Raw genomic sequence first — 72,089 nt, forward strand, 5'->3', positions numbered from 1 at the left:
CCATCTGTTAAAGGTCAGGTCATTGCCGATTTTATTACTGAGTTCACAATACCAACGGCATCTGATGCCAAGCTGAGTACGCCGAGCCAACTAATCACTCACTTTCAAGAGTGGCGAATATACTTGGAAGACATTTGGAAATTGTATTGCGATGGCTCGTTAAACTAGCAGGGTAGTGGAGTAGGAGTAGTTATTACAACCCTAGAGAGAGCAGTGATTGAGCAATTAATTAAGCTTGGCTTTGATATCTCAAATAATGAAGTTGAGTACGAAACTCTCCTAGTCAACCTAAGGAATTCACTCTAGATGGGGGTTAAGCATCTGAAAGTGTACTGCGACTCTAAGTTGGTCATTAATTAGCTAAAAGGTGAATATACTGCAAGAAATGATCGAATATTGGCGTACATGTGAATGGCCAATGCCTTGTTAGGAAAACTTGATAGCCACGAGTTAAATCAGATAACTCGAGAGCAGAATACCCATGATGATACTTTGGCATGTCTAGCCTTAGTTGTTAACTCAAAAGTAAAGCGTACCATCGAAATGAGTTTTGTTCTAGGGCCCAACTTTGATTTGCCATTAGAGCCAGTTATTCTTGTAATCTAGTGGCTTTGAGTTAGATGGATCCTGTCGCTACATTTCTCTCTTTCGAGCAACTGTCGGAAGACAAAAAAGAGGCCCACAAACTATGCAACAAGGCCCTAATATATTATCTTGACCCTGAGGCAAAATTGTACAAAAAGTCTCTGTAAGGGCCCTATTTTGAGTGTGTCCATCCGGTTAAGGTGGAAGATTTTTTTGGCTGAAATTCATGAGGAAAGCTTTGGTGATCATTTGAGAGGTCGATCATTAGCTCATTGGGCAGTGATTCAAGGGTATTGGTGGCTGACCATGCGAACTGACACCGATGAGTATGTCAAAAAGTGCGAGTAATGCCAAGGATTTTGTTCTCTCAAGCATTTACCCATTGAAGAACTCATTTCTTTTACTAGTCCCTGGTCGTTCACTCAATGGGGATTAGATATCGTCGGACCACTGCCTAGAGTACCAAGGAATAAACAGTTTTTGATCGTTGCGACTGATTATTTTACCAAGTGGGTGGAGGTAAAGTTGTTGGCTAATAAAAGGGATACAGATGTTAGGCGTTTTGTATAGAAGAGTATCATAATGCGGTTTGGGATCCCTAGGGAACTTATATCTGATAACAAGACTCAATTTGCTTGCGGGGTCTATCGTGAGTTGTGTAATATGCATGGGATTCAAGTATACTTTTCCTCACCAACCTATCTGCAAAGCAATGGCCAAGCTGAGGCCTCTAACAAAGTTGTTCTAGACGGCATTAAAAAATGCTTGGAAAAAGCAAAGGGGAACTGGAAGAATTTCCAAGTGTGCTTTGGACCCATCGGACAACGCTGTGAAGATCCACTAGTGAAACTCTGTTTGCCATGTCCTTTGGCAATGAGGCTATTATCCGTTTGGAGATTGGTCTACCCACCCTTCGAACTTATGCCTTCAATACTAAGCAAAATGATATGTTGTGTGATGTCCCAAATTCTTTTTAAAATGAATTAAGTGTTTCAATCTAGAATTTCTATTTCTTTTGGTCACCCTTGCCACTTTGGAACCTTAAGAGTCTCATGTTGTTGTTTGCTTTTTCTTTGTAGTTATTTGATTGATCCTAGAGCATTCTGGGGTGTTATTTTTCATTTGTGGGTGTTGGGGTGAGTCTGGGATTGATGGGAGTCCATTACGATAGCTTATGCCTCTGTTCTAAGTTAGGACTGCTCGAGCTATACTTTAGTCGCTTGAGTGGTAAGGTTGACCTTCCAATATCTCATTTTGCAGTCTGAACTTTTGGGAGTATATATTATTCGCTCGAGCGAAGGTTTCATCGTTCGAGCGGTCTTTTATAGGGAGGAAAGAGATTCTAGGAGTTAACATTTTTCGCTCGAGCTCAGAATCGTTTACTCGAGTGATCTTAGAATTTGAATTGTTCGCTCGAGCTTAGGATTGTTTGCTCGAGTGGTTCGTTCGCAGGCTGCTCCAAAAAATGTGTCCAATCACTTAAAGGTTGAGCGTTGCACACTTTTCTTTCACTTTTCATTTCACTCTCTCTCTCTCTCTACATTTACACTCACTCTCTTTTCTCTCATCTCTTTCTAGAAAACCTCCACCCACCTCATTTACTTCCTTGATCTCTCCATATTCTTTGAGATTTTGATCCTTATGCCTTCTTTAATTTTGGAAAGCTCATCAAGGGCTACATTTGTGCGGTGGTGGAGATCGAATTTCTACGTTGTTGATTTCGAAGCTTTTCACCTTTTCTTCTCAAATCTTGAGGTATGAGTTTCTTTGAGTTATATATATAATTTTAGCATGTCTTCTCCATTTTACTATAATTTCAAGTTTGGGTTTTTAGTTTTTTGAAATGTTGGATTTAAGAAATGCTAGAGAAATGATTTTCTTCTTATGATTTTGGTCCAAGATAAATTATTTTGTGAACTATGAACCATTTGGTGGTACATGCAAGAAGATATTTTGAAAATGAAGAAAAACTCCTCTTTGGATCGAACCATAGGTTTTGGAGCAAATTGGGGAAAACTCAAATTTGTGAAATATCTATGAAATTGTTGTTAAATCCCTTGAGAACTTGAAGAAATCTTCCTCATGTTGTTATGTTGTTGAGAAATTATAATAACATGTTGTGCATATATTTAGAATATGAAAATGAAAATGAATGTTGATTGGGAATATGAGAGAATGTCATATGTCACATGGGTATAGAATTGATATGAATTTTTGGAGTATGAACTTATATAGATATTGAATATCTTATTTTTGTTCCTTGAGCAAATGTTGGGAATTGTGGAGAAATCGTACATATCGAAACTAAATCATTGCATTTTAATTCATTCATTTATAGGGTTTCAAAATGGGATTCAACTATGGCTATGCCTTGCAAATGGTTATGTTGTTTAAGAAAAACAATTCTTGCTATTGTAATGTTTTAAGGTAAATATGGTAGGAAATTCCATTAGGGGGTGTAGTTTGAGAATTAAGTTAGCCTGACCGTCCTTGGTATAAGACCAGAAACACGCACATGTGGGAGTCTAAACCCTCTTATTAGAAGCCGATAAGATAGGATTTGGTAGTGCTTGATAAGACTACTTGCAGACACTAGCCCTAGGAATTTGCTTGAGTCGTATTTACCACCTCGTCTTAAATCTTGGAATTTATTGAGATAACTTAGTATTTCTTTAAAAGATTATTTTATTTTATTTTTAAAGAAACAAAGTTTATGATTTTGAAGCATGGCATAACATCACATCTATATATATCGGACTGCTTAAACATATATACTTTGTGAAGATACCTCTACTGGGTTTTGTGCTCACCCCTAGTAGATTTGTGCAGGTAAGGATGTGGTAATCCCGCCAAGCTGAAGGCATTGAAAAATCTTTTGGAGCAAAAGACTCTTTTCTTTTGTGATCATTTTGACAAGCCAAGGGCTTAAATTGTATGGGTTAGTTAACCACTATTGTGTAACCAGGCTTGAGTCTCAGAATTTGTAGCCCTTGAGGCATTTTCTTGTTATATGGTCGCACATGCTATCGATTCAACTTAGGAGAGTTTGAATGTGTAATGCAAGTGGATCTTTTTTTGTAAATCTCTTATATGAATGAAATATGAATTTAGAGATTTGATTAACCAAATTGGAATTGTTTTAATGGATAGGATCATCGGTTAGTTAATGTCATATATTTGAGGGTGTTACATGTTGCTAGCACAAGATTTGAATTTAATCGAAGAGTGCCGCAATAGAGCACTAGTCAAAATGGTCCGATATCACTAGAAGCTGACTAAGTCGTATAAACAAAGGGTTCAAATCCACTGTTATGTACTAGGGAAGCTGGTTTTAAATAAAGTTTTGCCTACTGGCAAGAACCCTGCCGATGGCAACCTCGGTCCCAATTAGGATGGTCTTATCAAATTGAATCCATTGCCGGGTCAAGGGCATACTGCCTCTTGGATATGAGTGGAAATAAATTACTCTGGCCATGGAACTGTACGCATTTGCATAAATTTGACCACTAATGTAAGTTCTCTCTTTTTTCATTTATTTTCTAATTAACAACTTTGCATCACTTTGTATAGGCAATCAATGACATGGAATGTATTACTCACAATCCTTGCAATGTTCGAAATTGATCGCCGTATAAAGTCAATAAAAGTCTCCAAATTCGGAGCAATCTCCGTGCTTGGCACGGAGCGCCATTAATAAAATTCTCTGCATTTGGAGCACTTTCCATTCTAGACACGAAATGCTATCAATAAAAGTCTTCAAATTCAGAGCAATCTCCGTACTCGACACCGAGTGCCATCAATAAAAGGCTCTGAATTCATAGCAGTTTTCATGCTCGGCACAGAGTGCCATTAGAGTCTGAATTTGGAGCAATCTTCGTGCTCAGCATGAAGCGCTATCAATAAAAGTCTCCGAATTTGGAGCAATCTCCGTGCTCGGCATAGAGCAGCATCAGTAAATTTCCATATTTAGAGAAATTTAAACTATAAATATTATTTGCAAAATAAGAAAATCTTGAATTCATTTCATTAAGACAACAATTACAAACTAATTGACATACAAAACGAATACATGAGTTTATGTCTATAAAAGCAAGTGACCAGTCTTGTCCATTTGAACCCAAGAATCAAACTGGGTCTTCCTCTTTGTTATCTATCTTTTGGGCATCATATGCCTCGAACGACAGTGAAAAGTCCTTGTATAGTGGAGACTCAGCCGCTACCCTTGGCAATTGGAGGGCCTTTGTCCATCTATGCTTGAATCTATGATTTTTGCATTGGCAGAAGTCATTAGCTAGCTTCTCGATGGTTGTTTTCGCACTACGCACTTTTTTCTCTAAAAACCAACGATTATAAGCTTAGCTTTGGTAATTGTCCATTAGGAATAATTGCGCCGTTTCGAGATCGGCCATGGCACAATCTACTTGGCATTGGACTCCTTTGTTTTGGGCCATTGCAAAATCAACTGCCCCTACTACTTTCTCTTCTACCACCCTTACTTTCTGAGCTTCCACCTCGGCCCTTTTCTCGGCTTCGGCTAATCGATGCTCCAAGTTATGAATTAGGCCATCTTTTTGTAACATTTTGGCTTAAGCGACATGAAGGCGCATGGAAATCTCATATGAACTATAGAGCCCTCTTACGACTCCATGAATCCCTTGCCGAAAACTTCGTAATCATTAAGGTTGGTTAATGACCTTTGACTTCTTCGATGAAGATTTATCGTGTAAAGTCAATGGCAACGTTCGGATGATTGACCAATGAGTCCACCTCTGTCATTGGCATGTTCCTAATAAATATTGCAAAGCTCAAGAGGCGATGTGGTCTAATCAGCTTGCCCAACGTCGGAGCACCGGTAGTCCTACTAACCCATTTGTCACGTCTACTACCCTTAAGCGATCAACTCTATGATTCTTTTCGTCTAGAGCTCCGGTGAGAGGTGTCTTCTCTCTTCCTCTAGTTCCTTGTGCATGCAGGTCCATTTATTCAACTATTAGTGTTTCGCCTCTATTATTGACAAATACTCTTCCAGTCATTTTCGACGGACCTCCGCTGTTCTTTGCAAATCTCCTCCGGTCGTAGCACGTGAGTATCTAAGTTCACAAGGCAAGTGCACTCTTGAACTTTGCAAAAAGCTACATTGAGCAAAGTTTAGGCACGCGTCCCTTTATATACTCCTTTATTAGCACTTTTTTTGAAGCACTTAGTAGGTTGCAACTTCACAACTATGACGTATTGTACCTTTCTACACATCGCCGATATTATTGGCCTGACCCCATTTAAGTCAGCTTCCATTTGATTTGAGTTTTGCTTCCCCAATCGGAGCAAGGGCATATCAACAAGTGGTTCAATCGGCAAAGATCCCTTGGGTGCGTGAATGTTGCAGGAGTGTGGCACTATATCATTTGAATATTTTCTCAACGATGATGAACTTATTTTTTCCTCGATTGTGAAATCATGTTCTATGCCGATCACAAGGATAACACAGGCACGACAACTGCTGCCAATTACTATTCTTTATAGGCATGTTGACACTGATTGATTTAATAATGAGGTGGTTTTGAACTTGTCTTAACAAACACACTTTCACTTACTAAATTTTGTTGCCAAAATTTTTCACTTGGTTTTATTCACATCCATACGTACAATATATTCAGCATTTAGTGCATTTACTAAGGATAATTTAGCGTAAAATAATTGTTTTCGTTAATAAACTGAACCTTTTTTCAAAGTCACTTTACAAATGAAAACAGCCGTACTTGTCGAACAACAAACAAAACAAAAACAAGTACTTTAAGGAAATACAGATGTAATTGGCACTAATTCTATTCATGGTTGGAGTCAAGCGCTTCCACGTCTTCGTTCTCAAATGAAATTGGTATTTCCAAAGTAACCTTAGCCGCTACAAAGGCCTTGGTCCATTTGTGTTTGAAACCTTGATTTTCAAACTTCAAAGCTTCCTCAACAGAGATGTTGGTGGCCGACTACTCCCTCATTTTGTAAACATCAAACGCTGATTGTTCAGCTTTTCGGAGGTCGGCCCTCAACTTCACTATCTCAGCATCTGTTGCTTTGTACGCCGCTTCAAAAGCAGCTGATTCCTCCTAGGCAACATGGCGTAGTTTTTCCATCTCATCAGCATGTGCACATTTGGCATCAACTTTAGCCCCTTCGGCAGACACCTTCTTCTTTTCCATCACTAGCTCAACTTTCGTTGCTTTGGCTTTTCTTTCCTCAGCCACCACTTGGTTTTTTAGCTCGTCGATCAAGTTTGCTAAGTTGTGATGCCAACGCCTTATGTCGACGGTTCTTTTAGCAGTCTGAGAATAAGTTAAAACAACGTTGGCAATTTAAATTACTACATTAAGGAAAAATCTATTAACAAGAACACTTACTAGGATTGCTGACTAGGTTGTAAGGGCAATTGCCAGCGCGCCATCTTCGCCATGAAAAGTCTCCTGGTCTAGCAAAAGTATGATTGCCTTAGCCATGCTAAGGGCAACCCTAGGTTCTTTCAAGGCCGAAGCACTAATCGGCAAGTTCGCGTCCTTCACTTTTGGCTGGATGATAAAGAGGGTCGAAATATCCAATGTCGCGGAAGTACAAGCCCTTTTTTTAGCAAGTTCTGCTACTTTGGCAGGCCACTTAGAGCCCCTCTAATCCACCTTCTCCGTAGTCAGAATGGCGAGAGCTGCCTCAATGGCTGATTCCTACAGAGTATCGATAACTTTGTCAAGCAAGGTTATTGCTAGCAAAGGCTTAGATGCCCCACTCTTTCCAATAGTCGTTGCCTTAGTTTTTGAAAGCAACATCTTCTCGGTGCCTATCTCCTCAGTTGAACCTAGTAGGTCTTCCAAATCTTGGAAAATAAAATCAGTATCCTCTTGAATGGGTGCTTCAGGATTTGCTTAGTCAGAACCCTCTTCTCGACTCCTACTACCTTAACGCTTCATCACTATTAGAGTCGTCTCCTAAATCCGTAAAGAAAATAGCGTTGTTGAATGTAATGGCAACAAGATGTCTCTCTTCTTCGGGGACTGGCACATTGTCAGCAATGGCAAAAGTGGTGTAAGTAGGGTCATAATTTAACAGTACCTTGGCCAGTGTAGTCTAAAGCTTTCTTTACTTGAGAAAGCACCTCAGCGTCTATTGTCTAGATAAATTTTTTGAGATCGGCACCTACGAAAAGAGAATCCAATTAGAAATAATTTAAGAAGCAATTTTTAAAGTCTAAAAGTACAATCTACCACCTGGTTCACCCTTAAGCCTAGTAATGGGGTTTGAACGGTCTTCCTCAGCACCGAACTCCCAGTTACCACGGACCAGGACCATTACGTCGTCAATGCTTTTGCCCGAACTGGCCAAATTGTTACCATTTGGTGGTCCGTGTCTTTGGCTTTCAAGAAGAATCTTCCAAGCCAACTAGAAGATTTGCCTAAAGAGTAACAATGTTGAATGGCAGCGATGTGAAGGTCGATGTCGAGGATGTTGTTTAGTTCAGCAATTTTCGTTATCACTCTGTAGAAATTGACGTTTAGTTGGGAAGGTATTACGCCCCAGAAATAGAGGGCGGTTCACAGTAAAGGATGAAGAGGAAAACAAACTCCCTCCTGAGTAATAGCTAATAATGACAGAGCGATGGCGCTCGTGTCCATCATTTCTAGGTTTAGCATGCCATCCCCGATGAGTTCTAGTTAAATGTCATCTGGGATCTCGAAATGGGGACGGAAGGCAATAACTTTTGACTTAGAGAGAAGGGCTTTCAAGTAGTTTGCCATAATCACTCACAGTTAAAAGGGAATGGCAAACAAATTCAAAAATGTGAAATGAAAAAATAAACGACACAAAAGACTTACAAGAAAATTTGAGGAATGCCCAGAGAAGAAGGTTGTGAGGTAACTTCAAGTGAGAAGAATGGAAATGGAGAGTTGTAGAACATAGGGAGTCCTTTCAGAGATGAAAGGGCACTGCGTTTTGTTTTTAAAAGGGCAATAAATGTGGCATGTAAGGGAAACTTGAAGAAGCGGGAATTTTAAGGCAGCGTACCTATCATGCGCCCAAATTTCAAGGCGGAAGAGCCAGTACGGGCCAAGCACACAGCCCACTCGGTGTAAGAAATAGTCAGGAGCTCACAAGGCAATTGTATGAGCCGAGTAAAAACTTAAGCATTCGGCAAGCAAAGTGTATCTGGGCCCATTCATCATGGGCCCAAATCGGACTAGGCTCATTAGATTTCCAATGAGTGAAGCATCGAGTAGCATGTTCACCGATCAAATGATGTGCTAAGTAAATGATACTGGCAGAATCAGCAAGTAGCTATGCCGAGTACTTGAGTGGGCCCAAGCTGTCCCTTTCCAGAGGTGTAGACATTCAAGTGATAATGACAAATAGGTCAAATTATGTAAGAAATATCTACACCAAATGGCTATATAAACAAGGTGAGAAGAAAAAGGAAGGTATGCAATATCAACCAACTAAACTATCTCTCTAGCATATTATACTTAGTTCCTATCATACACAATCTAATTTAACTATTGGAGTGTTAATTCCAGTACCCCCAATAAGAGTGTTTCCTGTTTCAAGCATCAGAACAAGGATCAAATAAATGATTGTTTGGGATGAAGGAATATTGAAGAATGACTCCTCATAGCACCTATGGGAGTTAGCCTCCCCACCCTCCACCCTTTGCGAAGCACCAAGTACTTGCCTCTTTAATTTAACTCTCCCTAAAGAGAGTTAAACCCATGACCTCCCCCTAAGAACTAAGCCCTTAAGAAAGTCATGGTGGCCAACTAGGTTAGGCCGTCAACATTATTTGATGTCTTTCTATTGTTTCATGTGTTTTTAGGAAACCCGAGTCCTTGCACTGAAACGGTATAATTAAGAAGCTTTTAGAAGTTAATTAGATGTTTGGAGAACTTTGATTCAAGTTAGGGAGCTATGCTTTAAACGATTGAAGCAACTAGAAGAAGAAAGGGTTCTAGCCTTATGTTGCCCAAAGAAGAAAAAGATTGGATTTAATGCAATTCTGTAATAGCAGTTCCTCTTTTTTTTTTTTTTTTGATCAGCAAAAAAACTTTATTGATGAAGCACGTACAAAGTACAATGGAAAACATCAATAAAGAGGAGCTAAGAGTTAGATGAAACTCAAACCTCCTAGTTGGTGAGAGACAAACAAAAAAAGAAAACAAAAAACAAGAACAAAGCTAAGAGCAAACTGAAGCAAAAACAGAGCGAAGCAGATTAACACTGCACTGAACTGAACTGAACAAAACCAAGAGTTGCTACCAAAACACTGCAGAGCATTGCATAAGACTTCAACCGAGGCAGAACCACCACCCATGGCAGATGACAACATCAGATTAACACTGCAGAGCATTAATACTGCACTGAACAAAACCAAGAATTGCTACCAAAACACTGCGGAACATTGCCCAAGCATCAGACAGACAGACGAGGCAGATTAACAGAGCTAATGCAGATTACCACTGAACAAGCATTCTTCAACCTACTGCAGCCCATATAGCTGCAAAACAGATCTGAACTTCAGAACAGATCAGTAATGCAGATTACTTTAGCTCTGATACTTCAGTCTACTCCATCCATGATCTGTCTCCAGTTGAAGACAAGATCATCAACTGAGTATGGGAAGACCTTAATAGAAGCTTTGAGCCAAACCGCAGATCTGAATTTGATGAGTTCTAGAAGACCTGAAGAGTTGGGTTGTGCATTAGAAAACACACATTCATTTCTGAGTTTCCACATAGACCAGAGTACAATTAAGGGGATTGCTCTCCAAATTAATCTATCAAAATTATGAAATTTCCCACTCATCCACCAAGATAGAAGACCATCAACTGAATTAGGAATACACCAATGGAGGCCCCATTCCTCAACAACTGCAGACCAGATTGACCAAGAGAAGGGGCAATACAGTAGGACATGAGAAGCAGTTTCTAACTCGGAGTTACAAAAATGACAAAGATATGAAGTATTGCTGCCTAGGATACCAACCTTGAGCAGAAAATCTGAACATTTGATTCTAGATCTCCAAGCCAGCCAAGAGAAAAATAAAACTCTGGGGGGCAGTAACGAATTCCAAACAAATTTGCTTACCTTAAGATGAGGGCCAAGAAGAGATGAGTTGTGAGAATATAGAGCAGAAACAGAAAAACTAGACACTGAATCAGTGCACCAGACTTGACAGTCTTCACGATCCAAACACAGAGTTGGAGCAGAGGATAAAAGTGCATTCAATCTCACTTCTTCAGCCAATTCCCATGAATAGAGCTCTCTTCTATGGGAAAGGTTCCAAGCAGATGGACTTGATTTCCTTGCAAAATAATGATTGAGAGAACCTTCCTTATCATATGACAAATTAAAAATAAGAGGGAAAGAAGATTTCAAACAAAGGCCACCACACCATCTGTCAAGCCAGAATCTGATTCTAATACCATTCCCAACCTTGATAACACAGTTGTCCATAAAGAAGTTAAAAATAGGACTATTGAGAGCCCCAATTGATAGAATGTCACTCCACAATTTAGAATGCTTATAAGAGGGGCTCAAAGGAGGAAACCAATAGGAGTTTTTGATTTTATATTTGCTGCACACAATTGACCTCCAGAGAGCATTGGTTTGGTTTCCAAATTTTCACCACCATTTGAGAAGGAGACAGACATTAACATCTCTGACCCTTTTAATGCCTAAACCCCTTGATCAATTGTCTTTGTAACCTCCTCCCATTTCACTAAATGAACTTTCCTTTTAAGATCACTACTACCCCATAAGAATGCCGCCTCTAACCTTTCTATTTCTTTAGCCACTCCTTCAAGCATTTTAAACAGAGAAAGGAAGTAAACGGGTAAGCTAGATAGAGTAGACTTGATTAAAGTTAATCTACCAGAAAAGGATAGCAGTTTTCTCTTCCTACCTGACAATCTAGTCTTGATTTTATCAATAACAGGCTTCTAAGTGGATTTTCTGCCAGGATTTGCTCCTAAAGACAGGCCCAGAAATTTTAATGGGAGACTCTGTGCCTTGCAATTGAGGAGAGAAGCAATAGTGATTAGACAATCTTCAGCCACACCAACACCACACACAACACTCTTATGGTAGTTAATTTTGAAACCGGATAATACTTCAAAGCATCTGAGAACTCTTTTAATGGATAACAATTGATCACAATCAATTTCACAAAAGAGAATTGAGTCATTAGCAAATTGCAAATGTGAGATAAGAACATTGTTAGACCCAACAACCACCCCTTTGAGGATGCCAAGATTAAGGGCTCTGACTAGAAGAATGTTAAGGCCTTCCGCCACTATGTTGAAGAGGAAAGGTGAAAGCGGGTCGCCCTGCCTAAGGCCCCTATGAGGTGAAAATTCTTCGGTTGGTGATCCATTCACTAGAATAGAAATTCTTGCTGTAGAGACACAAGTCTTCATCCAAGAGATCATTTATCCCCTAAGCCAAAACTCATCATCAAAGAAAATAAGAATTCCCATATGACAAAATCAAAAGCTTTGTCGAAATCCAGTTTGAGGATCAACCCTTGGTTTTTGGTCTTCTTCCAACCATCCACTACTTCATTAGCAATAAATACTCCATCAAGAATATTTTTCCCTCCCAAAAATGCTGTCTGTGTTTCACCAATGATTGAGGGAAGCACTGATTTTAATCTGAATGATAAGACTTTGGTCAAGATTTTGTAAATAGAACCCACGAGACTAATAGGTCTGTAATCAGGTAGACCAATAGGATTATCCACCTTGGGAATAAGGGTGATGAATGAGCTATTAATGCCATATGCAAGCCTGCTGTTAGAGTGAAACTCCTTGAAAAATTGCATTATATCCAGCTTCATAACCTTCCAGAATTTCTGATAACACAGTAGGTTGAACCTGTCAGGGCCTGGAGCTTTGTTATTGTTACAATCTTTGATTGCCGCTAGTACCTCAGCTGCACTGAACTCAGCTACCAGATGTTGAGAGACATAATCCGGGTCAATGGTGTTGAACACCCCTGCCAAAGAAGGCCTCTTAACCCATGATTCAGAGAATTGAGCCTTAAAGTGAAGTAGAATTTGGTGCCTGACTCCAATAGGATCCTCAATGGACACTCTATTCACTGAAATAGAATTAATCAGATTTCTACTATGCCGAGAACTTGCAATAACATGAAAAAATCTACTATTTTTATCCCCATTGAGAGACCAATTCAATCCGGATTTTTGGTGCCAAATCCATTCTACCATTCTGTAGAGTTTCCACAGCTCACCTTTAACCTCCCTTCTCCTTGCCTTTTCTGAAGCAGTCAGTGCTTTTTCCTCTGCAGTGATATCCAGAGCATGTATCTCTTCTTCTGAAGACTTAATTTTAGAAGCCATATTGCCAAACACCTCAATGTTCCAAGATTTTAAAACTAACTTCAGGTGCTTTAAGTTTTGAGAGAGTATATAACCAGACCAGCCAGCAAAAGAGGCACTTGACCATGTTAAGGCAAAAAGCTGGGCAAAGCTGGGGTGAAGAGTCCACGCATTTAGGAACTTGAAAGGCTTTGGCCCCCAATCTCTGGCATCTTCCATCATTAATAAAGGGCAGTGGTTTGAAATTAACCAAGGTAATCCCCACAATTTCATTGAGAAATTGATCATCCATTCAGGACTTAGAAGGACTCTGTCAATTCTGCTCCATTTCTCTAATTCCTAGGCATTACACCAAGTGTATTTCCTTCCATGAAGTGGTAGATCATGAAGCTCATTATTGCCAATAAAATCATTAAGATGTTTCATTCCCCTATCTCTCCTAGAGCAACCAACTCTTTCACTAATGAGACTAATTTCATTGAAATCTCCACCCATGCACCAAGGATAAGGGAAAGAGGATTTAAGCTTTAAAATGTTAACCCAAAAAGAAGATCTGGCACCAACATCATTAGGTGCATGAATATTAAGCAGAACACAATTAAAGGAGTTGAATAGGGAACCTGAGAGTAAAATATACCTCCTATGACAACAACAGCCAGAAAGTGTGAAGACAGCAGGGTCCCAGATACATAGAAGGCCTCCGGCTGTTCCTTTAGGGTCAACAGACATAAATTCCATATTTTTACTTCCCCATAACCTTCTAGCATCAAAATCAGATATAACTGCTCTTTTTGTTTCTTGAAAAAAAGCAATATCTATATTTCTATCCTTTAGAAGCCTCTTGATTCTGCCCTGCTTCTCCACCTTGCCCATACCCCTGATATTCCAAGATAGTAATTCAATAATAAACCGATTGATGCACTTAAAAGACCCTTCTTCAGCCCTTTATTGCTGGGCCTTCCCCTCCTTGTCAATTCTCTCATTGTCTTTAAATTCTAAGTCAACAATTTTGTTGAGCACAATGTCTTCTTTCCCATGATAATCAATCCCAAGTGATTTCCCCAATTGAATAGTGGCTGCAGCTTCGGTAAGGATCTGATTCCTCAGAGATGAAGCACCTACAGATGAATTTGACTGAACAAAAGCTTTAGCAGCAGGCCAGAAGATAACAGATTTAGCATGGTGTTTCTTGACTGCAATGTTTGTGTACGCATGAATCCTAGCAAAGCTAGTGAACCCCTCGATCTGAGTCTTCATCTTCCCTTTTTTTCCTCTGATTGCGCTGTTGGTCTGTAATGGAGGCAGAGATTGAATCTTGGACTGTTTGTGAATGAGATAAATTGTTCCTCATGTACGGGCCAATGTTGGACAAAGGTTCAGAATAGTGCAGCCCAGTATGTGATATAGGTACGATGGCTGGGCTTACTGCATTAGGCTGAATGGGCCTGCTAGTAGATCCAGTAATTACATGCCGCTTTTGAAAGTGGGCCAAATCCACTTCCAAGTTGATGCCAGGTCCACCTCCAGCACTAGTTTCATTAAAGCAACGGATGTAACCAGGTGTGAAGACTTGTTCAGCACACTTTTGCCTCCCATCATTACTATTTGAAAAATGGTTAGACTTGTCCATCAAATCCATCATAAGCTTCTCAACACACGCTCCTCCTCCTCTAGTAGCGCCTCCATCACAGGGTGTCTCCTCAACCACTGTGTCCATAGGATGTCTTCCCTGAGTTTCCTCATGTGGACAAGTAATCTTTGCACCAAACATGGCATTAGCCCCTGCCATCTCATCATCTTCTCCCATTTCCTTACCTTCAACCACTGGAAAATTTGCTTCCTCTACACTACAATAGGTTTTAAGAAGACTGAACTCATTCATGCCATTATGGTTCATACTACTGAGATCTGGTTGGAGATTTTCTCACACAAAAATCGTATGAGCTTTGCCTTTACATTCCTAAGTTAATGGTTTAGTAATAAGCTCCATAGTTGAAGTGGCCACTCTGATTCTGGCATGGGAGAAAGATTTTGGTTGGCACAAATCCCGTTCAATACTGAGAATAGAGCCCCATAGGCTACCAATCTTGGTGAGAGTGTTTCTGTTCCAAACATACAGGGGTATCCCACAGCACTTCAGCCACACACATCTTTCTTGGACAAAATGATTCCCAGACTTCCACTCTACCACAAATTGACTCAGATCTTTAAATCAATCCTTAAGATTGCCAATGTTTGATTTCAACTCATCCTGAGAATTAAACGTTAAGATTACGTCCCTTCCATCCCCTTTTCTGACCAAAATATGCTCCAGTCCTTTCTCCTTTAGGGCTTCACTAACACTGAGAATGGAGTATTCTATATTGAAACGTATTATGGCACTTCCATAAAGCCAATAGTTGCCCTCCTCAGTAACTTTTATGGAGGTGTTTGTGTTCACCCCTTGCAAGACGTCAACAAAGGATCTTTGGCCAAAAAATGAATCATGACCTCCGGGTTTGTTAGCTTCGAAAGATCTCCTGACGAACTTAGGTTTCATGACCTCTGGATGTTGCCTGTTGTGCTCCTCTCTGTTTCGTCTATCAAGAGTCGCAGTTTTGACTTCTAGAACTTTATCATCCACCAGAAGGTCGTTGGCTTTTTGAATGGCTATATCAGCTGCTACATGACAGTCAAACCTCACGAACCCGAATCTAGAATGTGACACTAATCTTCTTTTGGAAGGGATGAAGACGTCCTTAACAATGCCAAACTTTGAGAAGAACTTAAACAAAGATTTAGCATCCATTTTTTATGGTATATGATCCACAAAAACAGAGAAGAGTCCATGCGATGCTTCCATGCCTTTCCCTCTACCACCTTTCCACTGACTTACTATTGGAATCCATCCTCATTTTCTTTGTTCATCCATCCTCAAAGACATCACAATGTTAAATTGATTTTATAAATTGAAATATGCAGGTTTGGTAATAGCAGTTCCACTATGATGTCATTAGTATTTTAAACGTATTTCTCTTATTCAATATCAATCAAGGTGATTTAAACGATATTGGAAATATAATTTAGGGGTACTTATGTGTAGGTTCTAATAACCAGATTTATTGTCTAATAGGTCTTATGGAAAAAATTTGTCATAAAAAACGTCACTAATTATAAGTATTAGCGACAATTTATAAAAAATTATCATAAAAAAAGTCACTAGTTGTCAAGTTTTAGCGACATATATAAAAAAATTGTCACAAAAAAATTATTTTTAGTAACAATTTTACCAAGATTTATTTTCAATATGACTTGATGAGAATTAAGTCAAACTATTAGGACCTATTGGTAGTTTACCCTATAATTTAAAGGATTACAATGTTATGTGAAATAGATCTTTGTTTTTTTCTATTTTGGATGTTTACTAGGTCCAACGTTTCCCTTTAAATTTATCTTTTTCCGTATTTAGCAAAAGTTCAACATGATTGGTTGTTTCCTTTTTAAATTAATTAGAAGTTAAGACAATGATCAATAGTATTATCAAGACTTTCTCTCGTAAGAATTTGCCCTCTAATATTTGAATGCTGATGTTGGTTATGTCTAATTTCTATGTTTCAACACGTCACCTTTTCATCCATTTAATCTGTGGCCTTGCATATCAACAACATAACAAATACGAGATTTTATTATATGATATTGTAGTAATTTGCAACATATATATTGCTTCACTGCGTGATAATTTGCGATGCTTACATGTTGTTTAAGTAATAAATGACAAAGGATATGTAGTTGATCCAAGTGACCCAACATCCAAATATATAAGAAACATTGTACTGATCAGCTCATTTGTGACCCATTTCATGCTCCTTCTGTCTCATTCACTTCATGTTCTTTTTCTACAATTCTCTTCCAAAACCAGTGTTCCTTCCACACTCTATCAACTTGTTCAATTGGTACATTCTTAGTCTCCGGCAAAAATAGGTAGACAAATCCGGTCATCAACACCACCCAACCTCCAAAAAAGAAAATCCCAGATTTGAAATGGCAAAGCATGGCCAAAAAAGTCTGAGCAATGATGATAGTGAAAAGAAAGCTCACTGCCACATTAATACCTTGTCCAGCTGATCGTATCTCTAGTGGAAAAATTTCACTCGGAACTAACCATCCCAAAGGACCCCATGACCAACCATACCCAGCAACATATACACAAATCAAAGCCAATAGTGGAAAAGCATACGCTTTGCTCACCCCACCATAATCCCCTAGTTGAGTTTTCATGATACTTCCAATTATTATTTGCGAAGTTCACATTTGTATTCCCCCAACTGTAAACAAAACTCTTCGGCCAAATTTATCGACTATCAACATTGATATGAAGGTTGAGGTAGCATTCACAACCCTGATTACGACTGCAGACAAGAGTGAAACGCTTTCACCTAGACCTGTGGCTCGAAAAAGTATAGGTGCATAGAATTCAATGGCATTAATCCCTGTTGCTTGTTGAAAGAATGGTATGGCTATTGCCATGACAAGTTGAGGCCTATATTTTCTTTTTGTGATTTTCTTGAACGGGTGGGTGATGGTTTTGGCTATGGCGCTTGCATTTATGAGATCATCAAGTTCAGCTTCGACATCTTCAGTGCCTCGAATTTTTTGCAAGATCAATTTGGCCTTTTGATGATTGTCGGTGCACTGAATTACGCTGTTGGGTGTTTCTTGTAGGAAGAAAAGTACTCCCAAAGTTAGAACAATAGTTGGCATTGTTCCCATGGCAAGGGAGATTCTCCATCCCCAGTCACCATTGAGCTTTTCAGTGCCAAAGTTAATAAGATTTGCTAATAGAGCCCCCATGTTAAGGCTGAACTGGAAGCCATTGCTGATTGCTCCTCTATATTTGGGTGGAGCCATTTCTGAGAGATATAGTGGGGCGGACTAAAGAAAAGGCAAAGCATAAGTAAATATCAATAAATAAAGTTGTGTAGACTTAAAAAATATGATATCTAAGCAAGGTGAACGAATATGAGTACTTGCAATTGAGAGCATATATATTGTTGTTACTAGCAAGTTGAGAAATTGCCTGGTATTATTGGGTAATGTTTATACAAATAAAATTTATACATAAAACATTTTTACATGATAATGCATGTCATTTATATTTATTGAAAATGAAAAAGAAAAAGAAAAAGAAAAAGAAAAATTCACCACTATGACTCATAATTATAAGAATGCCCATAGTTATGGGTAATTTTTTTTAAAAAAATTACTCAACTCACAAACTTGAGTAAGTTTATAATTTTACTCATAAAAATATGACACACGACATTTTTGTGTGCATATTTTTCATAAAAAAATTGCTAAGAATTGTAATTAATCGGACTAAATTAAAACAAAGTCATAAATTCAGACTCAAAATTGAGTTAAATAAAATTATTTGGACTAAAATGACATAATGACCAAAGTACAAGAACTACTGTCATAATTTATCCTAAAATTATATATCTTCAAGTATAGGATAAGGTTATATAGATATTGCTCTCTTCAAACCGTATTTTAGTGGGAGTACCATACGTTGAGTAGTCATTTATTTACCTTCATTAGCATCCTAGGTTTTTCCTCTAGTATAATAATTTAAAAACTAAATTTTCATACGAAATATTTATCTAAAATAAAGTTGTAATCGCATTTTTCACTTTTTGTCTGAAAATTTTGTACAAATATTTTATTTATATATCATTACTCTTCCTCATTTGACAATTATATGTTTTCAGGATATTTATATTATACTGATGTATGTTTTATCTGCAAGCAACATTGCATTCATTAGGCCAAAATTTGAGCTCCAACTACAATAAATGGAGTGTTTTTTTTTTTTATCAGCAAAGAAAAGAAACTTTATTGATGAAACAGAAACCTATTACATCAATACAAGAAAAGAAGGATGAGTGCGAAACGCATTATAGCGGATCTAATCGAGTTGGTGAGGAGCCAACCACAACATCAAAAACAATACAAAATTCTGAACATTTTTCATGTTTTTATTTTTTTATTTTTTACGAATGATCTGTAAAACTTTGTTTGGTTTGAAATTTTCAAAAACAATTTTATGAATTTTCAATTCGTATTTTTGTATTTTTACTTATTTTTAAAAATATTTTAATCATTTTTTAATTTATTTTTAGAATCACTTAATTTTGATATACTTAAAAAATATAAATTTTTTATAATTTTCTTTTAAAAATTCATTGAATACAACAAAATACAAAAATGTAATGAATTTCGTATTTTTATATTTTTGTATTTGGTATTTTTTAAAAAAAAAAATTCACAAATATTATACTTTTTAAATGTATCTAGATTAGGTGTATTTACAAAATAAAAAACTAGCTTACAATATTAAAAAAACTTGCTAAAAATACAAAAATACAAAATTTAATTTTTTAAAAAAATGAATTAAACCAAAAGTGATTTCACTTTTTTTTTTTTTTTTATCAGCAAAGAAAACGAACTTTATTAATGAAGCAAAACGCTATTACATCAATAAATGAAAAAAGAGGATGAGTGCAAAATGACATCATAGCGAGCCAAATCAATCCGAACTAGGTTGGCACTAATAAAGCTGCCCAATCATATATAAGCACACCATCAAAAGTTGGTGAGGACCCAACCACTCACACCCAAAACAACCTCACCCAAGTAAGTGGCAACAAGACCTAACAAACCAAAATAGGACAGCAACAAAATTAACTCCCAATACAATAAAACAGGAGACCACAACAGCACATATCAGCAAACCACATCAGAGCATAACAACAAAATCAGCTCTAGACCATATCAGCTACCCACCAGAGAATGAACATCAGCAAAGCTCAAACCATATCAGCAGAGGATGAACATCAGTAGCAAACCCAGCATCAAACCAAAGGTGATTCCTTATTGTCTCCTTTTGATTTCATATGGTGAGTTACATTTTTGTAGTAGGAATTGCTAACAAAAGGGTGATGGTGGCATTTCATATTATTATCCCCTTTTGGTTTTACAGAAAGATCAGATGCCAATTCTTATATTTATAGTTTTTTAATTTATATTTATAAAATAAAAAATAGAAATAAAAACTCATCTGATGTCTATTTTTATTTTCAAAAAATCTGTAATTAATTTAAAAAATTTACCAAATTTTAGTAACGACCAAAAAAAATATATATTTTTACTTGTTCTAAAAATAAGTCTTTGTTGGACATTTGTTTAGGTGTATTTTTCGGTACCAACTTAGTTGAAATCGTCTTATCTTGTTATAATACATTTTGCATTCACCTTGTCTTTCTCTTTATCGATGTAATATTTTTTTATTTTATCTATTTTCATCAATACAGTTTTTCTTTGTCGACCACAAAACAAAACAAAAAAAAAAAAAAAACATTACCAATCATCTCTCGCAATCACCTTTGACGACCACACCGACAAAACACTATTTTCAGCTGTCATAGCCACCTTCAACCATCACTTTCAGTTGTTAACTACCTCTGATAAAACAAAAAAATTTAAATACACGTATAGCAAGTATATTTTTTCAGTTTCTTTTTTTATATTAAAAATAAACATAATTATATTTAAAATAAACAAAATAATATTAATAAACTATAAACATTATCAAACAGTAACTTTTCAGTTTTGACTTACTATTATTAAAGCTATGTATGCTAAGCATGGTCTAAAACTAACTGCATGGTAGAAGTGAAAATTAGAAGCCCATACACAAGATAGCAAGGGAAGTAATATATTTTGATCAGCAAAAGAAACTTTATTGATGAAAAAAGCAAGATTCATGCGAAAACTTACATAAACAAAGAAGGGAAGTGCAAAGAGTATCATAACTAACTTTATCAATCCCAACTAGGTTGGCACCGATAAGGAAGCGCAATCCTTTGCTAGCACTTAACCCAAGATTGGTGAGGAACCAATTAAAAGAACCAAAAAGAGAGGAAGGGAAAAAGCAACACAAGTAGGAAAACAACACAAACATGACTATGGGCCCTGATTTGATCAAGGCACATCCCAAATCAATTCAGATTCAGCTACTACCCCTCATAGCTACTGATTTGTGGCTTTGCACATCATCATATCAATGCACTCCAACAATTCAGACCAGCTTCCAAACTGCACACAACAGAGACAGCAACATCTGATTTGTCAAAGCAAATATCAGCCAACCACATCAGAGCAGAGAATGAAACCATATTAGCAGAGGATGAACTTCAGTAACAAACCCAGCAGCAAACAGCCAATCACAGCAGTGCAATAGCTCCAACTGCACTCCAACCATACAGCATTCAGAGCATAATAGACTGTTCTTCCTCCCACACAGATCAACCTACATCAACATTACCAATCCAGAAGCAGCATAACATCAAATCACCATAATCAAACTGAGGTCCAAACTCCATCTAACCAGAGCAGCAGCAGTACTAATACATCCAGAGCAGCAACAATACATCTAGAGCAGCAGCAGCAAAACTTCACCTATATTCACTCCATTCCTCACATTGCAAAATAGAACACAACAGCTCATCCTCAGTTAGCAGAAGCAAACTTGCTTTCTGAAGCCTTTTATGACACACATATCAGTCCAGCAGCGTTAGCAGAAGCAGACTTGCTTTCTGAAGCCTTTTATGACACACATATCAGACCAGCTTCCAGCATCATTAGCAATCCACTCCCCTCTTAAAATCTGCACAGCAGACCAGCAACCAACCAGCAAACACCAATCTCAAACCTGCACTCCTAGACATCAGCCTCAATCCTTCAGTCCTAGACAGCAAACACATAATTAGCATACAGAAGCAGGCACACCAGTAGCCCCACTGATTCAACTCCACAGCAGTCACAGATCAGCATATAGCATCAGACATTAGCACAACTCTGCATTTGGATGAGAATCTCCTTTGATTACTGGATTCAATCTTGCTTATCAGGCCAACCATAAGAACAACAAACACCAGCATCACTACCAGATACACCTCACATAAATTCCTTTTCACCTTGTGCTTAGAGATAATTTCTCACCTGCTACAATTTATAAATAACATCTGTAATAGAAAATGAACATTTTGGGTCACAAGAATTCCACCAAGAAGCTACCCTAACTTTGATAAGTTCACATAGTTTCACCAGGTTAGGCTGTATACCAGAAAACAGGTAGTCATTCATACATTTCCAAATTGACCATATCACAGCTGCTGGGATTGTTCTCCAAACTTGACTTTCCTTTTTTCTAAACTTCCAGCTCATCCACCATTGTAGCAACCCTTTGACAAACCCTGGAACTACCCATGATAGCCCCCACCACTGCATTATATTCGACCAGATTTTCCAAATAACAGGACAGAAAAGAATAATATGGTTCATAGATTCCACTTCTTCTTTACAAAAGATACAAGATGAGTCAACATTATCCCTCAACACTCCAATTCTATTCAGGAACTCAGCTGTCTTTAACCTGCCTTTCCATGCTAACCACATGATAAACTTGGATTTAGGTGGAGCGAAAGTATTCCAAATTAGCCCTGTGGAGGTGGATTTTATACCATTTGCCAATTAACACCATTTATAGACAGTATTCACCTTGAAAATCCCATCTGGGCCTGCCTTCCATCTCATGGAATCACTTTGTTCCATATGCAAACAAGGACCATCACCCAACAGAGCAATAAGTCTAGAATTTCCTTCCTCTTCCCAAGCATGTAAAGATCTTCTAAACCTAAAACTTCATTCATTAGACAGATCTTTCCTTGATAACAGATTGCTCAATGAGATCTCTTTCTCTTCACTCAATTGGTACAATCTAGGGAATTGAGATCTGAGACTAACTTCCCCCATCCATATATCATCCCAGAATCTTATTCTCCGACCATTACCAATTAAAATAACCGTATTCTCCCTAAAGAAATTATACAGATCAGAATTGCTGACTGATACACTCACTATGCCCTTCCGGATTTTAGATATATGGCCTGAATCTGTAACCAAAGGCAACCACTACCCACCAACAGATCCATATATGCTGCAAACAACTTCTTTCCACAATGCACCCTCCTCCAAAGCATACATCCACCACCATTTTAATAGCAAACACTGATTTGCCAAACTTAAATCTGTGATTCCCAAACCCCCTTGGTTCTTGTTCTTCAAAACTTATTTCCATCTTACCAAGTGCACTTTTCTCCTGAGTTCTGTATCCCCCCACAGGAATGCTGCTTGCAATCTATTGATATCCTTAGCTACACTTTCTGGTATCTTAAATAAGGACATGTAATAAGTGGGCAATTTGGACAGCACTGATTTTATGAGAACCAATCTTCCTGCAAATGACAACAGTCTTCTTTTCCATCCTGCCAATTTCAGCTTGACCTTGTCAATAATTGGTTGCCAAGTTTGTCTTCGACTAGGATTGGCTCCCAGTGGCAGCCCTAAGTACTTCAAAGGAAGTTTTTTATCCAAACAATTAAGCTTAGCTACAAACTCCTTTACCAACTCATCATCCACACCCACTCCACAAACTACACTTTTATGGAAGTTTATTCTCAACCCAGATACTATTTCAAAACATCTTAATACTCTTTTCATGGCCTCAATTTCTGCCCAATCAGCTTCACATAAAAATAAAGTATCATCCGCAAACTGAAGATGGGAAACATTAACTCTCCTAGAACCCACCTAGTATCATCCGCAAGGGAAATAATATATATCAGAAATGCTCTGCACCATACCCTGAAATACATATACCTGGTTTGAAAAACCAATGCCAACTCCGAGCATGACGCGACCCAATATTAGAATAAACACATTAGAAGCTGAACTGGCAAGGGCTGCACCAGCAAGATATGCAGCTCCTCCGACAAGCATTGATAGCCTGCGTCCAAAGGTTCTGGTGACCGGAGAGGCGACGAAGGATGCAATGAGACTGGCCACATATAGGGAGGATATGAATAAGGTCAACAATTGGTTGTTAAATTTGCAGTAGTTGCTAACCGTGGTATCCTCTTTCATCTTAGTATACACATCCGGGAAGAATTTCTTCAAAAGTGCATCCATGGAGGACACACCACCTTTCCATTCACTGGCATATGTTAATAAAAGTGATTCAATCTTTTTCTCATTTAAAAAAAAAAAATAAAATAAAAGTATTTTTTTAAGGTGAAAATCGTATCATGTTGGTTGTGCTCTTGTTAGAATTCACTAAACACTAATCCTGCTAGTTTAATTTTTTATTTTATTTTATTGGGTAGTATCATTTTGTGTTTTTGTCATGTCAAAAATTGTCACCCCTATTTAAGAATTTTAAAGGTATGAAAACATAAATGCTTTTTTTTTTCTTCCTAAAATTAAATTTTATGAAATTAATCATAAATATTTAATGTTAGGAGAATTTATTAGAGAATCTTCTTTCAAACACTTTTTTTTTTTTTTTTTGATCAGCGAAGAAAAGGGATTTTATTGATAAATTAGAAGACAATTACATCAAAAAAGAAAAAAGAATGATGAGTGCAAAAAGTATCATAGCGAATCAAATCAATCCCAACTAGGTTGGTACCAATAAGATCGCCCAATCATATGCTAGCACACTATCAAGAGTTGGTGAGAAGCCAACCACAAACACCAGAGCCAACCTCACCCAAGCAGAAATTAACCAAAACTACACCAAAAAATGCAACCCAAAACTAACAAATAGAAACAAAAACAATACACTCAATAGAGGAAAACAGCTGTAGAGCCCACATAGGACACCAGCAATCCATAGCAGCAGAACCCACACAGAACACCAGCAATCCATAGCATCAGCAGCCATCGCAGAACACTGTAGCAGGTAGCTCACAATCCAACCTCTAGCAGTTTAAGGTTGTTGTGCTTGCATGCATATGTTAATTCCTTGATTAATAATAAAATAGGCCTCTCTGAAACAGTCAGCATGTACTTATTTGAAAGTTTTTCATTCCTATTAGCTGACAAATGCTTCAAACCCTTTTGATATTGGCTTTCTAACTCATCATCCTCCTTCCTTGTCTCAACTGTCAACACCATTGTAGGAGGCACATCTTCTCCCTCACTATATATACCTGTTAAACATCAAGAAGTAGGACATAATCCATAGGAGCAGCAGTCTCCAATTTGGAGAGCAAAACATGAGAGCAAAACACAAAACAACCACAATCAAGAGATCAAAGCAGAAAACAAAGACAACTGCAGCATGTTAAGAGCAAATCAGGCTTTAATCCTATCAAGATCACTCCTTTCACCCAGACCAGCAGCACAGATCAGTAGCACTCCTTTTCACCCAGACTGTTGTTCAACCTCTCACACAGATCAACCTACACACAACAATACAAATTCAGTGGCAGCATAACTTCAAGACTCAGCAGCTTGAGTAAGCCACCCTGAAATCAGAATACAGCTTCTATTACTGCATCAATCTGACATCTGGAGTACTCCAGGATCCCAAATACACGGGAGACCTCCTGAACCTGAGCATACAGTCCAGCATCAGCTAGCAGTAGTAGCAGCAGGCCAATGACTCTCTGCAACAACACACCAGGGACCACACCATTTACCCTTTTACCATTAACTCCACCCAACAACACTTCCAATTAACAAACCAACAACCTTTAAAATCTCAACATATGAGCATTAGTTACAAAAGTAAACCAGATTGAACAACAGATTAGATTAGCAAACAGAGAAACTCCCCCAGAAGTTCAACCTCACTCTGCCAACGAGAACAGCCCCAACAGCAGCAGCCTTACACCACACAATTCAGACCTATATACATAATCTAACCTGCTACAAATGATACACAATATCACTTACAGAGTAGAGAAAAGAGGGGTTAGAATTTCTAATCCAAAATGCAACCCTGAGCTTAATAGACTCACACAACCCTTCAAAGTCCACCGGGGAGCCCTTGCAAATACTTTCATTCCTATGTTTCCAAATAGACCATAGCACCGCCAATGGTATGACTTTCCAGATGGCCAACTCCTTTTTTTTTAAGTTTAAATCCAGCTCACCACTGTAGCATACTAGGCACTAATCCAGGCATTGCTCAAGAGACACCCCACCACCTGATAATATTGGACCAGATCCTCCAAATGAAGGGGCATAACAGCAACACATGGTTTACATCTTCCAATTTAGACCTGCAGAAAATACAATTTACATTTGAAACATCATTAAGGACACCAATTCTTTGAAGATAACTAGCTGTCTTGATCATCTCCTTCTATGCTAACCACCCAAAAAACTGTACCTTAGGTGGAGCCACATTCTTCCATATGAGCCTAGCTAAGTTGTTAGCAGATTCAGCAGATGATGTACTCCACTTATAAGCAAAAGCAACACTAAACACACTAGAATTATCTGCATTCCATTTTAATCTGTCCACCATTCCTTCCCTAAGAGCAAGTGCATCAAGAAGCATTCCTTTCAGTCTCCTCAGTTCCTCTAATTCCCACTAAAACAAAGGTCGCCTGAAAAGTAGTTCCCACTCTTCACACCCATTTCTCCTACTACTGACCACATGCACTGATTCAGCTTTGTCTAGGGACACAGAGTATAATCTTGGAAATTCATCTTTTAGACATACATTGCCAATCCAATTGTGAAGCCAAAACTTTGTTTTCCTCCCATCTCCAACAATAAAGGATATGTTATTTTTGAAAAATCCCACCAATTGAGGACAAGAGCCTACAATCCCCAATATATCTCTCCAGATCATATATACTTTTGTTCCTTCAATAGGTGATGGCCACCAACCCCTTCCATTCTCTCTATATTTGCTGCAAATCACTTGTTTCTAGAGAGTATTATTTTCAATTCCAAATCTCCACCACCACTTCAAAAGAAGACAATCATTCAGTTGTCTCACTTTCCTTATTCCTAATCCCCCATTACTTGTACTTTGTGTTATTTCCCCACATTTAACTAGATGAACTTTTCTTCTTAGTGCATCACCACCCCATAAAAATCTGGACTGAATTTTATCAATCTCTTTGGCAACCCCTTCAGGCATCTTGAACAAAGATAGGTAATAGATAGGTAAGGATGTTAACACAGACTTTATCATTGTCATCCTACCAGCAAAAGATAAGAATCTCCTTTTCCAAGAAGCAACTTCTGTTTGATTTTATCAATTATTGGTTTCCAAGTCCTTCTCTTCCTTGGATTATCTCCCAAGAGCATACCCAAATATTTTCATGGCAAACTTTGATGTAAGCAGTTCAAAATGGCAGCAAAATCTTTGGTTAGCTCATCATTAATCCCAATCCGACAAACCACACTCTTATGGTAATTGATCCTCAGCCCAGACAATAATTCAAAGCATCTCAAGATCCTTTTAATAGTAGAAGATACCTCATCCCTTTTTGCTTCACAAAATAATATTGTGTCATTCGCAAATTGCAAATGTGATAACCCGAATATAAAAATTAAGTAAATAATTAAATAATAATATTACAATCTCAAATATTTTGGTGGTGAATTCTAAGGTGCAAATTAAATATTATTGGAGGATCCTTTAATTAATTTTTAAACCTAAAATAAATTTATGGTGAAAGTCATTGATTTAGAAGTAAGATTTATTATTAAAAAAAAAAAAATAGAGAAGAGGGTGTGACTTGAACTCTAAACCACAAAATTAATAAGTTAGACTCTTACTATTTGAATTGCATGTAACTTATGTATGTGTTTTGTATATTTATCTATCTATTTGACCTAAGTGTGCCCACCACTAGTATAAAATAAAATAAACACAAACCCTAACTCTTGTTATAATTGTTTTCCACAACACTAGCAGCCCTAGCAGCCGTGGGTTTATGAAGAAAAGAGAGGGGTTTTTCAATCATCAAGATTATTGTTGTAACCAAGAAGGAGAGCTTTGGGTGTGTTGTGCTGTGTGGCTTCCTAGGTTTTCTTCTCTTCTTTCTTTGTTCTTTATCCTAATAATATTGTTATTTAATTCATTGATGGAGAGATTGTAGGTGTATGTATTTTGTGTATATATATATGCTGTTAAGAAATCTAAGGAGTTAAATTCATGTATAAAGAATCGGTGTGAATCTTAGTCCAAAAATTCTGCACATAATCGCTAACTTTAAAAATCAAGAAACCATATCAAACGGATGAATTTTAATCTGAAATTTTTACAGTAGATCAATTACACATTGAATTGCATATCTGAATTTTTTCATAATTTTTGGGAGTCGAAATCCATATAAATTGAGGTATTCAAATCTGTCCAGGAAACCAGTCCGAAACAGTAAATTCGGGATTGTTGTTCTCTTTGGGTATAAATCCAAAAATTATCAAATTAGTGTCATTAGAACCGGTTACGAGACTAGTTTCGTATGTTTTTGGCCTTGCATTGATTGCTCGTGTATATTAAGAGAACCGTCAATTTCTTTAAAGTGCTGCAGAAAACAACCTGTTTGGATATAATAAATTGTAGAAAATTATTTTGATAAGCAAATCAAGTGAAACCAATTGGGTTTGAAACTTAGGATATATTAGATCATATCTGGAGGTTATTGGAATTTTTCGAATAGCGTGGAGTGAGTTTTGTAATTTTCAAAGTTAGCGAATAGATTGGGAAAACTTGTTTAAAACACTGTTTCATCTTAAAGTTATTTTTAGTTAAGTTTCGATCGGAATCTATGTCTTGGGTGATTTTAGACCTTGAAGAATATGAACTTAGGTAATATTTAAGAGCAACGGTGAGTTGGGTTGAGCCGTGTTAGTGCGCTTTAGTTTGAGGTTACTTAGTTCCTATTTTTTTTTAGTATTTTTAAATTAGTTGTGACGCGTAGTTTTTATACTTGGTTCAGGCCACTAGTTGGACTTTTACACTCTATTCGAGGATTATATTATTGCATTTCAGGTGAGTAGTTTCATGCTACATATTTTTATAAATGTTCCCCTACCCTGAACTGTTGGAAAAATTAAATTGTTGTTTCATGATTAAACTGTTTTGATAAATTATTATATTATCAATTGAATCAAATTATTTTTGAAACATGTGTGAACTTGGCATACTGTAAACTATTTGTTTTGGTCTCATGTTTATAATGATGAACTACCATGTTTTGCGAAACTGATGTGTATTGATTATTGGGACCATGTGTGTATTTAGTCCAGGGAAATTATTCCACTGTGTGTGGTGACTCTGGCCACTAGGGAACAGATCCGGGTTGGGCCGTGATGACTCTAGTGCTCAACGATTGTAAGGAACAGACCTTTAAAAACAACTAGGTGACCTTCAATCGGATCGTCTTTGAGAAAAGGCCCAGGTGCCACCCTGAGGATGACTCTTAGTTCGGTATTGGATCCAACGGGGCTTATAGCCTGAGAAATGTGTGGCAGATTATTTGTTTTTATTGGTACCTAGAAAATTATTGGTGTTCATGTTATAATATCTTTTAAGTGAAAAATGTCGTTTATCATGTTCTTGCGAGACATGAGTATTTTAAGTGTTGAATTGTGGAACCTTCTTTTTGAAACAGATTGTATTTACTAAACTGTATGCTAATCTAGTTTCTGTGATATACATCTTATTTTGGAATTGAACCCTGTTTTCAAAACTGTATTTACTATCCATGTTGCTACTCACTGAGCTATCAGCTGACTTAGTTGTTTACCATTTCCAGGTGTTAGAAGGACTTAGAGTGGACTCATGGCGTAGCGGGGACTCAATTGCATGGACCTCTAGGGCATTCCTTTAGTTTAGAGTGTTATGTCAAGTTTGTGCATATTTATATTTATTCTTATCGAAGTTCATTTAGGATTATTTTTGATATGTAGGTTGTTTATATCCCATAAGTTTGGATGGCTTTTGATTACGGTTGATTTTGCCGTTTATAATTGTGGCATATCTGGATTGAGTTTTGGTTATTTATTATTGGACTATTGTTCAGTTGTTCAATGTGATTGGATTCGTGTTTAGGCTTACGTGTGCCTTGGGTTAAGTCCTTGTGGGCCACGGCCGGTTATGCCCGGATTTGGGGTGTGACAGCAAATGAGTAATGTTTACCTCATGTGAACCAACTACCGCCCCTTCAATCAAACCCATCTGCCTAGCTCTGGTCAACAAGATGTTTAAGCCCTCAGCCATAATGTTAAATAGAAAAGGTGATAATGGATCACCCTATCTAAGCCCTCTCTGTGGATTGAATTCAGAAGTTGGGGATCCATTCACCAAAATGGATATTTTAGCTGATGAGACACATTCTTTCATCCAATTAATCCATTTGGAACCAAAACCAAAACTTGAGAGTATAGAGAAGAGAAACTCCCAATTCACAAAATCATATGCTTTCTCAAAATCAAGCTTTAACACAATACCCTTTTTTTTATTCTTATTCCAACCATCAACAATTTCATTAGCAATCAATACTCCATCCAAAATACTTCTTCTCCTTATAAAACCTGATTGAGAACTGCTCCTACCCTTCTCCATGCATTCCCACTCCATCTATTTTTCCTATATATCCACAACTGCTCCTACCCTTCCCCCACTCATTGCCACCTCTCTCATTCCTTCCCAAGTCCACAACGACGGCCACCGTCCAGCATCATTGACAAAAAATGATTAAATTGTCTAAATTGTCTTATTTCGTTAATTAGAAATAATAGATAGTTAAAATTAATACTACTGTAAATCAAACTCACAAATGTCATAACTTACATATGGTACACACTCTTTAGCATTACCCCCACAAAGTTAATACAAGTCACATATTTAATAGAGAATTATGAATTTTCATATTATTTTTGGTAAACAGTGCTATGATATGTTTACATTTCCTATATAACCCTCTAGTTTAATTGAAAAAATATATTTTTAAAATATATAGGATTCTTAACTTTTTAGTTATTTTAATTAAACTGATGTGATTACATAAGAAATGTAAATGGCCCTGTCTAACAAAAATAATTGTAAAATATATAATTAATTATCCATTAAATATGTGACTTGTATTAACTTTGTGGGGTTAATGCTAAAGGGTGTGTATCATATGCAAGTTACACGATATTTGTGGGTTTAATTATCATAAATGTTATAACTCAATACTATGAGAGTTATAACTTAAAATAATAATAAAATAAAAAAAATTAATAACCAAACATCATATAAGATATAAACAAAGAGATATTGGATCACAATTAAAATAATATCATAACTAATATTACAATAAGTCCTAACTAAAACTACAATAGGTCATAATTAAAGATTGTAAAATTAATTTATTTATATAGTATATATATTAATAATCAGGCCGAATATTCTCAAACAGAAACAATTTAATAAACAAGTCTAAAAATTCATTATGATTGCATATTATGAAATAAAAAGCCAATCTCATACTTTTAATAAAGCATTTAATAAATAAGTCTAAAAACTCCCTAAAAAAAAAAAGAGAAGGTCTAAAAATTCATTATGACTGGATATCATGAAATAAAAAACTAATCTCAAACTTTTAATAAAGCAGTTAATAGGTCTTGTTTGGAAAGTGATTAAGGTCTCATTCGGCAAGTGTCTTTTTTAGTTAAAAAATTAAAAAATCATTAAAAAAATTAAAAAGTCAACAATTTATACTAAAAAATCAAAGATTTCCTTTTCTTTCTACTTTTTACACATCTTTTCATAAAAAATTAAAAAGTCATCCCAAATATGCTAGTTTTTTTTACATCATATTTTAGCCAAAAATGTAAAAAGTTACTAAAAAAGTCTGTTCTCAAACGAGGCCTAAATTTATTAAAAAGTCAAAATATTATTATAAAAAAAATCAATCTATTCTCTTTATATATATATATATATATATATTTTCATCAACATAAAAAAAATACTAAAAAAATCAATTTCCTAAACATTTAAAAAAAAAAAAAACCAATCCCAAATTCTTAATAAAGTGAGTTGGGTTGGGTGAGCAATTTTACTGCCTTTGATCAGATCGGGGAGGAGATCAATCAAGATGTGTGCAAATTGATCTGGACACCTCTTACCATTGAACTAAAAAGAAAAAAAAATGTCTAGAAAATTAATGTGTAATTCAAATTCAATGTATGTATTATAATGAGACTCACTTTTAAAATGAATCTTAACTATACAATTAGTATGAGACATTAGGATTTGGCCTAATAATTTAGTAGTCACACATTTGGATGTGGTGAGGGAGACGTCAAGAGTTCGAATTGATGGAGTAGCAGCAAATGCCTTTAGTTGTAAACTAATTATACTAACATATTAATGCTATCTTCGTAAAAAATAAAAAATAAAAACCTATACAACTAGTTTTCTAAGTATATTTCTACATAGGATTGAAAATGAGCCGAATTGAACTAAGTAGTAGGTTGTTCAAGTTTCGTTTGAAAAAGCCAAGGCCCTTGTGGCAAGTTGGCACCTTAGGATGAAGTGAGGAACTGTCAGAGGTTCGAGCGAGTGGATTAGCGGCGGCCCTTTTAAGTGATACACTTTTATATACTAACTTTTCAAACAAACTAAGAAATCTAACTTTCTCGAATATTGGTAAATAGAAAATAAAAAAGAAAAGTTTAGTTTGAAAAATTTAACAAGTTTTAAAATGTATTTAAATTTGGTTTGTTCATATAATAAGCCAATCTTGAACAAGTTGTTACCAAGCCAAACTCGAATCAAAGTTAAATAGTTTAATTTTTTATAGTGCACAAAAGCTTATCAAGTGGACTAGGAGGTTGTTCAAGTATTGTACGCTTGATTTGACTTTAAAAAATTGGTTTTAGATAAATTTACATTTGTTTTTATTAATTTTTTTGGTTATTTTGATCAAATTTTTTTTTGTATTTTTTTAGATTTAATTAAGATGTATCTAAAAAGTAAAATAAATTAACTAAAAAAATTAAAAAATCACTAAAAAAATTAAAAATTTAAACAAAAATCTGCAAATTTTTATTGAATTTTAGTAATTATTTTTATATTTGAACTAAACTTTTTATTATTATTATTTAGATGTATCTGTCTATATATAGAGTAATGCTACGTTGCTCGAAAATGGTCCCCCCGAATCCCCCTAAAGGCAAAAACGATCGTTTTTGCCTCTTTTTTTTTTTTTTTTTGAATCAGAAACGAAGAAGAAGAAGAAGAAGAAGAGAAGGGAGAAGAAGAAGAAGAAGAGAAGGGAGAACTGGACAGGAAGGGGCAAAAACTAGGGGCGGAGGCTGAGCTGCTGCGACGATCGGCGATTGGCCGACGATCGGCCGAGCTGCTGCGACGGCCGAGCTTCTCTCCCTCTCTCTCTCTCTGTTTCCCTCTCTTCTCTCCTCTCTCTTTCTCCCTCTCTCTCTCTTGCCTTCACCCTCTTTTCCTCCTCTTTTCCCTGTGTTTCCATTTTCGGGGAATTCGAGGGGAGCTCATTCGAGCTCCCAAGCTTTATTCCGAGAGAGAGAGAGAGAGAGAGAGAGAGAGAGAGAGAGAGAGAGTACGATGTTGGCTGCCCTGACATGATGATGCGGGTAAACCAAGCTCATAGACGAAAAATGCAATTGCCAAAAATGTCATTCTATGTAATGCCACCAACATAGTCTTAAAACATGCTCCTTACGTAGTCTTAAAATATGCTCCTTGTGTCTTAAAATAGTAATTTCTTATTTTATTTTTTATTATCTGAAAATATTAATCTTTTTTTAAAAAATAAGAATTGAAATAATATGAAAATTTTATTTTGTTATTCTATTAAATTTATTAACAACATAAAAAATACAATTATAACAATTGATATTCTCTAAAAAATATATTATCAAAAACTAATTTTAGAAACAGCAATGCTAGAGGGCCACAAAATCAGTGGCTCAAATGGCTCAAAATTGCCAAAACGACGTCGTGTCGTTTTGGCAATTTTGAGCCATTTGAGCCACTGATTTTGTGGCCCTCAAACATTCTCTTTGAGCAATGCTACATGCACTACTAACTAGTGTACCAACACTAGTTATGACTTTACTATTAACCCCACTCATTATACCAATTACAAATACCAAAAACGTATTAAATTATGCCAGATCATCAATTGATACACTAATTGATACATATAGCATTACTCCTCCTCTTCACACCAAATAGTACTGGGTGTTTGACAAAGGTTTTTTTTTGACTTTTTGGGCTAAAATCCACAAAATGAGCTAAAATAGTCAATAAGACAAGATGCCACATCAAACTATAATTATTTTACTTTTTTCTCTTATAAACATCACATTCAATTATAAAAAAAAAAAAAAATCCAACTATCTTTTCAAACACAAAAATTTAGCCTATTAAAATAGTCAAAATTTAAAATAATCTACTAAAATAACAAATTTCAAACACCGCTATATATTAGCATTTATTGCATAGAATAATTCTATCTAACTGCCGCACCCAAAGGATATATTTGACGGGGCAAATATTATGGATACACTTATGTATCTTATAATTAAATCCAAAAAAAAAAAAAGATATAATTTTATATTTTTAGTTATAATTGAAATAAAAAATATATAACCAAACATTACATGAGGTATAATCAAACATATCAAAATAATATCATAATTATAAAAAAAAATTTACATAATTAAGAGTGCATATGATAAGAGATATGTATTGTGAAATTCTCCGAAACTAAAATGTCTAATTTAATGTAAGGAAACCTTATGGTGGGCACCATATCACAAATTGACATAATTTTATCACAAAATTTTGTAACATCAATTATAAAATGTGTAATATTGCTACAAATTAGTGTAATAAAATATCTAAAATTTTGTAATTCATGTTACAAAAGTTTATGACTTGATTACGATATTTTTTATTACCCCAATTTGTCAAGAGATTATTTTTAGTTGATGTTAAAATTTTTTATAATAAATATGTGTCTATTTTGGGCCCATTCAAGTGATTTGAATTGACTCCAAAAAGACTACTTATGAAAATAAATAAATAAATAAATAAAATCAAATTAATCAAATATTTATAATTACATATTTGGATCGTTCAATTTTCTCTTTTGTTGTTGTTGATGTTGTTCGTCCCAGTGAATGGATCGAGCAGGTCCAAGCTCCTCAAGCCTGCGTCTAAATGATCAAGCCCACCGGATAACCTGCAGGCAAGTTCAACGGGGAACGGGGTAGTCCCCCAGTGAACTCTCCGACGAGCAAGTTAGGAAGAGAATTAATGTGTAGAGGGAGAGGTTAGGGATAGAAAAGTTTAACCTTTTTCTTGTCTACAACGTTCGCTTATATCCTTTGGTAATCATTTCGCTGTCCCTTCTGACCTGCTCTCCTTGCCGAAAGCCTATGCTGTAGCTTACCTTGCTCAGGGTAAGGAGGTCCTGTTCCGGCGGAGAGGTGTTATCGTAATAAATGTTGTGATGGGCTGCATTAATGGTGATGTGCAGTGGCAATAACTTTGCAGATCTTTGTCTGCTGATGTGGTTCGTCATTCTCTCGCCGTGTGTCTAAATGTCATTGGCTCTTTATGCCATGTTGGACTCCAGCTGTCCTGGACCTCGTCAGCTGAGTTATGCACTGGGCTTCAAGTGATGGGCCATAGGTGATTCATGGACTTTATGGACTTATACATGTCAGTTGTGTTAGATATAATTTAGGGGCCATTCAAATTAGATAACACAAACTGGGCAGCTTTTAAAACCATGATGTAAGAGAACATCTCTAATTAAGTGATTCTCTAATATTTTAATCACTTGAATGAGTTAGTTATTATGACCAATTTTTTTTTAAGTCTAACTATATTTGAAAAGTATTTAAAAGCTCTTTAAATAGTTTGTGTGTATAAATAAGTAAATAAAAAATAACACTGAAATACATATATTAAAAAAATAAGAAAAATAAAGAAAATACATCTTTTATATTTTAACTCGTAAAAAATGAAAAGTGTGATTGAAACTACTCTGAGACAAGAAAACGAAAATGAATGAATTACCTGAAATTTCAATGTCATAGCCAAAGAGAGCTCCTCCCATGGAAGCCACCATACAAGATAAAACTACGTATGAAGTCATCCTCCCATCGTATTTCCCACTTTTGCTCCTTGTTTCTGTTTTCTTTGCCATGCCTACCTTCTACCTAACAAGCTCACTCACAAAGGAGTGTCACAGATACATACATACATACATATATATATATAGATATATACAGAGATAGGGAGAGAGAGAGAGAGAGAGAGAGGGTTTCAATATGTAGATGAGGGAAGAATGAGAGCAGTACAACTTGACTGCCACTTATTGAGAAAATTACATCCTAGTCGGACAAAAAAAAAAAATTTACACCACCATAAAAGGGTGCAAGATCTTTGATTTTTTTTTTTTATCGGGTGAGATTTTACATAAATAAGGAAGAAAAAAAAAAAGGGGAACAAAACATAACATTGGTGAGACACCAACACCAGCTTAAACCAACACTTGTTGCCACCCAAAGACTAGCTCTACAAAAACTTATAACCTACCAGAGCACTCAGACTTTAATTCCTCCACACTTACCACACTAATGCCACTTTACACAATCTTGCTTCCAAAAAAACAGTAGAGCTTTACGCAAGGTCTTTCATTTGCACCCCACATATTTTTTATTTTTTATTTTTGTAATTTTAATTCATATATCCCACTATATTGAAATTCCGCCTAATTTATTTGGTTTATTGTCAATGCCAATGGAGGTAGATTTTGTCAGTATTGATCCACTTTTTTATATTTTAATTATTGTATTATTTTAATCCTTATAATTTTAATTGACTCCATTGTAACATCAAATTTTTATTTTGCCAAGACTAAAAAAAACCCTAATAATGATCAATCCATATCATCAGTTTCATCTCTTAAATGTCAATTAGATATGTTATATTTACATAAGCACCAATGGTTCGTTTGGGATGTGGGTTAATTTTTTGACTTTTTAACTTTTTGACTATTTTAGCTTATGACTAAAAAATCTTATTTGGGATAAGATTTTTGACTTTTTTTACTTTTCTGAGAGAAAAAATGAAATGATTATAATTTGGAGATAGCATTTTGTCTTATTAGGTTAAAAAACATATTTTGTCTTTTTGTAACTATTTTAACAAAAAAAATCTCATTTTAACTCATGTTAAACCAAGGCTAATGTGAAATAACATAATTATTGTCTCTCTACCTAATAATTCACCTCACTCTCTCGGTGTGTATTATTCAATGGGTTAGGTGACTTTCAAGTTTACAGGGTTTATCATAAGTCTCATTTTAACTCATGTTAAACCAAGGCTAATGTGAAATAACATAATTATTGTCTCTCTACCTAATAATTCACCTCACTCTCTCGGTGTGTATTATTCAATGGGTTAGGTGACTTTCAAGTTTACAGGGTTTATCATAAGTCTCATTTTGATTATTTAAAATATTTAATTTCTTAAAAATCTCCATTAATATCATTCATGAAAAAATTATAATGATTAATAATCTTAATTTTTTCATTTTATCATATTTATCTCTAAAAAAAATGATAATTTATTTTTAAAAACATACTTCTCGTCTATTTTTTTTTCAAATAAATACAAAAATAAAAAATATTATAAATCAATTTAATTTTTTTCATGAAAAATATACATTAGAATTTTGCAAAATAAACCGTTCAAATCATCAAAACGGAAAATATGCAGTCAAGTCGTCTCAAGTTTATATTTAAATATATAATGAGTATTTAAATGTAAATGATGTTTAGATATAAAAATAATATATATATATATATATAACATGCATTTTAATGTACAAAATACTAATATGATCATTTTTCACGGATTGAACTGGGGGTGTAAATTGGACCTGGTTCAGCTCGGTCTGGCCCACTCGAACCCAGGCTCAAGCCGACACATGTTGGGCCGCCTGGGCTCCGACTAAAATTCAGGCCGGGTTGGCCTACGAGTTAGAAAATTAGACTCAGGCTCTGGGGGTATTTGGGCCTTGGGCAAGCCGGCTGATCAGGCCATGGGCTGGGCCAGGGAGCGTGAGCTTGGCCCTGGGCAGGCCTGAATATTTTTTTAAAATTGTTTTTCTATTTTTTCCACTAAAAATGACATTAGTTCATGGGTGGGCTGGGACTCGGGTCGGGTTTTGAGTGAGCTTTGAACGGGCCCACGGGCCAAACCATGAGTGGGCCGGGCTTCAAAATGGCGGTCCAGGTCCAGGCTTAGAGTTATGGGCTAGGCTCAAGCCCGAGTCTAACTGGGCTGGACCCACTTTGGACCGCCGACGAACCACGGACCATTTTTACACTCTTAGATTTAACTAACGAATGGCTAATATATAGACCCATGTGTTAGAATAGTTTTTTTAGTTTGTTGTTTAGAGGCATTGCTAAAGCTGTTTGGGTTTTTTGGTGGGTTGATTTTGTGGGGAATCATGTATTTTAATTTCTGTTAAGTCCTTCTTAACTTTTATGTTTAAAAAAAAAAAAATCGTGAGGCCAAGGGGTTGGTTGTATGGTTGCGAGTAGCAGTAGTAGGGGTATTTTGTACCTTCCGAATCTCTCTCAGTGCATTTCATCTTCCTGTACCTTTAATTTCATATTGATTAATGAAATTTTTTTTTGCTGATCAAAAAAAAAAAAAATATAGACCCATGTGTTATAAATTTATATTTAGATTAAATACATAATATATGTCAAAATTAAAATATTAACTATAATTTATTCATTAGTAGAAGAAAGTCGCAATTAAAGTGTAGTTTAAGATCCACTCAATTATTTTTATGTATTTTTATCTGTTTTTGTTTTTTTTATAATTATAAAAATCGTGAAGTTGAGGAATTTGGAGACTAGAGGTAGACAAACGTCGAGCGGGGCCAGGTTACTACATAGTTAGAGATTTTGTATCTGTCGAAGCCCGGTCCGACCCTAACATCAGGCCTCTATATTTGCCCAAGTCCTGTCTAAAAACTAATTATAAATTTCAAGTCCATCCGTCGGGCTATATGTTAAAAAAATAATAATTTAAACATTTTATAATTAAATTCAATCACACATTATATTTCTTAAATAAATATATTGATATCATTATAAATTAAAAGATTTTGTATATAAATTGAAAATTTTCTTAAATAAATTAAATCACATACCATCACAAATGTGAGTTTAATAAAATTAACAAATATAGAGTTTAGATCCTAACAAAAAATATATATTTTAATATATTATAAATAAATAATTAATTAATTAATTTCTTAACATTTAATTTTTTAACAAATCAGATCGAATTGAGTGGAAAGTATAAATTCAAAATTCAACTTATTAAGGCCAAGTTTGGGGACTTTAAAAAAAGTCAAAAAGTCAAAAAGTTACTCAAAAAGTTAAAAAGTTAACACTATTCACCAAAAGTCAACAATTACGGCTGCACAACTCCCAATTCAAATTTTTCCTTACAAATCAATTTTTACAATTTTTTATTACACATTTTTCAATAAAAAGTCAAAAAGTTAACCCAAACATCCATATTTTCAACCTCAATTTTTTAGTTAAAAAAGACAAAAAGTACACTTTTTTAGTCATCCCAAACTTGACCTAATATTTCGCATTTAAAATATTGACTCGGTCCAGCCTAAAACAATCTTTCAATTTTCTTTAAAAAACGAAGAGGCCGGCCCAGCACTCACCCTATTTGGACAGTATTACGCAGCCCGCGCTGCTTACTGCGGCGCCGCTGTTTTGATCGAAGCACAAAATTAAATTATGAGTAAGAATTTACTAAATATTTTATCAAACTTTTTATGGGTGTGAGACCTGGACACATGTAGATTTGTGTCTAATATTAGCAATATGAGAGATTTAATAAAACATTTGAAAGATTATTTAGGGTTTATAACATTACTCTCTTTAGGGTCAAAAAACATAAGTTAATTATTAATATTCCCCCATCTAAAAAAAAAAAACAGAAAAGTTAATTGATTCTGATTGTATTCCCATTGAGGGTTGAATCATTAACCCGTGATCCAGTCGTTTTTTTGGTTCAATGAGAGGTCCCATTTTCAAAATATTGCATTGCACTATCCAATCCAAATTGAAGTTTAACTCAAAATTTTCGATTCCTTTTTAATTTTTTCATATATTATAAATAAGAGAAATATCATATAAGTGAGATTTGAAAAAAATAATTACAAATGAGAAAGAAATTTTTACCACTTATATATAAGGATGTAAATTTTTAGGACAAGATAATTTTTGATCTAACAATATTCAAAATTTCTCAAGTAAGAATTCTCTCTCCCTCTCGGAAAATTATTAGGTACTTCCAGTATAACGTGTGTACGTATTCTTTCACCAATCATCATTCACCATGTCTCCTCATTCTCATATTCCTCAATCACTCAACACAAAATCATAATATTTTATATTTTTCACCAATTAAAATATCATAGAATATTACGTGATCGTACTCTCATAGAATACCCAATAATGGATTCTATTTTCTTAAATATTGACATTAGTCATATTCAATTTCTCCAATTAGCCTCATCACCTTTTTCAATTAATTCGTGGTTTTGCATATCAAGCACGTAGCTGATATAGGTTTCAATTACTTAATGCTAGATTAATTTTCACATATCTATTGCTTCACTTCCTTATAAATTTGTGGTGTTTAAGGTAATTGTTGTTACCATCGGGTGGTGGCCTAGTGAAGAAAGCATATTTCTTCACAGGTGTGACGCAAGTTTGATTCAGTAGTTCTTCGCAGAGACTTTACTCTAGACTCGTCTGTGGCGTATGGTTGAGCTCCGTTGGTGCCTCGGTGGTGGATCGCTTCCTTTGGGCTCCAATAGTGCCTCGATGGTGGGTCCATTTTTTTGAGTTGGGTTAAATCAGGCTGCCAACCGATTATTCCAGAACTTGAGTCCACGAATGCAGTGATGACACCTCAAAATATTTTTTTTTTCAATCAAAAAAAAAAAAAAGAAGAAGAAAGAAACGAAAAGAAAAGGTAATTGTTGTTCTAATAAATGACAAAGAACATGTACTTCACTTCTTATAAATTTGTGGTGTTTAAGGTAATTGTTGTTGTAATAAATGACAAAGAACATGTTGCTGAAGTGATAAAAGACATGTTGAAGTGATAAAGCCTAAGTGAAATATTATTATCACAAGATTGATGAGTTAATTTGTGACTGCGCATTTCATGCTCCTTCCATCTTGCCAACCTCGTGCTCTTCTCCCACAATTCTCTTCCAAAACCAATGTTCCTTCCAAACTCTATCCACCTGTTCAATTGGCACGTGTTTAGTCTCCGGCAAAAATAGGTATATAAATCCGGTCATCAACACCAATCATCCACCAAAAAAGAAGAAAATCCCAGACTTGAAATAGCAAAGCGTGGCCAGAAAAGTTTGAGCAATGATGAAAGTGAAGAAAAAGCTCAAACCCACATTAATACTTTGCCCGGCTGATCGTATCTCTAATGGAAAAATTGCACCTGGAACTAACCATCCTAAGGGACCCCATGACCAACCATACCCTGCAACAAATACACAAATCAAAGCCAAGAGTGCAAAAGCATACCCTTTGCTCATCTCACCATAAGCCCCTAGCGTATTTGCCATGATACTTCCAACCATTGCTTGTGAAGCTAACATCTGTATTCCCCCAACCATAAATAGAACTCTTCGGCCAAGTTTATCGACTATCAACATTGATGTGAAGGTCGAAGTAGCATTCATAGACCTAATCAATACTGCAGACAGTAATGAAGCGTTTTCGCCTAGACCTGTGGTTCGAAAAAGTATTGGAGCATAGAAAGCGATGGCACTAATCCCTGTGGCTTGTTGAAAGAATGGTATTGCTATTGCCATGACAAGTTGAGGCCTGTATTTTCTTTCTGTGATTTTCTTGAATGGGTGGGTGACGGTTTTGGCTATGGCACTTGCATTTATGAGATCATCAAGTTCAGCTTCAACGTCTTCGGTGCCTCGGATTTTTTGTAAGATTGACTTGGCGTTTTGATGATCATCGGTACGCTGAATTAGACTGTTGGGTGTTTCTGGAAGGAAGAAGAGTACTCCCAAGGTTAGAACAATAGGTGGCATTGCTGCTATGGCTAGAGAGATTCTCCATCCCCAATCACCTTCCATCTTTTCTGTGCCATAATTAATAAGGTTTGCTGATAAAGCTTCCATGTTAAGGCTGAACTGGAAGCCATTGCTGATTGCTCCTCTATATCTGGACGGAGCCATTTCTGAGAGATATAGTGGTACTGACTGCATAAAGAGTAGAAGTAAAAGTCAATCATATAAGTAGTATGCATCTTTACTAAAATTTCACTTTTGCTTAATCACTTTCAATTATAATAGTCAATCCCTTATATTTGAAGTCAAATTGTAATCTTATCATTCTATTTGTCTACAACTAACAAAGTTGACGAAACTTGTCATTTGAAGTATATGTAATATTACTCATATCTTGTATGGTATTTCATCAATAAAGGTTTTTTTTTGTTGATTGTACGGGAAAGAAATAAACCTTATCGTATAATCCTGTTGATCAAGTCTGCGTTCCTTCGTACAACGTCGCTTTACTCCCTGAAAACACAAACATGAGCTAGCCGGCGGGTGTGTGCCGGATACCTCTCCGATGCCTAAGTCAGCAAAATAGACAAATAGACAAAAAGTCCTATGTATTCGGGAATCAAAGTTGTGTTACCTCTCCATAGGTGATGTTGTGAGCTTTTATAGGTTCCGTGTGGCACAATCCAAGTAGGACTCTTACTCCTCCATATAGAGTCCTTCTAGGAATCACCTTCCTGAAAGATAATGTTTATCCTTCAACACCCCCCTCACTGCTTAAACCAAGTGAGATAGTTCTACCACGGTTGGATGTCAATACGACCGAGATAACATGGCCATGCTAAAGCCGCAGACTAGACCGAGCTCCCACTAGCTCGGTTCTTCCTTTCACTGTGCGTGTACCTCGGTTGATATATTCCAACTGGGTTGTCTAAAACCGTGCTATCCACAATGAGCTTGGACCGAGCTATCTAACAGCAAGGTCCTAAGCAGAAGCCAACATACTTCGGCAGAATATGGTATGACCGAGCTAACTGTTACCGCTCTTTTGGACCGAGCTAACTATCTCTACTCCTTCCGTGGTTATTCTTAGACCGAGCTAACACTTGCGAGGTCACTTCCATACCTGGACCGTGCTAACACCTGGACTGTGGTCCACTTACTAAGCCCTTTTTACTATAGCCCATAGAACGCCCCATTATCCAGCTCGGCCCAATTTATATATAAATTACCCTCTCACTGATAAAAAAAAAAGAAAGAAGTATATGTAATATTTTTATTTTCTCATTAGCACCACTTTTACTAAAATTTCACTACTTTCACCAAAATCTCACTTTTATTCCTTCATTTTTAATTTCGATTAACTTTATTAGCGGTAGATGGACAGAAGAGTGAGATAAGGGGTTGACTATTATAACTAAAAGTGGAGGGACAAAAATAAAATTTTAGTGAAAATACAGGAATACTAAGTGTAATTTACCCGGTATAGATTTCTCAAAATGACACCTAAGCTAGTCATACAAGTTAAGAGTGCATGCAATTGAACCCCAAGGGTAGTGGCCGAGCGGTAAAGCTTGGAGGATAAAATCCACAGGTCTCGAGTTCGAGCCACCCCTTAGGGGCCACTGGAGGTTGGCCCGATCGGTAACTCCAGGGCCCCGGGATTAGTCGAGTCTACAATCGGAGCCCGAAAACCCGGTTATCAAAAAAAAAAGAGTGCATGCAATTGAGGGGAGCTACCAGCTTAGCTGAATCTGAAGCCTTGCTGGAGTTGGCATTACGGTGTCCCTATGAAGCAGTATGGCTGGTTGGGTTTGGGCTTGTGGGTTTTGTACTTTTGTTTTGTGATTTTGTTTGTTGTGCTGCTTGGTCGCTCACCAACTTCATGGGGCAATAGTAAGTGATTGGGCGTCCATCCTAGTACCAATCAAATTGGGATTGGTTTGTTTCGTTATAATGCTGTTCTCTCTCATGCTTATCTTTATTGATGTATTTACTTCTTTTATCATCCATAAAAGTTTATTTTGCTGATTAAAAAAAAAGAAAAAAAAAAGAGGTGCATGCAATTGAGAGCATATCCAGTACAATGTTGTTTATGATAAAAAAGATGAGAAATTGCACGGCACTGAAGGTATGTATTTACCTTAATCAACATCCTACAGTTTGTAGTAATTTCAATTAAGTGGTATTTCAAAACACAAAAAATTTAATTAGTATCTAAATTAAATTTATTTCAAAAAAAATTATTTTCTTCAATTAATATAATATTTTGATTATACTAGAGACAAACACAAGATTCAAACATTGGGAGAGAAGTTTATACATGTACCTGCAAATTTTGTAAGGAGCATGCGATTAAGTAAATTGCTAAAAATTCATCCTTAATCCCATTACACAATTTAGTCTTGATAATTGTCATGGCAAAATAAATAGACATTCTGTTGTTGCATAAACAAGTAAAAGTAAAGCAAGATGAACAAATCTATCTATAAGACAAAATATGTTGATTTTCATGTTTATACTAACACTTGGCACAACTCAAAAATTATTGATAACATTTAAAATATGAGATGTATAAGGATTATGAATCTCATAGTTTTGCATCTAAAATTTCAATTGAAGTTTTTCTTGTACTGTGAAGTCATTGGGATAAAATATCTTTTAAAAGACCTATTACCATTTCTAGTCTAGAAACTAAAGCAAAGTAAGAATAATTAACTCTACCATATCTTAATTAAATTGATTGTTCATTAATTCTTCTAAATATCTTTAATTCTTAAAAGACTTATTGAAGAAGAAGAAGAGACAAACCAAAAGAATTGAAAAAGAAAAAGAAAAAGATGAGGAAGAACTAAATTAGAAAAATAAGCTTTGAAATAAAGATGGAGAAAAGAAAGAAAAAACCTAAAATGGAGAGCTAAAGAACCAAAACAACGACCAAAAAAGAAAAAAGAATAAGAAGAGAAAAGAAAGTATTGGAACACACACACACACACAGGAGGATTAAAATTTGAAAATGGAGTCTGAGTTGAGGGGAGGGGGAAACTAAGAGGGACTTATGTGTAGGTTTTAATATGTGAATTTATTATCTAATAGGTCCTATGATAATTATGTTGGAAAGTAAGCTTGATAGCCACCACCTTAGATAGCTACCCTAGCCACTGAAAATCTGTGTTGAAAGATTACTGAAGCATGAAAATTCAAAGTTTGAAGGCTTAATGTCAAAATAAGATTGTATTGTTGTATATGCATTTAATGCCTTCACATTACTAGTTTTATCTATATATAGCTATTGTATTTGGAGATTTCAGTGTGGAGAGAAGAAGAAAAGAGTGTAAGAGTTAGAGAGATAGAAAGAGTGTTTCTCCTTGTTCTATAATTTTGCTTGGTAAAGTCTATTTTTTGTCTCCAAATTTATCTCTCTAAATTTTATTTAAAGCTACCATAAGTAGTTTGAAGTCCCTCTCCCACCAACAGTGGTATTAGAGCACCAAGAGAGCTTATTTTTTCAAAAAAAAAAAAAAAAAACAGAGCATCGTTTCAAATCTTGCCCAGAAATCAAAGTTATTGAAATAAAATTTTGATCATACCAATGTGGAGGTCTTATTGAGACGATCACACTGAAAAAAACCACGTTGAAAACCGAGTCCTACAGAGCTCGTATGCGTTCCACGCGCCGTCAACGCCGTCACTACACCCCGTCGCTACACTTAGTAACGCTCGAATTTGCAGAGTCCGACCCCTATGACATACGATCTAATCCATTAGCCCGGATCCGGATCCGTATTCAGGGGCTAACGTCATTGACGACGTCATTGTTGACGTCAAGTTGAACTGTCAAGCCAAGCCGAGCCAAGTCGCAGAGGAGCCGCGCCACCAAGCCACAGACCGAACCGAGCTACACCGCTAACGCCACCCTGACAACATTCGATCCGGAGCAATTATTCGGTGCTTCTCACAAGTTCGAGATTCCACCAATCTGAACCATTTAATTATTTTTGCTAGATCTAAGTCGTTTGAAGTCCGTTTTTGGTAATCCAATAGTGCTTTCCAACTATTTGCAATATTCCAAACACATCTGTACAATCAGAATTTGTAAATTACATCCTAAAAATTTACAGATTTCTTAAAGTCAACTAATGGCTAACACAAACAATTTCTTTCAATCCCAGTTTTCAAAACTCAGCAAGGAGAACTATGAAAATTGGAGTATTCAAATGCAAGTCCTACTAGCCTCACAAGATTTGTGGGAGTTAGTGGATCGAGGATATGACGAGCCAGCTACTGTCGAAGATAAAGGAAATTTAAATGAAACTCAAAAGACGGCGTTAAAAGATTCAAGGAAGAGAGATAAAAAGGCCTTGTACCTACTCTATCAAGGCATTGATGAGTCAAGCTTTGAGAAGATTTCAACAGCAGCAACCTCTAAAGAGGCATGGAGTATTCTTCGCAATTCACGCCATGGAATTGAGAAGACAATCAGAGTTCAACTCCGGGTGTTACGTAGCGAATTCGAGATGTTGCACATGAATGAGAATGAGTCAATATCGGAGTACTTCAACAGAACATTGACCATTGTTAATCAGATGAGAAGATATGGAGAGAAGATAGAATCTTTTCAAGTGATAGAGAAGATTCTATGATCACTTAGTCCCAAATTCGAGCATGTGGTTGTAGCAATAGAAGAGTCCAAGGATCTCAGTGTCATGATCACCAATGAGTTGATGGGCACACTAGAGATTCATAAACAAAGGATCAACAAGAAGACTCCCACAAGTTCTCTAGAGCAAGCTCTTCAAACAAAGCTATCTTTTAGAGATAACATAAACGAGCAAGGGAGAACATCACAAAGAAGCCAAGGAAGAGGCCGTGGTTACAATAATCAAAGTTCTGGTTTTCGAGGAAGAAGCGGAAGTGGTCCAGCCGGAGGAAGAAGAAGTCAACCACACTTTGCTCCAAGATGAAGAGCAAGAGGAAAATGAGGTAGTTACAACAACCGACCAGGATTTGACACAAGCAATGTTCAGTGCTACCATTGCTACAAGTTTGGGCATTACAACAATGAATGCCGAAGTAGAGCAACAGCCGAAGCTAGAGAGCAAGTAAATTTTGCCAAGCAGGAAACAAACAAAGTCGGAACTACAGTCCTATTTGTTCACCATGGAGATACTGAAAACCAAAACAATGTTTGGTATCTAGATTCGGGAGCCAGTAATCATATATGTAGTAAAAAAGAGTTGTTTGTCGAGCTTGACGAGATTGTACAAGCATAAGTCTCATTTAGTGATTCTTCAAAAACTCTAGTGAAAGGAAGAGGCAATATTTTGATCAAGCTCAAGAATGGAGATCATGATTACATCTCCAATGTTTATTATGTTCCTGCCATGAAGAACAATAGTTTGAGTATAGGACAACTCCTAGAGAAAGGATACAACATCAGCATGAAAGATTGTCATCGTACCATCAAAGACAATCATGGTAATTTGATCGCTCGGGTGAGAATGTCCAAGAATCGAATGTTTGCATTGAGCATCCAACATGATCTTGTGAAGTGTTTAAGTGCCATCATCAAAGAAAAAGACTGGCTATCGCATTTGAGGTTTGGACATCTCAACTTCAGAAGCTTGAAGCTATAGTCAAGCAAGAATATGGTGAAGGGCTCCCTCATATTGCTCATACTAATGAAGTCTGTGAAAGCTACATTCTTGGTAAGCATCATAGAACTAGCCTTGCCAAAGAAGTGAAATAGAGAGCAACAAAGCCGCTGAAACTAGTGCACACTGATGTGTGTGGTCCTTTGAAGCCAATGTCAAATGGACAAAATAGATATTTTCTCACTTTCATTGATGATTATAGTCGGAAGACATGGGTGTATTTTCTTAAAAGAAAGTCGGAGGTGTTCAGTATCTTCAAAGAATTCAAAGATTTTGTAGAAAAGCAAAGTGGCTGCTATATTGACATTGCGGTCAGATCAAGGTGGAGAATATACATCTAAAGATTTTTAAAAGATTTTGTAAAGAGCATAGCATCAAGCATCAAACAACACCATCCTATACGCTACAACTGAATGGTGTTGCTGAAAGGAAGAATCACACAATCTTAGATATGGCAAGGAGCATGTTAAAAGGAAAATGATTCCCCAAGCAATTTTTTGTTGAGGCCGTATCATGTGTTGTGTATCTACTAAATAGATGCTCAACTAGGAGCCTTCACTCTATGACTCCAGAAGAGGCTTGGAGTTCACATAAGCCAAGTGTCAACCATCTCAGAATATTTGGGTGTGTTGCATACACCAAGATTCCAGAAGCAAGAAGAACCAAGCTCGATGATAAAGGAGAAAAATGTATCCTTATCGGATATGGAGACAAAATAATGTGATACAAGTTGTATAATCCCATTACCAGAAAGGTGATCATGAGTAGAGATGTGGTATTTGAATAAGAAGAAGCTTAGAACTATAATCAAGATGAAGCTGTTAAAGATACAGAACTCATTCTTGAAGATGAAATATTAAAAGCTCTGGTTGAAATCACAAGAGAAGTTCAAGATGAGCCACAAACTCCTCCACATAGAATACCTGCACCTAGATCACCAGTTTCTCACAGAAGTGATGCATCATCATCATCATCATCAGATGACAGTTTTTTCAAACAACCAAGACCAATGAGAAATTTACAAGAGATATATAATGCTATAGAAGAAGAAGATCTGAATTTGTGCTGCTTACTCGCAGTGATCCACTTACTTTCTCAGATGCCATCCAAGAAGATAAATGGAAGAAAGCAATGGATGAACAAATTCATGCCATTGAGAAAAATGACACATGGAAGCTTACTATTCTACCAGAGGGGCATAAACCCATTGGAGTGAAATGGGTATACAAGACAAAAAGGAATGCACAAGGCGAAGTGCAATGTTATAAGGGAAGATTAGTGGCAAAAGGTTACAAGTAGAGAGATGGTATTGATTATGAAGAGGTGTTTGCTCTAGTTGCCCGGTTGGAGACTATCAGGCTAATGATTTCTTTGGCTACCCAGCACAAGTGGCAGATCTATCAACTTGATGTGAAATCTACATTTCTTAATAGTTTTCTTGAAGAAGAAATCTATATTGAGCAGCCTTTGGGGTATGTTCAAAATGGGCATGAAGACAAAGTGTATAAATTAAAGAAAGCACGTTATGGATTGAAGCAAGCTCCGCGTGCATGGAATACCAGAATTGATCAGTATTTTCATGACAATGGTTTTGAAAAATGTCTATATGAGCACGCACTATATTTGAAGAAGGAAACTGATGGAAGAATGTTGCTTGCTTGTCTTTATGTTGATGATCTAATTTTCACCGGAAACAATCCAGCAATGTTCAAAGAATTTAAAATAAGCATGGTCCAAGAATTTGAAATGACAGATATTGGATTGATGGCTCATTTTCTCAGCATTGAAATGGTATGCCAAGGAAATTCTCAAGAGGTATGGAATGGAGAATTGCAATCCAGTGAACACTCCTGTAGACAGTGGAGTGGAGCTCAAAAAAGTACAAAGGCAGGTGATGTGGATCCAACTTATTTTAAAAGCTTAGTTGGAAGTCTTTGTTATCTTACTTGCACCAGACCAGACATACTCTATGGAGTAGAACTAATTAGCAGATATATGGAAACACCGGATTAGTTACACTTTTATACAGCAAAGAGGATTCTTCGCTACATCAAAGGTACAGTCGATGATGGTTTATTCTATAAACCAACTGATAATTTCAGTCTTGTTGGCTATTTAGATAGTAACTGGGTGGAGGGACGTGACTTAGATGAACGAAAGAGTACTACTGAGTTTGCTTTCTTTATGGGAAATACAGTGTTCACTTTGTGAGAACCCGAATATAAAACTCAAGTAAATAATTAAATAATAATAATATTATAATCTCAAATATTTTGGTAGTGAATCCTAAAGTGCAAATTAAATATTTGAAAGGTCTTTTAATTAATTTTTAAATCTAAAATAAATTTATGATGAAAGTCTTTAATTTAGAGGCAAGATTTATTATTTATAAATAAATAAATAAATAAATAAATTTAAGTGCCAAATTAGTAAGTATATTTTGATCTAATAATATTTGTATTTTATTTAAATTAATGGGGAGAGAAAATAAATTAAAACAAAAGATAATATTTTAGGGCCTTTTGTTTTGTGTAGATACATAATGTAACCCTAGGTTGCCTAATACATTCTATAGCAGCAGCTACAGCAGCCACGGGGAGAAAGAAGTTGAGAGAAAAGAAGAAGAAAAAAAAAGGGTTGCAAACAAAGAAGGATTTTTGGGTGTGTGGTAGGTCTTTGTCTCTCATCTTCCTTTTGTTTTTGTTCTTTATCCTTACTCTATTATTATTTAGTTCATTGATGGAGAGGTTGTAGATTTATGTATTTTGTATATATATATACTGTTAAGAAATTTGAGGAGTTAAATTCATGTATAAAGAATGGGTGTAATTCTTAGTCCAAAAATTCTGCGCATAATCACGAACTTTAAAAATCAAGAAACCACATCAATCGGATGAATTTTAAACTGAAATTTTTACAGTAGATCAATTACATATTGAATTGCACATCTGAATTTTTTCATAATTTTTGGGAGTCAAAATCCATATAAATTGAGGTATTCAAATCTGTCCAGGAAACCAGTAAGAAACAGTAAATTCGGGAGTATTGTTCTCTTTGGGTATAAATCCAAAAATTATCAAATTAGTGTCATTAGAATCGGTTACGAGTCTAGTTTCGTACGTTTTTGGCCTTGCATTGATTGCTCGTGTATATTAAGAGAACCGTCAATTTCTTTAAAGTGCTGCAGAAAATAACCTGTTTGGATACAATAAATTGTAGATAATTATTTTGATAAGCAAATCAAGTGAAACCAATTGGGTTTGAAACTTAGGATATATTAGATCATATCTGGAGGTTATTGGAATTTTTCGAATAGCGTGGAGTGAGTTTTGTAATTTTCAAAATTAGCGAATAGGTTGGGAAGGCTTGTTTGAAATTCTGTTTTATCTTAAAGTCACAATTAATTAAGTTTTGACCGGAACCCATGTCTTGGGTGATTTTAAACCTTGAAGAACATGAACTTAGATAATATTTAAGAGTAACGGTGAGTTGGGTTGAGCCGTGTTAGTGCGCTTTAGTTGAGGTTACTTAATTCATATTTTTTAGTATTTTTAAATTAGTTGTGACGTGTAGTTTTTATACTTGGTTCAGGGCACTAGTTGGACTTTCACACTCTATTCGATGATTATATTATTTCGTTTTCAGGTGAGTAGTTTCATGCTATGTATTTTTATAAATGTTCCCCTACCCTGAACTGTTGGAAAATTAAATTGTTGTTTCATGATTAAACTGTTTTAATAAATTATTATATTATCAATTGAATCAAATTATTTCTGAAACATGTGTGAACTTGGCATACTGTAAACTATTTGTTTTGGTCTCATGTTTATAATGATGAACTACCATGTTTTGCGAAACTGATGTGTATTGATTATTGGGACCATGTGTGTTTTTAGTCCTGAGAAATTATTCCACTGTGTGTGGTGACTCTGGCCACTAGGGAACAGATCCGAGTTGGGCCGTGATGACTCTAGTGCTCAACGATTGTAAGGAAAAGACCTTTAAAAACAACTAGGTGACCTTCAATCGGATCGTCTTTGAGAAAAGGCCCAGGTGCCACCCTGAGGATGACTCTTAGTTCGGTATTGGATCCAACGGGGCTTATAGCCTTGAGAACTGTGTGGCAGATTATTTGTTTTTATTGGTACCCAGAAAATTATTGGTGTTCATGTTATAATCTGTTTTAAGTGGAAAATGTCGTTTATCATGTTCTTGCGAGACATGAGTATTTTAAGTGTTGAACTGTGAAACCTTCTTTTTGAAACAGATTGTATTTACCAAACTGTATGCCAATCTAATTTCTGTGATATATATCTTATTTTGGAATTGAATCTTGTTTTCAAAACTGTATTTATTATCCATGTTGCTACTCACTGAGCTATCAGTTGACTTAGTTGTTTACCATTTCCAAGTGTTAAAGGGACTTAGAGTCGACTCATGGCGTAGCGGAGACTCAATTGCATGGACCTCTAGGGCATTTATTTAATATGTTTTAGGTTGCTTTGTCGAGTTTTGTGCATACATTGTGGTTGAGTTTTATTTAGAATTATTTTAATTTATGGGCGGTTTGTGTCCCATTTAGTATATATATATTTTTAGGAAGTTGGTTATGACTTGTTTTTCAATTGTGGCATGTTACTGGATTAAGTGTTGATTTATTTATTTCTGGGCTATCATCACATTTATTCTTTATGATTTTGGGTTCATGTTTAGGCTTACGTGTGCCTTGGGCTAAGTCCCTGTGGGCCACGGCCGGTCATGCCCGGATTTGGGGTGTGACACACTTGGTAGTCCAAAAAGCAAGCTATTGTGACACTATCAACTTGCAAAGCTAAGTATGTTACAGCCAACTCAGCTGTGTGTCATGCAATTTGGTTAAGAAATATGCTGAAGCATTTAGGATTTTCATAAGAAAATCCTATTGAGATCTATGTTGATAATCACTTAGCAATTGCATTAGCAAATAACCCAGTTTACCATGAAAGAAGAAGTAAGCATATTGATACCCACTATCATTTCATCTGAGAGCATGAGAAAAAGAGAGAGGTGGAGTTACTTTCTTGCAAATCTCAAGATCAGCTTGCAGATATTTTCACGAAGTCATTGAAAAATGACCTGTTTAACAAAATAAAGATAATACTTGGGATGAAGTAGCATGGAGAATCAAGCTTAAGGGGGGATGTTGAAAAGTAAGCTTAATAGCCACCACCCTAGACAACCACCTTAGCCACCGAAAATCTATGTTCAAAGATTGCTGAAGCATGAAAATTCAAGTTTGAAGGCTTAATGTCAAAATAAGATTGTATTGTTGTATATGCATTTAATGCCTTCACATTACTAGTTTTATCTATATATAGCTATTGTATTTTGAGGTTTTAGTGTGTGGAAAGAAGAAGAAAAGAGTGTAAGAGTTAGAGAGACAGAGAGAGTGTTTCTCCTTGTTCTATAATTTTTCTTAGTAAAGTCTGTTTGTTTGTCTCCAAATTTATCTCTCTGAATTTTATTTCAAGCTACCATACACTACAACATTTTCTTAGTTTAGTGACATTTGAAAGTGCCACAAAACTATTCTTCTAATGACATTTTTTGGTCTTGTGGCATTTTGAACAAGTGCCACTTCTATCGGTGCCACGGTAGATACGAGTGCCACGGTAGATACTTGCAAGTGTCACCGCACCATCATGGCTAAAAACTTTCAATGACATTTTAATGTCATGGTAGATATTATTTGTGACACTATCAAGGCCTATTAAAAAAAAGAGTTAGTGACACTTATAAGTGTCATTACACCATCAAGACTAAAACCTTTCAGTGACACTTTAATGTCATGGGGTAGGCACTATTCGTGACGCTATCAAGTGCCATTCATGACAATAATTTGTTGTAGAACAATTTGATCAGTTCTTGCAGAGACTCGAACCGCCAACCTCCCGCACCATAAACCTTATACACCACACTCTTCCCACTACACCTCTATAGCACCATATGATTATATATGCAACAAATATTATTTATATAGTACATACATCTATATTAATATAAAAAGTATATGTATAAATATAATTATTTTATTGAACATAATTTATATAAAATAAACTATTTACTAGTAAAATAAAAAAAAGACCACTTTTGGCGACTAAAAATATTTTTTGGTCGCCAATTCTATATTTTTGGCTACTAATTATTTTTTAGTTGCTAAAAAACTTAACTTTTGTCGACCAAAATCAGATTTGGTCACCGAAGATGCACTTTCAGCTACCAAAATTTTGGTCGCCAAAAAATTTAATTCCCCCCTTAGGATTTTAGTTCTCTCGCGCTAAAAATAATCACTTTTGGCGACTAAACTTATTTTTTAGTCGCCAATTATAGACTTTTGGCTACTAAAATTTTTTTAGTCACCAAAAAGCTTTACTTTTGGCTACTAAAATTTTTTTAGTCGGTAAAACCCATATAATCAGTGACCAAACTTATTTTTAGTCGCCAATTATAGACTTTTGGCTACTAAATATTTTTAGTTGCCAAAAAACTTTACTTTAGGCTACTAAAATTTTTTTTGTCACTAAAACCCATATAATCAGCGACCAAACTTAGTTTTGGTTGCCAATTGTAGACTTTTGGCTATTAAAATTGTTTAGTCGCAAAAAGCTTTACTTTTGAGTACTAATGCTGTTTTGGTTGCTGAAAGCTATACTTTTAGCGACCAAATTTTTTTTGGTCAGGAAATTTAGTCGCCGAATATGCTTTTTCCTGTAGTGTATATTCAGTTTAATTTATTTATTTTTAATCATTTACTGCATTGTAAAAATTTTAAAAATATATTGGCATTTTTTATTTTTTCAAAAATGTCATTATAAGCTTGGAAAGTTTTTGACTTAGTGGCATTTCTCAAAATGCTATAAAATATTTGTTTATGAAACTTTTCACCTAAGTGCCATAAAAAGTAATTTGCACCTACCTAGTGTCCTGACATTTTTTAAAAAATGTCATTGCTACTAAAGTTTAGTGGCATCTGTTGGTAAATGTCATGAACATAATTTTTTGTGTCATTATTTTATAAAATGCCATAAAATTGATGTGACATTTCTTTATTGAAATGCCACTAGAGCCTTATATGTTTGTGGCTTTGTGGCATTTATCTAAATGTGTCACCAAATATTATTTTTGTGGCATTTTCTAAAACATGCCACTAGTATAGTGTCACTAAAGTGTGTTTTTGTTATAGTTTTGTGACACTTGTTCATTGAAATGTCACTAGAGCCTTTTATGTTTATTGTTTTGTGGCATTTTTCAAAAACGTGCCACTAAATATCATTTTTGTGGCATTTTTTAAAAATATGCCACTAATGTAGTGCCACTAAAGTATGTTTTTGTTGTAATTTTGTGACACTTGTTCATTGAAATGTCACTAGAGCCTTTTATGTTTGTCGTTTTGTGGCATTTTTCAAAAACGTGCCACTAAATATTATTTTTTGTGGCATTTTCTAAAAATATGCCACTAGTGTAGTGCCACTAAAGTATGTTTTTGTTGTAGTGATAAGTAGTTTGAAGTCCCTCTCCCACCAACAAATTAATGATATTTTTCATCATACGCCATTAAAAAACGTCACTCATTGTTAATTTTCAGTGATAGATTGAAATTTTGTCACAAAAAAGTCACTAATTATAAGTTTTAACAACAGTTTAAAAAATCTTTACTAATTTTCAATTTTCTGCGATAATTTGAAAAATTCGTTATAAAAAAAGTCACTAATAGTAAATTTTAGTGACAATTTATAAAAATTGTGACAAAAAAAAGTTAGTAGTTGTCAATTTTTAGCAACAAATGCAAAAAATTGTTACAAAAAATTATTTTTAGTGACCATTTTAGTATGACTTATTTTTAATAGAGCTTGATGAGAATTATGTTTAACTATTAGGAGTTATTGATAGTTTAGTTGAAAACTAAAACAATAAAGAATAAGAAGAGAATAGAAAGTATTGAAACAAAGAAAAGGGGAGTTGTTAACGAAAGGTTAAGGGTAGAGAGAGAGAGAGAGAGAGAGAGAGAGATTTGAAAATGAAGTCTGAGTTGGAAATGAAAATTATGCCAAGTCACAAATCGCTTCATTATTGTTTTTTAATTGTTTGCCACCGTGGGTTTTGAACTTTAGTGTAGCCCAAGTAATTGTACCTCTAGGTTTTTGTGGGGAGGTTTAGGGCTTGAGCTTTAGGAGAAGCATCAATCATCCAATTATGCTAGTCTCACTTACTAATCTGATAATATTAGGGGAAGGGTATTCAATAAATTCTCAGGGATACCTCCAATCCATCTTGGAGCATTACTGCATTCATCCTGCTAAAGTATAGTTTTAAACTAAAATGAATGGGCGTTGCCAGCTTACTAACGCAAAAATTTTGGACAGTTTTCGAAAATAAAATTTACAAGTGTGTAGCATGATTGATTTAGCAATATATCAAGACGATGATTGTTCCTTTCATTAATCTAATAACCTTCATTTTTTAGTAGGAGTTGTTAACGAAAGGTTAAGGGTAGGTTAAGGGTTTCATTTCATATTATCAACCTCTTCTGATTCTTAAAAAAAAGATCATATATGCTATCAATGCCATTCACTTTTATGCCTTTTGCCTACTATGATTGAAGCTATGTGCTCTAAAGATGGTCTTGCAAACAAAATAGTTCGGGAAGGATAGCATACCTGGGTTGAAAAACCAACGCCAACTCCGAGCATGACACGACCCGATATCAGCATGAACACATTAGAAGCTGCACCAGCAAAACAAGCCCCAGCAAGATATGGAGCTCCTCCGACAAGGATTGATGGCCTACGCCCAAAGGTTTTCGTGACCGATGAGGCAAAGAGGGAAGCAATGAGGCTGGCGACATAGAGCGAGGATGTGAATAAGGTCAACAATTCACTGTTAAATTTGCAGTAGTTGCTAACTTTGGTGTCTTCTTACACATCCGGGAAGAATTTCTTTAGAAATGCATCCGTGGAGGACACTCCACCTTTCCATTCACTTACATATGTTAACAAATTTGCTACAAGTTTTTCTGAAATATTTTTAAAATCTTGTCTATTTTAATTACACTATAATTTAGTAATTGTAGTAGTATTATCTTTTCAACAAAGTCTGGCTCCTTCAAAATCAAAATATATAGTGAAATATGAAGTAATTGTGTGACTGGCGCACATTTTTGCTTGCCTATGATATGATAAATTCATCTGCCTCATTTTGTTTGCTTTTTTGCTTCTTTGAAACCACTTAAATCTTTGGACAAATTCAATGCAACTGTTACCTTTTCTGTCCAAATTAACAAAATTTGTGACATCTGCATTTTTAGAGTGCAAAAATAAAAATAAAAATAAAAATAAAAGTCAAAGTCAATTTCAATAGAAAATGACAATATTACCCTTAATGTCAACTTACTTTTAAACGATGTGAAAACCTATTCCTAAATCAGATGGGTGTAAAGTAGACTTTTCCTTAAATCGTTTTTAACGCCAACCTTCACAACGAAGAATTGGAAAATTCATATCTCTTTCTTTTTTTTTTTTTAAACAAATAAGCTTCCTTTGTTTTGAAAAAAAAAAAATGTAGTTGCCATTGACTACCATAGAACCCCAACTTAATAGAAACGAATCGTGTAAAATTGAAATAGTTATAAACGCGAAAGTTAGAAATAAAATTAGACACAAGATACATATAAATTGAAAAGATTTTACATGATTTTTTAGTGGGATCTACTTTTAAAAAAAATCTTATCGATGCATATAAATTTTGTGTCTTAAATTGTGACAAATTTATGTGCTTGTAGACTTAGCAATACTCAAAATATATGAGAATCTATTGAAAATATATACCATCTTGAGTACTTAGTTACTTAATATTCGATAATGGTATTGGATTACCCATTATCCATGTTTGGTGGTCTTGTAGTGAGAATTGAATTACCTAAAATTCCAATGTCGTAACCATAAAGAGATCCTCCCATGGCAGCCATCATACAAGATAACACCACATATGATGTCATCCTCCCATTGTATTTCCCACTTTCACTCCTTGCTTCTGATTTCTTGGCCATGGCTAGCTTCTACCAAGTTCACTCACGAAGGAGCCACTCGACACACACACACACACACACACATATATATATATATATATCTAGGTCTACGGGATGTGTGAGTAACTGAACGTGCAATATTTGACGTGTTGGAGATTCTTTTTGGTCCTTAGAGTAGCTTAGGTAACATTTGAAAAATTATGTTGTTGCTGTGATTTTTTTTGAAAATAAAATTGTGTGATAAAACCTTAAGTGAATGGGTAGTGTAATATAATAGAGAATATATATAGAGAAGATGAGAGAGAGGGGTCTAGAAAGTGGGTCTAATTTTTTGGTCTAAATAATATTGTTTTATATTTAAATATATACTAATCAATCCCAAATGACTGGATTTTAAAAAGTGGACTCATATATATATATATATAGGGCAGATTATGAACACCCCCTCGAGGTTTGACTAAAATATAGGTTCCTCCTGGGTTTGGGAAATTATAAATTGCCCCTGAGGTTTGTATTTGCATACCAAATGAGAGAGCAATTTGTTATGCAAATATAAATCTCAGGGAGCAATTTGTTATGAAAATATAAATTTCAAGGGGTAGAATGTAATTTTTCAAACCTCAGGGGAATCCTTATTTTAATCAAACCTCAAGGGGGTGTTGGGGTGTTGGTAATTTGCCCATATATATATATATATATATATATATATATTAAAACACTCTCATAAAAAAATATTGAGAATTTAATGGAATTTAGAAGTGACGAGGCTTTGTACTTATTAAAAAAGAAAAAGAATAAGCCCCATTCTCTTTAATATTAAGAATTAAATGGAGGTGGAATTTGGCATATCTATTGTTAATATTGAAGAACCTTCTAGTACATCAGGTGCAATCCCAGTTGCAACTGCAAGTTCAGCTACAGCTCATGCCAGTTCAGCTTCAGCATCACTAACAGATCATATTCAGCTTCAGCCCAAGGTTCACCAGCTAAAGCCTCACTGACAGTTATGTCTTTTAACTATTTCCGTAGCTTATGGTGATTAGTTAGAAGTAGTTAGGATTTATTAATCAGTTAGATATCACTTGTATAAATATAATCTGTATCTTAGATACGTTTTAATGAGAATTGAATTCAGTTTTTCTTCATAGTATCAGAGCCCCTCTAAAGCTCTCATGAGCATAACTCTGGGCCATCCATGGCTTCTTCTGATTTATCTATATCTTCCTTATCTTCTAATCTCAAATTGTTGATCTCTAATCTCAGTTCATTCATTACAGTTAAACTTGATTCTGTAAATTTTTTGATATGGCGCAGTCAGGTCCAGAATGTTTTACGTGCAACTGAGTTGTTAGATTTTACAAATAGATCAGTTCCTTGTCCACCATTGCAAATCAAAGATTCAAATGGTGTTGAAGTGATCAATCCAGATCGAGCACGGTGGAACAAAATTGATGCTCATCTGCTAAGCTGTATAACAGCTACACTCACACCTCCAATTTTTTCTTCTGTTCTTCATTTGAGCCATAGCTATGAGGTCTAGAATGCTCTCTGTAAACGATTCACAGTGTTATCTAGATCTCACATTCATGAAATGAAGAATCACTTGAATCATCTGACAAAAGACTCATTGTCAATAAATGAGTATTTGACTCAGATAAAAGACCTTTCTGATCAATTAACTCTGGCCTCTTCACCTATTGATGAAGAAGATCTGGTACTTCTCACTCTTAATGGATTACCAGATGAGTTTGATGCTCTCAAAACCACTATTCGAGCACGTATTGAGCCTATTTCTATGGTAGAGTTAACATCTCTATTGAGTTCTGAATCAATTCACATTGAAGCTAAACAGAGAAAGTTACATTCTCATGAGCCTTCCGTTGCTTATACTGCATAGCGTGGTTCATCTAGTACTGCTTCTAAAGGAGGACGCTCATTCTTTCGAGGTTCCAGAGGTGGTTTTAGAGGTGTTTCTCGTGGTGGCAGTGGCAGATCTACTTCTCGTGGCCGAGATCGATATTACTCCTCCAACTTAACTTGCCAAATCTATGGAAAAAGCAGTCACACTGCCATAGACTGTTGGCATAGACTGGATGCTAACTTTCATCCATCCTCTTCCTCTAATTTTTCTTCTCCATCTGCGTCAGCATCTCCTTCATTTGGCTATCCTTCTCTTTGAGCTTTTGTGACTTCCACTCCATCTACTATTTTTGCTGAATCTTCTCCCTGGTACCTTGATTCTACTGCTTCTGATCATATTACTCATGATCTCTCTAATCTCTACATGTATCAGGATTATCAAGGACCTGATCAGATTACTGTAGGCAGTGGTTAGTCATTTCCTATTCATCATACAGGTAAAGGCCTACTACCTACTCCTTATTTTTTCTTTAAGCTGAACAAGCTTTTGCATGCTCCTATCTCCTCCAATCTTCTTGTTGTGCATCAGCTCACTAAGGATAATAATTGCACTATTACATTTGATGAGTCTTCATTTGTGATCCAGGACAAACACTCGAAGGCCATTCTGCACAAGGGCCATAATGCTCATGGCTTATATCACTTTTCACATTTGTCATCATCTTCCTTTACTGCTGTGCATGTTCTTCTTACATCATCATCTCATGCTGTATTTTCTGCTACTACTAGTCCTATATCTGAGGTTACTTGGCATAAAAGATTGGGTCATCCCTCACAATCGAAATTTGCAGCTTTAAAACAACACTTATCTGTTGCTCACAATCACACCAAATCTACTGATTTTTCTTGTACTCATTGTAGTATAGCTAAAAGTCATAGACTTCCTTTCAACCTTTTTAATTCTACTGTAAATAAGCCCTTATCTCTTATTCATAGTGATGTATGGGGGCCATTTCATTCTTCTTCCTCTTGTTACAAATTCTATGTGCTTTTCATTGATGAATATAGCAAGTTTACTTGGCTTTATCCTCTCTGTTATAAAAGTGAAGTGTTTTCAAAAATTTTGAAATTTAAAGCTTATGTTGAGACTATATTTTCTACTAAATTGCAAGTGCTTAGGACTGATGGAGGTATTGAATTTGTTAATTCTTTTATGACTCAAGTTCTGAAAGCTCAAGGCATTGTTCATCAATTATCATGTCCCTACATTCCACCTCAGAATAGGGTCTCAGAATACAAACATAGACATATTATTGAGACCACTATTGCTTTACTTCATCACTCTTGTGTTCCTATCAAGGTTTGGTTTGATGTAGTCTTCACTACTACTCATCTCATTAATAGACTCCCTAGTGACACTCTTTCTCATAAATCCTCTTATGAACTTCTTTTTCATGCTTTACCTGATTACTCTTTTCTCAGAGTGTTTGGGTGCCAATGTTTTCCTTGGTTGAAACCTTACCACACATAAGTTCCAACCTAGGTCCACTCTCTGTGTCTTTCTTGGTTATCATTCCTCCTATAAAGGTTACAGATGTTTGGACATGACCACAAGCAAAGTTCATATTTCTAGACATGTGAACTTTAATGAAGATATCTTTCCTTTTTCTGCTGTATCTTCTGTTTCTGCAGCATCTTCATTGTCTACTCTTCAGTCTTTCTTTTGGCCTACTTCTCCTTTGACCCCTATGGCTGCAGTTCCTGTTTCTATGCCTCAGCCTACTGTTGCACAAGTTCAGTCTGTTTCATCAGCTTTTGAATCTGTTTTGCCTCAGCAGCTCTCTGGTGCTACACCAATTCAGCCACCTATTGCACCGCTAGTTCAAACATCTGTTGTCCCAGTTGCTCTAGCCTAGTCTTTTGCCTCTGTTTTGGCTCAAACCTCTGCCGCCCTAGCATAGATCCCTACTGCATCTGTCCCAACACAGTTCACTACTACATCAGCATACCCTACTGCTGTACCAGCTCCATCTCCTACTACAGCATATGCTACTGCTGCACGAACTCAACCTACTGCTGCATCACCTCAGTCTATTCCTACTATAGCACATTCTACTGCTGCACCAACTCAACATATTGTTGTATCACCTCAGCCTATTCCTGTTCAGTCTATTTTTATTGATTTACCTCCTATTTCATCTCCTACAAATATTCATCCCATGGTCACTCGTTCAAAAGTTCAGGGTTCCAAAGTTCATGGTCTTGTGACACACACATCCCCCTCATTTGTTGATGTTGAACCTTCTACTTATCAACAGGCCCTTGCATCTCCACAATGGCATGCTGCTATGCTTGATAAGTACAAGGCTTTAATGGCTCAAGGAACTTGGCCTCTCGCCCCTCTTCCAGCTTCTAAACAGGATATTGGTTGTAAATGAGTGTTTCGCATTAAGCGAAACAGTGATGGTTCCATTGCTCGATACAAGGCACGATTGGTTGCTAAAGGTTTCTTGCAATAAGAAGGTATAGATTATAGTGAAACCTTTAGTCTTGTTGCTAAACATCCCACAATTCGCATTTTTGTAACAACCCTCATACTGTTTACTGATTAATGACCGATTGATTACCGATAATCACCGATTACTGCTAAACGGAACTGATAATGACTGATAATTGAAACTGAATTGAATGAATACATCTGTTTGAACTGCATTCTATCTGTTGATTGTTTATTTGATCTGTTCGTATTTTAGTGATTAAACTGCAAATTGAAGGCCTTATCGGCGGCCGAATCCAAAATTGATTGATGTTTAATGATCAACATAATTTATGTGATTTTGTGGTGTATTTACCTGAAAACTGATTAGGTATGATTAAATTAGATTAGATAAGCTAATTAAAGAGTTGGACTTATTTACCGTTATGCCCTTGAGTGGGCCACTATCTCAAATACACACACTTGAGCCTTATACTTGAATCAAAACACATTTGCTCAGCCATTTCTTCTTGTTCTAGCCGAATTTAGAGAGAGAGGAAGTGAGAGTCTTGAGTTCATTTCAATATTGCTTAGAATTTGAAGAGAATTGAAGGTTGATTGTTGCTTTGTGGTCCTACACTTGTAATTGAGGCTCTAGGTAAGAGAACTCAACCTTTACTGATGTGTTTGAGCTAGTTCTTGCATGATTCATGCTTCATTGTAGAACTAAGTCATGTTTTGGTTCATTGTTGTTAAATGAAGCTCAATTCTTGCATGCATGTGTTCTTGGTTGAATTTGGAGTTGAGTCATGGCAAAATGTTACATGCATGTTCACAACTATGTCTAAGTCCATGAGTTCATCTTGTTTTTGAAGGTTTGAGCTCTTTTGAAACAGCATTGAAGCTTTGAAAATGATTTAAGATCATGCATGTCATGTTTGAAGATTGTTCTTGAAAATGATTTGAAATTGGGTTTGAATTAAACACCCTTGGGCTTTGATTTCTCAAATTGAGCTTTGAAACATGATATTCTATGTGTTTATAAATGTTTTCCAGAAAATGGGCCCAAGAGGATTGGTTTTGATGCTTTTGAGCTTGGTTTTGAACCTGGAGCTCGAATCTGGATTTTCCAGATTTCGCACTTCCGCTCGAGCGGAGGAAGTGCCGCTCGAGCGTAGAATTCGAGCAACCAGCATCTCTCTGCACTGTTTGGCAGTCCGCTCGAGCGGAGGATTGGGCGCTCGAGCGGAGTCTTGTCTCAAGCTCGAGCGGGCGTCGAGCGGGGATTTCACCCATCCAGTACTTTTACAGTACGCTCGAGCGGGAAAGTTTACGCTCGAGCGTGTACCTTTGTTTGCCTGTACGCTCGAGCGGGGAAACCTGCGCTCGAGCGGGACTCTGTTTTTCTGAAAATCCTGAAAATGCTTTTAAATGTACATTTTTCCATCCTCATCCCATCCTAGGCATTCTTAGGCCTAGTTTAAGACATTTAGATGAGGATATCGTTGTAGAACACACCAAGGCAAATTAGGGATTAAGTTATGAGATTTCCCAACTGTGTAGCTTAGTGTGTTCAATCTGTTAACTGTGTAGGGTTGGCGACTGGAGAGACACGCTCTAGCATACTGTAGCCCGAACTCTGTGAGTAACAATTGTGTAAAGATATGTTCAACTGATTATCTTTTGAATACTGAACTGAACTGTTTACTGAACTGGTATTATTTACTGAATGAATGTATGTCCTTTATTTCTGAACTGTACTGTGGCATCCTTAGTACCTACGGTTTACTGTTACTGTTACTGTTACAGAGATCTCTGTCGGTTTCCTTGTGGAACCACTACTGTTTACTGACTGATGGCCATCATTACTGCTCGGTCTTTTAAGACCTACTGTTACTGTTATGCTAATGGATGTACCACATATGACTGTTTACTGTACTGAGCAACTGAAATTCTGATTGAAATGAACTGTTTTCATTACTGTAAGGACATTCATTCTAAACCCCTTTACGCTTTATGTTATTCACTGGGCTTTAGCTCACTGCTCATATATATATGTAGGTGTTCAGGCACCAGACCACAGCTAGAGGCGTCAGGGTTACTCCAGTTTTGTCAAGCCAGCCTTTGTGCCTCACCGCGAGGTTCCGAGTCTACCTGCTAAGGCTTAGGAGTGTTTTAAGAATTCCCCCTTCTGTACTGTTTTACCGTTCTGTATAGACTGTATGTTACTGTACCGTTATATAGGGTCGAGTCCCTAATCTGAATGCTTGTAAATATCGTGCATACTGTTCTGTACTGTTATGTATAAATGTATGAAAAATCTTTTTGGCATACAGACTGTCACAGCTCAATGGACATTATTTATTTACTGTATTGGCTTCCGCCAGGCCCTGTACTCTGTTTTACTGTATTACTGTTCTGCAGGCCTTCGGTAATCTCGGATTACTGGCCGGTTACGGTACTAAACCCATAGGGCCGGGTTTGGGTCGTGACAGAGTGGTATCAGAGCGATACTTAACCACGAGTTATACCGCACACACGTGTCCAAATGAGCTATAGGGTGTCCTAGAAAAGTGATTAGGGCATCGCATGAGCATGATAAGTGTGTGATTATGTTATGACTGAATACGTGCTAATGTGGTAAACTGTTAAACAAATGACTGCTTATGTTTAAAACTGTTATAACTGCTTATAGTGAAATGGACAATGCAAATGAACCTGAGTCCTCATCTACTGAGGCAAGAATGGAAAGAATGGAAAGAATGATAGAACTGATAACTGCTAGACTGGAACAACAACAGAACCAACAGCCCCCACCTCCTCCTCCTCCGGTACAGCCGGAGCCTAATGTGAATGTGAATGATGGGGATATTATTGCTCTCACCCATAAATTCAGCAAGATGAAACCGCCATCCTTTCAGGGAGGCCTCGAACCATTAAAGGCTGAAGCTTGGGTGCTTGAAACAGAAAAACTATTTGAAGTGTTTCCGTGCTCAGAAGCGAATAAAGTATTGTTAGCTACCTTCACCCTACAAGAAGAGGCTAGAAGGTGGTGGATGTTGATCCGCGACGCAAATACTGTTATGACTTGGGCTCAGTTCAAGGAGTCCTTCTTTGAAAAGTATTTCCCTCAGTGTGTCAGGGATAGGAAAGTGACTGAATTCGAACAGCTGAAGCAGGGCACAATGTCCGTTGCAGAATATGAGACGAAATTTACCGAACTTGCCCGATATGCACCGCATATGGTGGATACTGAATATAAGAAGGCCAGGAAATTTGAAGGTGGCCTTAATGTGGCAATACTTGACCGGATAAATGTTTTGAAATTACCGACTTTTGTGGGTGTTCTCGACCGGGCATTGATGGCCGAGTCGAACATTGCAGCGGTGAAACAATCTGAAACACCAACAACTGAATGGCATGGTAAAAGGCAGGGTTTCAAATTCAAGAAAGGCAAGCACAACCCAGCCAACAAGAAACAGAATACGGGGTCGACAACTAGCCCCAGCCAAGGGAGTGGGTTCATTCTGCCCTGTTCTGTATGTGGCAACAGGCACAAAGGGGTTTGTCACAAATTATCTGGAGCCTGTTACAGGTGTGGCAAGTTGGGCCACATGGTTAAAGATTGCCCTTCTGCTCCTCAGGGCAATAGCAAAGCTGCAGCCAGCGGCGCAGCATCAAATGCTCCACCAAAACCGAATCCTAAAGCTACCGGGAAAGAGCCTGTGAGGCAAGGCCGAGTGTTCGCACTAGTACCGGGAGATGTGCAGAATACTGAGACCGTTGTGTCAGGTATTCTCTCTATTTGTACACAAAATGCATATGTACTGATTGATTCGGGGTCTACACATTCTTATGTATCGCATGCTTTCTCACGGAAACTGAATAGACCCTTAGAACCTATGAACTATCTGCTAGCCGTATCATCACCCGTAGGGGGATCCATGACATGTGCTTATATGTACCCCGCATGTGAAATTATTGTTGGGGATATGCATCTGTTTATTGATTTACTGCCATTGAACATTGATCATTTTGACATAATATTGGGGATGGATTGGTTACAAAAATATCATGCCACTATTGATTGTGTGACCAAGCAAGTTGTTTTTCATCCACCTGGTCTGCCTGAATTTGTGTTTAATGGGAGTGGAGTAGTACCTCCTCCGTATTTGATTTCGTCAGTGAAAGCTGTTAAATTAATTAGAAAGGGGTGTAAAGGATATCTGTGTTCTGTACTGACTGTGCCTACTGATGATAGTATTAAAACTGATGTGAATTGTATTCCTATAGTCAGAGAATTTCCAGATGTTTTTCCAGATAATCTTCCAGGAGATTTGACTGACAGGGAGATTGAATTTACCGTTGATGTGATTCCCGGAACACAACCAGTTTCTAAAGCTCCCTACCGAATGGCTCCAACTGAACTGAAAGAACTGAAAGTGCAACTGCAAGAACTGTTAGACAAAAAGTTTATCAGACCTAGCACTTCGCCATGCGGTGCTCCTGTTTTGTTTGTCAAGAAGAAAGATGGCTCACTGAGACTGTGCATCGACTACCGTGAACTGAATAAGGTAACTGTAAAGAACAAATACCCATTGCCACGCATTGATGATTTATTTGATCAGTTACAGGGTGCACAAGTGTTTTCTAAGATTGATCTCAGATCGGGGTATCATCAACTGAAGGTTAAACCGGAAGACATTGATAAAACTGCTTTTAGAACAAGGTATGGACATTACGAATTCTTAGTTATGCCTTTTGGAGTCACGAATGCACCAGCTGCATTCATGGACCTCATGAACAGAATCTTTAAACCATACCTTGACAATTTTATTGTTGTATTTATTGATGACATATTGATTTACTCCAAGAGTATAGAAGAACATGAACATCACCTGAGACTTGCCCTACAAACCTTAAGAGAACAGAAACTGTATGCTAAACTGTCTAAATGTGAATTTTGGCTTGATCATGTTATGTTTTTGGGGCATGTTGTTAGCAAAGATGGGATTTCTGTTGATCCGCAGAAAATTGAAGCCGTAGTGAACTGGCCTAGACCAACAAATGTGACTGAAGTCCGAAGCTTTTTGGGATTGGCTGGATATTACAGAAGATTTGTCAAAGATTTCTCCAAAATTGCCCTACCATTGACTCAGTTAACTCAAAAGGGGACATCATTTAATTGGACTGATCAAAGAGAATCTGCTTTCCAGGAGTTGAAAACTCGACTTGTGACTGCGCCAGTTTTGACCTTACCATCAGGTACGGATGGTTATACTGTATATAGTGATGCTTCTCATAAGGGTTTGGGATGTGTTTTAATGCAGAATGGGAGAGTAATTGCCTATGCTTCCCGTCAACTGAGACCGCATGAAAAGAACTACCCGACCCATGACCTGGAACTTGCTGCAGTGGTGTTTGCACTGAAAATTTGGCGTCACTATCTGTACGGGGTGACATGTGAAGTATACACCGACCACAAGAGTTTAAAGTATTTCTTCACACAGAAAGAACTGAATATGAGACAACGGAGATGGCTGGAACTGATTAAAGACTATGATCTACAGATATTGTACCATCCGGGAAAAGCCAATACCGTTGCCGATGCATTGAGCCGGAAATCGATTGGACACTTAGCCTGTTTGCTTACAGGACAGAAAGAGTTGCTTTGTGACCTTGAAAAATCTGAAATAGAAATTGTTTTGAGAGAACAAGGTGGAACCTTAGCTGCTATTTCTGCTCAACCGGCGCTGATTGAAGAGATTAAAGAGAAACAGCAACTGGATGACTTCTTGAAGAAGATCATCGAAGAAAGAGAATCTAAACCGAGACCGGGATTCAAATTTGAGAATAATGTACTGAAATTTCAAGAAAGACTGTGTGTACCGAATGATACTGAACTGAAAAGAAGAGTTCTGCAAGAAGGCCACAATTCGAAATTGTCTATCCATCCGGGGAATACGAAAATGTACCAAGATCTGAAACAGAATTTCTGGTGGCCGGGAATGAAGAAAGAAATTGCTGATTTTGTATCCAAATGTCTTCATTGCCAACAGGTCAAAGCTGAACATCAACGACCTGCCGGACTATTGCAACCCCTACCCATACCAGAGTGGAAATGGGAGCATATCACGATGGATTTTATCGTTGGATTACCTCGCTCCAGAAAAGGTATGGATTCAATTTGGGTTATTGTTGATAGACTGACTAAATCTGCTCACTTCTTACCTGTCAAGACAATTTATAATGCGGACAAATTGGCTGTTATCTATATTGATGAAATTGTGAGACTGCATGGAGTGCCTGTGTCTATTGTTTCTGACAGGGATTCGAAGTTTACATCGAGGTTTTGGCAGAGTCTACAGACTGCATTGGGTACTGAATTGAGGCTGAGTAGTGCCTATCATCCCCAGACAGATGGACAGTCTGAAAGGACCATCCAAACTCTGGAGGATTTACTGAGAATGTGTGTCCTTGATTTTCAGGGAGACTGGGAAAGTCATCTGCCATTAGTTGAATTCGCCTACAATAATAGCTACCATTCGAGTATTGGTATGGCGCCCTTCGAGGCATTGTATGGCAGAAAATGTAGATCTCCAATTTGCTGGGCAGAAGTTGGAGATGGGCCTTTACTTGGGCCCGAGATTGTTTATGAGACAACTGAGAAAGTGAAACTGATACAACAGAGATTGAAAACTGCACAGAGCCGACAAAAGAGTTATGCTGACGTTAGAAGACGAGACAGAGAATATGAAGTGGGTGATCACGTTTTTGTGAAAGTGACACCAATGAAAGGCCAGACTCGTTTTGGAGTCAAAGGCAAGTTAGCGCCAAGATACGTCGGACCATACGAGATCATTGAGAAAATCAATCCGGTGGCGTATCAAGTTGCGCTTCCTCCTGAAATGGAACATATGCATAACGTCTTCCACATTTCGATGTTAAGAGATTATCTCCGGGATCCGTTCCATGTGATTGAGCCTACTCGGATAGTGTTGAGTGATGACTACACTTACGAGGAACGGCCTATACAGATTGTAAACCGACGGATCAAGAAACTGAGGAACAAAGAGATCCCGTTAGTGAAAGTTGACTGGCAAAACCACGGTGGCGTGTATGCCACTTGGGAAAGGGAAGATGACATGGCCAAAAGATATCCTGAACTGTTTCCACTGAATCCTGTTTTCTTCCAGAATGAAGGTAACTCGAGTTTAGAGGACTAAACTCTTTTTAAGGAGGGGAGACTGTAACAACCCTCATACTGTTTACTGATTAATGACCGATTGATTACCGATAATCACCGATTACTGCTAAACGGAACTGATAATGACTGATAATTGAAACTGAATTGAATGAATACATCTGTTTGAACTGCATTCTATCTGTTGATTGTTTATTTGATCTGTTCGTATTTTAGTGATTAAACTGCAAATTGAAGGCCTTATCGGCGGCCGAATCCAAAATTGATTGATGTTTAATGATCAACATAATTTATGTGATTTTGTGGTGTATTTACCTGAAAACTGATTAGGTATGATTAAATTAGATTAGATAAGCTAATTAAAGAGTTGGACTTATTTACCGTTATGCCCTTGAGTGGGCCACTATCTCAAATACACACACTTGAGCCTTATACTTGAATCAAAACACATTTGCTCAGCCATTTCTTCTTGTTCTAGCCGAATTTAGAGAGAGAGGAAGTGAGAGTCTTGAGTTCATTTCAATATTGCTTAGAATTTGAAGAGAATTGAAGGTTGATTGTTGCTTTGTGGTCCTACACTTGTAATTGAGGCTCTAGGTAAGAGAACTCAACCTTTACTGATGTGTTTGAGCTAGTTCTTGCATGATTCATGCTTCATTGTAGAACTAAGTCATGTTTTGGTTCATTGTTGTTAAATGAAGCTCAATTCTTGCATGCATGTGTTCTTGGTTGAATTTGGAGTTGAGTCATGGCAAAATGTTACATGCATGTTCACAACTATGTCTAAGTCCATGAGTTCATCTTGTTTTTGAAGGTTTGAGCTCTTTTGAAACAGCATTGAAGCTTTGAAAATGATTTAAGATCATGCATGTCATGTTTGAAGATTGTTCTTGAAAATGATTTGAAATTGGGTTTGAATTAAACACCCTTGGGCTTTGATTTCTCAAATTGAGCTTTGAAACATGATATTCTATGTGTTTATAAATGTTTTCCAGAAAATGGGCCCAAGAGGATTGGTTTTGATGCTTTTGAGCTTGGTTTTGAACCTGGAGCTCGAATCTGGATTTTCCAGATTTCGCACTTCCGCTCGAGCGGAGGAAGTGCCGCTCGAGCGTAGAATTCGAGCAACCAGCATCTCTCTGCACTGTTTGGCAGTCCGCTCGAGCGGAGGATTGGGCGCTCGAGCGGAGTCTTGTCTCAAGCTCGAGCGGGCGTCGAGCGGGGATTTCACCCATCCAGTACTTTTACAGTACGCTCGAGCGGGAAAGTTTACGCTCGAGCGTGTACCTTTGTTTGCCTGTACGCTCGAGCGGGGAAACCTGCGCTCGAGCGGGACTCTGTTTTTCTGAAAATCCTGAAAATGCTTTTAAATGTACATTTTTCCATCCTCATCCCATCCTAGGCATTCTTAGGCCTAGTTTAAGACATTTAGATGAGGATATCGTTGTAGAACACACCAAGGCAAATTAGGGATTAAGTTATGAGATTTCCCAACTGTGTAGCTTAGTGTGTTCAATCTGTTAACTGTGTAGGGTTGGCGACTGGAGAGACACGCTCTAGCATACTGTAGCCCGAACTCTGTGAGTAACAATTGTGTAAAGATATGTTCAACTGATTATCTTTTGAATACTGAACTGAACTGTTTACTGAACTGGTATTATTTACTGAATGAATGTATGTCCTTTATTTCTGAACTGTACTGTGGCATCCTTAGTACCTACGGTTTACTGTTACTGTTACTGTTACAGAGATCTCTGTCGGTTTCCTTGTGGAACCACTACTGTTTACTGACTGATGGCCATCATTACTGCTCGGTCTTTTAAGACCTACTGTTACTGTTATGCTAATGGATGTACCACATATGACTGTTTACTGTACTGAGCAACTGAAATTCTGATTGAAATGAACTGTTTTCATTACTGTAAGGACATTCATTCTAAACCCCTTTACGCTTTATGTTATTCACTGGGCTTTAGCTCACTGCTCATATATATATGTAGGTGTTCAGGCACCAGACCACAGCTAGAGGCGTCAGGGTTACTCCAGTTTTGTCAAGCCAGCCTTTGTGCCTCACCGCGAGGTTCCGAGTCTACCTGCTAAGGCTTAGGAGTGTTTTAAGAATTCCCCCTTCTGTACTGTTTTACCGTTCTGTATAGACTGTATGTTACTGTACCGTTATATAGGGTCGAGTCCCTAATCTGAATGCTTGTAAATATCGTGCATACTGTTCTGTACTGTTATGTATAAATGTATGAAAAATCTTTTTGGCATACAGACTGTCACAGCTCAATGGACATTATTTATTTACTGTATTGGCTTCCGCCAGGCCCTGTACTCTGTTTTACTGTATTACTGTTCTGCAGGCCTTCGGTAATCTCGGATTACTGGCCGGTTACGGTACTAAACCCATAGGGTCGGGTTTGGGTCGTGACAATTTTGCTCTACCTTGCCTTGCATCATCATTGGCCCTTAAAGCAGCTAGACATTAGCAATGCCTTCTTACATGGTACCTTGGATGAAAAGGTCTATATATCACAACCACCAGGTTTTGTCAATTCTTCTTCCCCTCAACTTGTATGCAGATTACAGAAGGCCATCTATGGATTGAAGCAAGCTCCCAGAGCTTGGTATTCTATTTTTTCCAAGTTTTTGCTTTCTCAAGGATTTGTCAATAGCCACTGTGATAATTCTTTGTTCATGCACACTTCTAATTCTATTACTATTCTTCTAGTATATGTGGATGACATTCTTCTTACTGGCAATAATCCCTCTTATCTTCAAACTCTTATTCACCATATGCATTCAGCTTTTGCCATGAAAGAGTTA

The 72,089-nt window shown here is 36.5% G+C and overlaps 1 protein-coding gene and 1 pseudogene across 1 annotated transcript; both read right to left on the reverse strand.

The window, feature by feature from the left end:
- Window positions 1–16,786: 16,786 nt before the first annotated feature.
- Window positions 16,787–36,045, reverse strand: LOC145801421 (hexose carrier protein HEX6-like; annotated as a pseudogene).
- A 5,079-nt stretch (window positions 36,046–41,124) lies between these two features.
- On the reverse strand, window positions 41,125–57,744 carry LOC114289205 (hexose carrier protein HEX6). Its single transcript, XM_082892835.1, is given in 3 exon segments — window positions 41,125–42,201; window positions 56,357–56,667; window positions 57,615–57,744. Coding segments are annotated over 3 exon segments (1,518 nt in total).
- Window positions 57,745–72,089: the final 14,345 nt, after the last annotated feature.

Source organism: Camellia sinensis, chromosome 1, assembly GCF_055761805.1.
Source record: "Camellia sinensis isolate YWXY chromosome 1, ASM5576180v1, whole genome shotgun sequence".
Taxonomy (NCBI): domain Eukaryota; kingdom Viridiplantae; phylum Streptophyta; class Magnoliopsida; order Ericales; family Theaceae; genus Camellia; species Camellia sinensis.